Below are 72,089 nucleotides of genomic sequence, written 5' to 3'. Positions count from 1 at the left end.
TGGTGATGTCGAGTAATAGTACTGTGGAGGATCTGAGTGTTCTGGCTGGAGTGTATGGTGGTAGAGAGTCTGTTATGTATGCAGGGCCTTGGCTATTGAGTGCTTTGTATATTAATAGTAAGACCTTGAAATCTATTCTATGGGAGACCGGGAGCCAATGGAGGGTATACAGGACTGGTGTGATGTGTTCTCTTTTCTTGGTTTTGGTTAATAATCTAGCAGCTGAGTTTTGGATAAGTTGTAGTCTATCTATGGCATGTTTTGGGAGTCCTGTGAATAAAGCGTTACAATAATCTAGGCGGCTGGTGATGAAGGCATGGATGATTTGTTCTGCATCTTGTTGTGATAGGAATGGTCGTACTTTTGCTATATTTCTGAGATGAAAGAATGAAATTTTGGTTACTTTGTTGATATGTGCTGTGAAGTTAAGATCTGAGTCCAGTATGACTCCAAGACTGGTTACCTGTGGTTTAACCCACACTGCTAGATGTCCTAGTGATTTTAATAGTTCATCCCTTTTAGGTTTAGGACCTACCAGTAGCACCTCTGTTTTGTTTTCGTTGAGTTTCAGAAGGTTTGCGTTCATCCAGTCTGTTATATCACTGAGGCAGGAGATGAGGGAGGTTACTGTGTCTGTGTTGTGTGGTTCTACGGATATGTATAATTGTGTGTCGTCTGCGTATGAGTGATAGTTGATGTTGTGTTTCCTGATGATGTCTCCTAATGTAGCATGTATAGGGAGAAGAGTAAGGGAGCAAGGTTACTCCCTTGTGCGACACCAAAAGGGATAGTGTGTTTTCCAGATACACTTTCCCCTAGGCGAACACAGAACGTTCTACCTGTAATATAGGTGCGCAGCCAATTTAGGACTTTTCCCCTTAGACCAACTGAGTGTTCTAGTCTGTGGAGTAAGATGTCGTGGTCCACGGTGTCGAATATGCCATCTAAGTTAAAACATTTACATTGTGGTAAAAAACAAAAACAAAAACAAAAACACAACAAATGACCAGCTTACAGGTACAGTACATCTGCATGGTCGTCATATCTAGGTCAGTCACTAACATCAATCCAGCAAAAGACATACGCAAGAAGAAGCACAATGTGGAAGGGACACGCTCTCTTCTCCTGCAGGCTTGTGTGTTAGTCGTGTGGTTCTCAACCTTTCTTGGTTGCGACCCCCAAAATAATCATAGTTGAACTGGAGACCCCCCACCCTGACAAGCACTTGGAATTGTAGGAGTTGAGGCATTTAGTTTGACTCCAACAGATATTAAATATTGTGAAAATTCATTCAAAACACTGCAAGGGTTTGTGAGCTTGTCGATCGGCTATTTCTTTTGTTTTTGTTTGCCTCTTTCTCATATTGTTTGACAATTTGGTATTAAAAATGCCACTGTGTTAGTGGAGCAGCCACAGCCCACTCTGTAGTCACTAATGTCAGCTGTTATGGTGGAAACACTGAGTGAAGGGTTACAGGGAGAGTGAAGTGTTAAGGGCTGAGGTGGAGTGTGAAGAGGTACGTCTTCAGACTACGATGGAAAGTCAGGAGTGATTCTGCAGTTCTAACTGCAATGGGTCCACAGTTTGTGAGCCAGAAGGGAGAAAGAAGAGTCTGGGACGTGTGGAGCGTTGTACCAGAGTGAAAACCTTGGCATGCTGCATTTGCTGGGGTTTCAGTGCACAAACATGCTGGGAGGGCCAGTGAGGAGAGAGTTACACTAGCAGTAGTTTTGATAAGACTGAGGTCAGGATAAGGAGCTGGTCAGCTGGGCTGACTCCTGGGTGAGGAAGGGTCTGAACCTTACAATGCTACTGAGCAGTGGTACTGCATGTACTCCTACGGAATGGGGGGGGGGCACCTGTCAGCGTGGTGTATTAGGCGAGAGGAGTAGGACGAAGGCTCTGCCTCAGTAGTTATCAACTGGCATAAAACAAGTGAGCTTGTAGATCTACAATTTTCACAATATTTATCTGTGGAACCGAGTCAAACTAAATGTAATGCCTACAATTCCAAGTGCTTGTCAGGGTAGGGGGTCCCCAGTTCAAATATGATTATTTGAGGGTCACAGCCTGAAACGTTAGGGGACCCTTGATATAGAGTGTAAACCTACAGGATCGAGTGGCCTCTGCGATGTGTGCCTTGAGTGAGAGCTGACTGTCCAGGACAACACCAAGGCCAGACATGCAAACAGCCCCAAGGTGAAAAAGGTGACAACTTTTTTGGCTAAAAGTCTTCGCCGCGCAGAGCGCGGCGCGAAATTTTGGACCTTTTTTGGGTCGGTAGGGTGAATTTGCACAATTCTAACTGGGTAAAACAGTGACTTACTCATATACAACATGCAGCAAAATTGGACTTGTTGCCTACCGATTGTTCTATCTAGATATAATGAAGAAAATTATAAATATAATATAGCCTACAGATATATAACCTATAAAATTTAGGGACTTGTCTTTAATAGACAGGCATAGACAGAGACACAATGCACGCTGTGAGCTTGTAGATCGGCTATTTTCTACTTCTTAAATAGGCCAGTGTTTTCTAAGATAATTTCTTTGATTTTTATTTTATTTATTCATGAAATTAGAAGGAAAAAATAACTTTTCTTTATTTTAAATCATTAAATGTTATTCTTTTTTGGGGGAGAATGTTTTTTGAATGCTTTTAAATGATACAAAACTAAATGTAGGAAACCAAACATTAAGGGACCCATAAACATTTTTTAGCGACCCATAAATGGGAAACAGTGTTGTAAAACCACAGACGATTGTTGTATTCTCCGCTTTGAGAACTGTCTGTGACTCTGCCTCATTTTTCTCTCACCCTCTCTCTGCCTCATCTTAAAATAAATGCGAGAAATCTCTGTTCTGTCTAATAAGAGGCAGATGGAACGGCATGATAGCGTTGATTTAGCGTTAGCTCTGCTCTGGTCCATCCATAGCGTGTTAGACATTGGAGTTCTCCACTAACGGTCTAACGCTATGGACCAGAGCTAATAGCGTTAGCATGTAGCAAAACTATCGCATCACCGTTGAGGAAAATCAACAAACGTAGGCTATAGTCGATTATGTCACGTCACCGCATCGATGCAGAATAGCGACCGCATCGCAATACAAACAAATTAAAAAGTCCAATCCACAACTACACCACACTATCAATATCAACGACAACCTATTACTATGTCCTCCGCTTGAGCTCTCCGCTCAGCTGCTCTGGACAGAGTCAACTCATAGTCCAGTCATTTTAGGCCAAAATTAGGCCAAACCTGGAACAAATTGCAATAGTAGCAAACTCAACTGATTTTGTATCCTCAATATGTCCTTAGTGAGGGAAAAAAAGTCCCAAGGAATCCCACCGGGGCAAAGTTTTGAAAACGACCTATCTACCTTCACTTACTATACACTACAATATAAAGGAAAAAATGACTGAAAAAAAATCTGCTTTAAGTGGGATGTGAGGGGTCAAACTAGGGGTTTTTAATTATTCTGAATCCATTGCAAGCATTTGTTTTGCACGAAAAACATTCCTTGGGCCAGAAATGGCCACTCAAAACGTCAAATTTCATCAATTTTCATCAATTTTCAGTCTTTTGGGGTCCGTTTTTAGCCCAAGGAATGTTTTTCATGCAAAACAAATGCTTGCAATGGATTCAGAATAATTAAAAACACCTAGTTTGACCCCTCATATCCCACTTAAAGCAGATTTTTTTTCAGTCATTTTTTCCGTTATATTGTAGTGTATAGTAATTGAAGGTAGGTAGGTCGTTTTCAAAACTTTGCCCCGGTGGGATTCCTTGGGACTTTTTTTCCCTCACTAAGGACATAATGAGGATACAAAATCAGTTGAGTTTGCTACTATTGCAATTTGTCTGAGGTCTAACCCTAAAATGACTGGACTATCAGTCAAGCATGGGTGTTGACGTCACAGGCAAGAGAAAGCGAGCGCTTGATTTGTTCAAAAATAAAACGACCATATCCCCCATCCACCTTCAGACTACTGCACTGACAAAACAGACGGAGCCAAGAAGAGAAAAAAAACGCTCCTTTTCTCACTGCTGCTCAACGCAGCCTAGATGACATGACACCCCCCCACCCCCCCAAAATATTTTTACATAGAATCTGAACGAATCACACAAACGATCAATTTGGATTCAAAACGGCGATTTTCGCCGAAAAGCTACAAGTTTGCATGCCTGCAAGGCTCTTGGCTGTTGGAACCGAAGTCACCAGAGATGCAAACAGTGAGATCCCGCATGGGGCAGGATTTACCTGGGAAGAAGAGAAGCTCAGTCTTGTCTGGGTTCAGCTTGAGGTGGTGAGAAGAAAACATCCACTGTGAGATGTCAGCCAGACATGCAGCGATGCCCTCTTCAACCTGAGTGGTAGAGGAGTGGAGAGAGAAAAACAGCTGAGTGTTTACAACGGTTACAATCAACCAATAAATAGTAAGGACTTTAAGGATCAGATCCTACTGTAGGTCAGTGGTCCTCAACCTTTTCAGGCCGCGACCCCCAAAATAATCATATTTTAACTGGGGACCCCCCCACTCTACGAGCACTAAGAGTTGAGCCATTACATTTTGGATAACACGGTTCTATTGTGAAAATAGCAGGCGTTGTGAGCATATAGATCGGCTATTTTCAAAACTTGAAAGTCTCTAATATTTGACAAAATGGCCAATGTTTAATGTGTCATTTTTGGGTTATTAAAAATTCCTTAAAGTGTCACTAGAAGTGTGCAGATACCCTCTATACACTTAAACATTATGTTAGTTTGTTTACTGTTGAGTGAGAAAACAATGTTGCACATTAAGTTAATCGTCTGGGGACCCCCTGAAATAATCCCGACCCACAGGTTGAGGAACACTGCTGTAGATCAGTGTCACCATCATGACATTTCACTACATGATTGATTGTCATACAAATAATTGCACAACAATTTACTTTTCTTTTTCCTTTGAACATAGGAAGGAATATATAAATTATGTTTCTGTTTAGCTTTCCAAAATTAATAATATGCAATGGCCAAAATAGGTCATTTTTAATCATAAATATTTCAAGTAGTGGAAATAGCCGATCTACAAGCTCACAACGTGTCAAATTGCGATGCATTGTGAGCTTATAGATCAGATTTGTATATATGTTTTTTGCAACATAGAAAAGATTATCACTCCTATGCCTTCCTGTGTCGGTGACATTGTGAAATGTAAGTAATGTCATCACAGCCATTCTAGGGCTGAAGTTGTCAGATAGCATCCATACTCACTCAAACCTGTTGAAATGTCTCCCACACTCTCTTCTCCTCCAGGATAGTGTTAGTTGACAGCCACGGCCCATCTGGTAGTTATTAATGTCAGCTGGTTATGGTAGAAATACTGAGTGAAAACCCAGCTCCAAACACACAGACTTTTAGATTTAATTCATAAACATCTCTGTTTACACCTGTTTCTCTCACCCACCGACTGTTTTCCTTCCTGCTTCTTTTAGCCCCACCCCCTCTTGTACCTGCTGTCTCGCTAGGTTGTCTAGAGCTGATTGACACCTGGATACCCAATGATTGCTTCCAAGATCTTGGTATAAATCTTGTTGACATAATATGATCTTAATTGTATTTATTATTGTGATGTGATAAACCTTTATTGTGACGTGCTGAACCGGAAGTGCTTGTTGTGTGATGAACCGGAAGTACTGGCTGTTGATTATAAAAAGCTGACTTAATAAACATCACTCATGTTCTGTGTGAGCTGAGTTCCAGCACGTAGCTGTTGTCTCCGTGTGAAGTTCTTCTATAGCCTATTTTACTGCAAAACCTACTCTGCCAACAGGTTATGGTGCCCAGGCTGAACCAAAGTTATTTCCGAGGTGATTTGTTTTGTTTTGTTACTTGCTAAGCTAAAAGCAAACAGCATGGCAAGTGCCTCGAGTAACACCAGCAGCCGCTGGTCAAGGCTATGTTTTGACGGAGACGAACAGAGGTACGAGCTTTGGGAGGCTAAGTTTTTGGGCCATCTCTTATTACAAGGGTTAAAGGATACGATCCTAAACGAACCCGTGCCCCACACTGAAGTGGAAGACGGCAACGACGAGGAAGGAGAAAACAACGACGAGGATAAGAATGCCCTAGCATACGCCGAGCTGATCCAGTTTCTGGACGACAAAAGCCTTTCGTTGGTTATGCGAGAGGCGGCTGATGATGGACGCAAGGCACTGAGAATCCTCAGAGACTATTACGCAGGTAAAAGCACGCCGCGGGTCATTAGTCTCTATACTGAACTAACTTCACTACAAAAGTTATCGAGTGAAAGTGTTACTGACTATGTGATCCGCGCCGAGACTGCTATAACAGCCCTGAGAAATGCTGGGGAGACATTGAGTGATGGGCTGTTAGTGGCAATGGTATTGAAAGGACTTCCAGTGGAATTCAAACCATTTGCTGTTTATATATCGCAAGGTGACGAGACAGTGCCCTTTTCCGAGTTCAAAACCAAGCTCAGGAGTTTCGAGGACACGGAGAGGATGCATTCAGCAGCCGCAGCAGGCGACAACGTCATGAGGGTCCAGATGCGGCCGACGGCTGTGGCGTGGGCGACTAGGAGTGACCAGCGGGGTGCTGGAAATGTCACTGCATTGTGTTACCGATGTGGTTTGGGAGGACACATCGCAAAACTGTGTCGCGAGCAGCAATGGTGCAACTACTGTCAGAGTTCAACACACCATTACGCGGACTGCAGAAGACGACGGCAGCAACAGCGAGACGACGCTCAGAAAATCTCGGAGGGGTACCGCGGCGGCGGCAGCGACTGCGAGTACTCTCTCGTGGCGAGTGACTGTGATGCCAAGATTCAACGTGGACATCGTTTCAAGCAGAAGGGTCTGATGGTCGACACGGGAGCGACGTCCCACATAATCACGGACATGAAGAAGTTCACGAGATTCGACGACAGATTCCAGGCAGAGACTCACTCCATGGAGCTGGCTGATGGCTCGAGATGCAGTGGAGTGGCTGAGCGCAAAGGAGACGCGCAGGTGACCCTTATCGACAGCAGGGGGCAACCCCACACAGTTAAATTGAAACAGGCATTGTACATCCCTACATACCCACAGGACATGTTCTCTGTGCGGGCAGCAACCACCAGCGGTGCCACTGTCATTTTCACTAAAGGTAAAAACTTTCTCAAATGTAGAGATGGTACAAAGTTCAACATCTGTGTGTACAACAGACTATATTACTTGAACACAGTGAATAATGATGTGGACCAGTGTAATGTTTGTTACAATAAGTCGATGTGTAATGCCTATAGACCGGTGCAGAAGCGCCACAGGGTTGAGTGTGCAAAGCAAACAGACATGCCAGTTGTGAGACCGACTAGGTATAGACAAAAGCACCCACTTCTACCACAGGGACAAGTTCCCGAGGCTGTAATTGTTACACCTCAGAGAAGGTCAGGACAGTCAGATGAGGCTAAACGTTCTCCTAGTGTGAAGGTGAAATCAGCCTATTCAAATGACTATACTGTTGAGGTAGACCAGGTTCAGATGAACATAGATTGCTGCCATAGACTGCTAGAGAGCAAGAAAGCAGTGGGGGATAGCAACTGGGCCAAGATGGAGCACTATTGTCCCATACAAAAACCTGCTAAGCAAAGGAAGAAGAAAAAGTGTTCATTTGATTGAGATGACCTGATTGTTTGGAAGCAACTTGCATTTGAGTTCCGTTTGATTATTGCAGACAAAATGTGATTTCTGTTTAAGTTGAAAATTGTAATTTCACTATGGGGAAAAAGAAAAAGAAAAAAGGGGAAAAAAAATATATATATATAATGTAAGATCAAGTGGGGGTGTTGACATAATATGATCTTAATTGTATTTATTATTGTGATGTGATAAACCTTTATTGTGACGTGCTGAACCGGAAGTGCTTGTTGTGTGATGAACCGGAAGTACTGGCTGTTGATTATAAAAAGCTGACTTAATAAACATCACTCATGTTCTGTGTGAGCTGAGTTCCAGCACGTAGCTGTTGTCTCCGTGTGAAGTTCTTCTATAGCCTATTTTACTGCAAAACCTACTCTGCCAACAAATCTAACACATAACTGACCAAGTAGCTGCATGTCTGCCCCCTTGTGGACCTGGTACTTTACTGCAGCTGCAGTGAAAAGACAAACCTGGGTTCAAATCCTCATGTGAACTCCTGTCTTTGATGTTTGATGATCTCAAGGTTAAGAGATCAAACTTCACTCTGACTCTGACTACATTTAAAGTGTTCATATGAAAATAATAATACTGGTAGACTGGAATGTAACAGGTAGGCTAAAATATCCTGCGCTCCATTTATGTTAAGTTAGTAAATCAATATTATGCTCATCTGCTATTTGTTGGGCTTGAGTTTATGATTTAAGCATATACTATATTTAACTCCCATGCACACCTTTTGATACTTGAAGATTTTGGACAGAATTTCTCATTGTTCCAATAATAATTAATTGCATGAAACAAGTATTTGTCACCTCCCATGACCCATGTTGATTAAGAGTATTAAAAACATGAAAGAATATCTGTTTATTAAAGGTAGATTTATAAATATATATATATATATAGATTAATGGACAATCATGCAATTATGCAGATTAAATATTGTAATCGATTGACAGTCCTAGTTCAAAATAAAAATATATATTTACAAAGTGTAAATATATAATGGTCATTAGAAGCAAACAGATAAGATGTGAGCAGTCAGAAACCAGGAGGAGAATGGTAGATGGAAAAGGACTTTATTGTAGCAAAAGTTCAAACATCAACATTGTTTCCCTTTTTTTTTTATCAAATGTTTTTTTTTTTGTACAAGAAAAGACATGAATGTAAAATCTACACAAATACAACATACCCCGAATAAAATAGGAAAATAAAAAAAATATGGGATGAAATACATCAACATTGTTTCAACTGACTGGTTTTCATCAGAGCAAAACTTTCTATGACAGCTTAAACAGCAACACACCATAACAACAACATCCCATAATAAATGTACTGTTGAATCTATGCATTATTGATGGATTATTATGTTAAACATGTTAAACAAATGCTAAAAAAAAGGGTCAATCTTCACACTCTGAAGCCCATATGAAGCATATTATTTCCAAAGTGTAAATATAATCATCATTACATTGTATTCATACAAGCAGTGATGGACAGTTACTGAGTACTGAACTGAAGTGGGAGCAATCAGGGGTTCAGTGTCTTGCTCAAGGACACTTCAACACTAACTCTGAGGAAGCCCGGGATCGAACTAGCAACCCTCTGTTTCCTGAGCGGCCGCTCTTCTTGCTCTTCTTCCTCCTGAGACGCTGGACACAATTATGACATGAGAGCAAAATGGCCGCCGTGTGAATATGGTATATACTCTAACTCAAGTAAATACTCAAGTATTCAAAAGCACACATATATATTTTAAAGTTTTGTTCCAGTGGCTTCCTACTTCCTAGAAATATAGATGTGTAAAAGTTCAATATTAATATTTAAATGTAGCGTGATAAAAGTAATTATGAGAGAAAGTCATAGTCAAAAACTAAAGTACTTCAGTTCAGTACAGTAATCAAGTAAATGTACTTAGTGTCCATTACTGCTGTCAATAATCTTAATTCATTTACAATAAAATTACCAGTAAACCAAAAAGAAGCTTTTGTGTTACTGTACAGTATGTGTGTGTGTGTGTGTGTGTGTGTGTGTGTGTGTGTGTGTGTGTGTGTAGAGCTTAAAAGTTCAGCGCGAGCCCGACGGGACCCGACGGGTCGGCGCGGCGCGGCGCGGGCCGGGCTGGGCTCAATTTGTCACGAAAATGTCGGGCTTCGGGCTGGGTCGGGCTTGGGAAAAAAAAAGGAAAAAAAAGAAAGAAATTAATATATTTATTTTTAATATATTTAATATATATTCAATTCATTTGTAGCTATGTGTGCGTATGTATTGTGTGTGTTCACAATAAACAACTTGACTTGTGTCGTATTAGTCACATTGGTTACAGGCGAGCGCAGCGCGCCGTAATGATGTGTGTCTCTCTCCTGTTTAATCTGCTCTGCGCGCGGCTGCTTTGATTGTGTGTGTGTGTGTGTGTGTGTGTGTGTGTGTGTGTGTGTGTGTGTGTGTGTGTGTGTGTGTGTGTGTGTTTGTGTGTGTGTGTGAGCGAGGCCTGTCGCCCTGCCCACCCTCTCTCTTCCTCATGACCTGCCTTGACCAATAACTTGTCAGATACCTTGAAACAGGAAAACAAATAATAACAAAGAAACAACTGCGCGGTAAAGGTGGAAAACAGCAAAAATGGAGACTGATGAAGTGAAAAGGAGGCTGGCAAGTGGCGATTATGGATTAATTGTGCAAGAAAGCAAAAGACTAAAGTCCGAGGTGTGGAATCACTTTGACAAAGTGCACGACGAGAACGGTGACCCGGTGGATTTTTTGCAATGCAAAATCTGCAAAACTGTGTTGGTTCACAGCAGCAAAAAGACGGGGACTTCCACGCTAGGAAGGCACACAGATCGGTGTGAAGGCACGGGACTGCCGCCTCCCGAGGCAAATCAACCAAGTGTGGCATCGTTTTTCACAACTGTCCCTAAAGTCGTGTCATTGCCTGCAAAGGTGAAACAAGGTGTGACAGAGAAATGTGTCCTCATGTGCTGTAAATATATTAGGCCATTTAATATCGTGAATGGAGAGGGCTTTGAAGAGCTCGCACAAGAGCTCATTAACGTGGGGGCTGCACATGGAAAAGTTGCAGTTAGCTCAGTTCTGCCATGCAACGTTACAATCGCAAATTGGTGTGGTAAAATGGTAGACGAGAAGAAGGGAGATTTGGCACTGCTGCTGCAAAGTTTGTTGAAAGATGGAACCATCGCCATGACAACAGATATGTGGACGGACGATTACCGCAAGATACGTTACCTGACGATCACATGCCATTACATAACAGAGGAGATGGAGCTTGTGTCAAAAACACTTTCAACTGCGGCGTTCCCTTTAGATGAGGCCAAGACTGGAGAGAACATAACGACGGGAGATTGTCAACAAACTGATGCAGTTTGGCCTCGATGCTGCTTCTCTGACCAGAATTGTCTGGGTTACCGACCAGGGAGCTAACATTGTACTGGCTCTGCGTCCATACCACCGACTGGATTGTATTGATCACGTACTCAACACAGTGCTGCGCCATGGACTTGACGTAGCACAGCTGAAGGATGTTGCTCCCGACATAGCAGATACAATTACTGCTGCCAAAGAGTTGGTGAAGTATGACAGGGCTGGCAGCGCAACTGTCCAAAACAATGCTGCAAATGGTGGACACCCGCTTCAGTACCGTTTATCTCAGTCTGGACTCTGTTCAGGCAATTTACCATGAGCTGCATGAGAAACTGGATGCGCGAGGAGAGAGTGGACGGGTCGAAAGAATAGCTTTTTAACTGAGCTGAGCTTTTTAGTTGACTTCTTGAAGCCTTTCTACGATGCACAGAAAGAACTCGAAGGAGACAAGTATCCTACACTACACTCAATCTTGTGCTAGACGACCTCCACAAAGTCGCCACATTCCTCTGGCCTAAATTTAACCAGTTGAGAATGCTGTCACTTGCAGAGAGGGACAATGTGTATGCGCACATCCACGCTCTTCTCCGCGACATGCCTGCAGCAAGACCAGATGGAGGGGATGAGGATGCCGCCGCCGCTGCTCCTCCTGCCCAAAATGAAGACAACGAGTTTGCAGAATGGGAAAATGAGCACAGAGCTTATGAGGGAGAAGGAGAGGAGGTTGACGAGGTGTCTCTGTATGTCGCCCAGACACCTGTCATGAAGAATGACAAAGATGTCCTTGCCTGGTGGCGCGCCAACAAGAAGGTGTACCCAAAGCTTGCACAATTGACAAGATCTGTGCTTTGCTTCCCGGCCAGCAGCAGTTCCAGTGAACGGGTTTTCAGCGCCGCAGGGAGAACCATCTCCGAGCGAAGGACATCGTTGAACACGGAGATGGTGGATTCCATCCTTTTTCTTCATCACAATTTGAAGAAATAAAATCGGTGAGTAGTAGCCAAGCCTTTAACTGTTGGTAATAAATGGCCAATGTAGAATGTAGTCTTCTGTGATCTTATCATTTATTTATACTTTTCTTTTTTTTTTATTTCAGCTGCTTGCTGTTTGATTGAATTATTCACCGTTGGAACGAGCGACCTGCGGCCGCGGCCTCCTTGCGCCCTGCGCTGGATTTTTGGGACTATTAAACTCAACGAATAAGTGTTATACAAAGGAAAGTGTTGTGTTACGGACTAAAATAACAAATGCTGGTTATTTTATTTGTTTAGCCTATTTATATATTTTAATTTAACCAGGGAATGTTTCGTTTTGTGACTGATTAAGGCTATTCATTCTAATATTTTGGTTATTGTTTCCTGTAATGTTTAATCGTTAATCTTGGCTTTTATTTATTTTTTCCTATAGGCTAATTTCTTGTGCACAGCCACATGTCATAGTTTACTTGAGATTGTTTATTTTAGTAGCACACATTAATGTCGCACAACGTAAACTCAAAGGATTGTTGCTTGTTAAATTGTCCTCGGGAGTCGGGGCCTCTGTTTCACAATTGAATCGCGATTTTATTTGTTTGTTTACTGTACTGAAGAGTTTATTAGAAGTTTGCATGAGAAAAGGTACAGTTTCATGATTGTACAGTTCACTGTGGCGCAGTGGTTAGCGCTTCGCCTCACAGCTAGAAGGTCCTGGGTTCGATTCCCGCTGGGGGACACTGTGGGTGTTGGGGGCGTGTTTCTCCCTCCGCGTCATCAGCGCCCACACCCTAGGTAGGGTCGGCGATAGGGCCTTTCTGTGTGGAGTTTGCATGTTCTCCGCGTGTCTCCTAGGGTTGATTCTCCAGCAAGAGCCGTTGGCCGCCGCGTCCACGTTCATGGACGCGGCTGCGAAAAAAACGGCCGTGGACGCGAGGCCGCGTCCACAGACGCAAACGGCCGGCCGTCCCGGCCGTGGACGCGGCCGTGGACGCGGCCGTGGACGCAGACGGCCGTGGACGAGGCCGTGGACGAGGCCGCGGCCGTGGACGCAAACGGCCGGCCGTGGACGCATCCATGGACGAGGCCGCGAAAAAAATGCTGCAAAAAAAAAAAAAAAGGGTGTCTATTGTATGTATTTTTTGATGGAGAATTCAAATATGACCTTCTTTTTTGCATAGGACAACTCTAACCTGCATCAATTGGTATTTTATAATTGCCAATTGTACCCTATCCATCTAAAAACAAATTTGATGTCTATTGTATGTATTTTTTGATGGAGAATTCAAATATTACCTTCTTTTTGGGATAGAACAACTCTAACCTGCATCAATTGGTATTTTATAATTGCCAATTGTACCCTATCCATCTCAAAAACAAATTGGATGTCTATTGTATGCATTTTTTGATGGGGAATTCAAATGTTACCTTCTTTTTTAGATAGGACAACTCTAACCTGCATCAATTGGTGCATCAACCTACTTTCTATCTATCTATCTATCTATCTATCTATCTATCTATCTATCTATACTTCACCTTTAGTCCAGAAGAGAGTTCAGCCTCAGGAACTTGCACACATGGAACTGTGTCATGACTGTGTCATGGAGCTAAACAGGGCTATGTTAAATACTCACAATGAGTCTGATGGACCAATCAGAGTGGTGGTGGGGGGAGGGATCAACAATAGACAGAAACTGGATAATGCTTTGTTAACTGTCCCACCTAAGTCCCTGCTAGTCTGAACAAACATCACCTTCCCTCTCATAACACTACTACTACTACATTTATATGAAGCTGCTCTTGCATTTGAATTCAAGTCTGACACAAGTTAAGGTTAACTTAGGTAGTATTTCATTTTGCTGGCTTTTAGGGTCTGTGTGTCAGTGTGTAGGCTCACAAATTATTATAATTGTCATTAAGTGACTCTATCTATCTATCTATCTATCTATCTATCTATCTATCTATCTATCTATCTATCTATCTATCTATCCATCCATCTATTTATTTATACTTCACCTTTAGTCCAGAAGAGAGTTCAGCCTCAGGAACTTGCACACATGGAACTGTGTCATGACTGTGTCATGGAGCTAAAACAGAGCTATGTTAAATACTCACAATGACTCTGATGGACCAATCAGGGTGGTGGTGGGGGGAGGGATCAACAATAGACAGAAACTGGATAATGCTTTGTTAACTGTCCCGCCTAAGTCCCTGCTAGTCTGAACAAACATCACATTTCCTCTCATAATACTACTACTACTACTACATTTATATAAAGCTGTTCTTGCATTTGAATTCAAGTCTGACACAAGTTAAGGTTAACTTAGGTAGTATTTCATTTTGCTGGCTTTTAGGGTCTGTGTGTGAGTGTATAGGCTCACAAATTATTATAATTGTCATTAAGTGACTCTATCTATCTATCTATCTATCTATCTATATATCTATGTATCTATCTATCTATCTATCAATCTATCCATCTATTTATTTATACTTACCGTTTACATTTTCTATAAATATTTATTTCTATATAAAACTCAGTTGTGTGGAGTTATTGTGTGCCTTTTCTTGTAGCTAACGAGTCCATTTGTTCACTAGACATTAAGTCAAGGTTACTATTTTGAGTTGAAGCTAAGTGTTTTATTGCTTTGTGGTTTAACATGATTTAAAAGGCAAATTCATTGTTATGGTTACTTTAGAAGACTGCTTTTGCATTCATGAGTTAAAAAGAGAGCCAAGCTAATTCAAAGAGTTAAGTTAAAGGAACACAAAACATGACCTAACTCACAGCTGCCATTGGACAGACAGTTACAACATACTCTTATCTTTCACAGAACAGACAATTATCATTTATTTTATCTATTTGAGACTATGTAGCTGCTCTAGGGGAAATAGAGCATTATATCAGCCTATTCAATTGATAATGACCAATGGGTGCCAGTTTCTAAGTAGTTAAAGCATATTAACTTAACAATATATGCAGTGGCGGACCGTGGGTTTGATACCCGGGCCTTCGCCATGGCTGCTGCGCACATGCACGCACGTGCACGTGCACATGCATGCGCGTAGCCACGATCTGCCAATATTGCGCCGTACAGAGTGCTGCTGGCTGCAACAGCAGCAGCAGAGCCCAATAAACTCAGTCACAACTCACAACCATATATAGCCTACAACACAAAAGCACGCAAAATGTGGATGTACACATGATTCAACAGGCTACATCATCACATATACCAGCCAAGCTTCTGACTGGGACTAGAGTGACACACTGCACACACACACACACACGCACGCACGCATGCACATACACAACACACACCCACCCACCCACAGAACACAGGATGAGTGCCACAGCAGTGAGAAGCTCCAAACAAACTCTGACATTAATATTTACACTACAAACATCACTTTGCTGTTTTTCCAAAACAGCATTAAAAATATCATCCATTAAGACAAGACAACTAACTAGCCTAGATTAATGACAGCACACAATTTAATTGACAGGGATGCAAAACCAGCATTATTTATATTAATTTCTTGACTAACCTGCAAGGAGGACCCACTAAGCAATTTGGGTGTTAAATCGCGTTCAAATGACGTCTTCGAGCTAACCGGACGTCTGGCTAGATCCGGTCTGTGACGAGTTTAAATTTTAAAGTTTTTTCAACGGCTATACATCAACGTCATTTAAACGCCTTTAGCGGCCCCTAGCGGCCGCCGAAAGTAGTGAAAATGTAGTGAAATTGATGGCAGCCAGCAAGGTTTAAAATCACTATTCCTTCGTTCTGAGCGCCGTCTGCTACTCGAACCACCGCAGCTGAACGTATTTGTAATGATTTCTTACACTGTTATTATTTGACACTGGGAGTCGCCGGGGTTCGAACTCCAGACCTTCTACTTTTGAAACCTGTGCGCTACCCCTAGACCACGGCACAGCTTGTTACTTGTGTGTATTCCAGCAGCTATTAGTAGTTGACATATCCCTCCCGCTGTTCGTTTGAGGTCGGTGCATTTGTTTGACAACACAAACTACTTTATATTGATGCATAGCTATAAAACGATTTTATTTAATCAATCATTATCGTATGGTGGGGGTGGGAGACATGCAGTCTTGTGTGTTTGTGGCTGTTGGTGTCAGAATGAATTATGTAACTCAGAGAAGTAATAGTATGCTGTCATGCAGCGTACCACGGCATTATGCAATTATTTATTACACTTTTAGAATTTTTCAAAGGTATTGACCAGCACGTCTTTTAGACGTGCAATGGCCAGAAACTGCTCAGTGGACGCAATCAACTATTAAGGTAGAACCGGGAGATACTGTTAGCATCCGATAATGAACAACTTGATAAAAATGTATTTAAAAAAAAGATGGTCTAACACACGTTTGCCCTAAACGGTGATCTATCGTTACATGGAAGCGTTCAGATGACGGCTACAACTCAACTAGACTATATAGTGAAATTGGCTCTTAAAATTACTTTAGTCCAATATTTGAAAACCAGGTGTGGATATTAAAGCTGTTTTTTTAATCAACAAGTATGGAATAATGGATTAAATGTAATCAGCTACAATCGGTCTATAGACAGACTGACGATAGACGGTTCAAATGAGGGCTAAACATAACCATTGGGCTAAATGACGGCTAGTGTTTACTGGGGAGGACAAAACAGGTGCACGTTTTGTTCCATACTGTATGTCTGCATGAGAGCATGGCAAATATTGTTGCCCCAAAGTCTTGTGTTGAAACGTTATATTCCATGATGCGCGCAGAGCGAGTGTTGTTTCAAAGAACGTCTCTTACCATATACTCCGGTGGACCATTTAGTCTGGTGGGTTTCCAATCGACGCTTAAACAAGGCCATAGTGAGCTCCTCCTGTGTTTTCCATGCATTCTCCTCTTTGCCCGTGGGTAACTAACTCTGTCTCTAACCCACTAACTCTGCCTCTTGTTACATAGCCAATAAAACATGTACAACATCACCACGGTTGCTCCATAGAGTTGCTCATGTGTCCATCTATGCTGTAACTGACGCTCCAAGCGTCGTCATGTGTTATGGTTGCCATGGCAACTTCATGTTAAAATTCACGGAGATTCTGTGCCTTTTTGAAAGTGAAAGTAAAAAGTTATAAAGTTTTATGGTACATTTGGTTCACATATATTTGCGTTTACAGTGTTTATTAATTAAATACATACATTTGTTGGAAGGTCACATGATCACTCTTTACCCCGGAAGTTTTCATGTAAAAGCCTGGGTAGTTGCTGGCGCGAGCATTTGACTTCCTGTTTACGTCTCGACTCACGATCGAAAGAGACACACATGAGAGAGAGAAGCTATAAAGCAAAAAGGTATAAATAACGCCCTTGTCTAATGTTCACTATCCTACAGCTGGTATTGTCAATGGACAGAGTATAAAGAGAGATATAATGTAACCATTCGTTGTTGTGCTTTACAGCTGAATAATAAGAGAGAGATCACAAAGATACCCAACTACAGCTGGTCAAAAAGGCGAACACGGTAAATAACCATTGTGTGTTATGTTGAGTCCTTGAATGAGAATTACACAATGATACTTAATGCATAACGTTTATTGCAGTTTGTGTGAATTTTGTTGTCAACTGGTGTATTACAAGCCTGCTGCTAATTCATACATTTACTCAAATACAGTAGGCTTTGTATGGTTTATTGATGGTTGAAATATTAACTATGCTAAATTACCTTTACTTTGGGGTTCTTATGAAAGAATGTTATTGCAACAGAAACAGTGAATATGCGAATTGTTTTGTTTTGTGCCAGACACTGAAATATTATTATCTTGTCATTATTTTTCTAGTTTTCACGGTGTTGTACGTTGGAGAAATAAATAAGAAAACATCAGTATGATGCGTGGACCTCGTTCATGACCAGAAGTAGTTACAGTGAAAACGTGGCCTAAACACCGCCTGCAGTGGTCTTCAGGCTCCAGAGTGAAGTCCTGCTACAACACCTACAGCAGTCTACAGACATCAGAGTGCAGTCCTGCTACACTGCCGCCTGCCGTGGTCTTCAGCTCCAGAAAGCAGTCCTGCTACAACATCTACAGCAGTCTACAGACATCAGAGTGCAGTCCTGCTACACCGCCGCCTGCCGTGGTCTTCAGGCTTCAGGGTGCAACTCTGCCTCAACTCCTGCAGTGGATTGCAGGTTTCAACGTGCACCTCTGCTTCTTCTGTGGATGGCTACAGTCCTCATTCACAGTAACTGACTACGGATACAAGGTGCAACTCTGCCTCAACTCCTGCAGTGTACTGCAGGTTTCAAAGTGCACCCCTACTTCATCTGCTATCTTGAGGTCAGACTATGCAATATTATTGCCTCCTCAGGTTGTTGATAAATGGTTCCACAACAAAGTAAAAGGTTAAAGGGTCAGTACACCTTGATGAAAGCATTATAGAACATTGTGTGTTATTTCATTTATTATGCAAAGTGTCTAATCAGACCCTTAAAGAAGCTACATAACAAAGGTGTGTTTAAACAAACCAAAATGTCAGTTAATGGTGACACACCACAAACCCAAGTCGATGAGTCAAAACAGACAGAGGAATTAGACATTGGGTACAATACTGACCAAAATTCAGAGGCACATACAGTAGTTGAACAAAGGAAGTCTTCTCGAGAGAAGCGCTTAACACCAAAGAAAAGAAGTTCTACACGGTGTATGAGAAATGGAAAACTGTAGTAAGGGATATTCGTTCAAAATTAAAGCACCCGTGCTCTGAAACTGATTTGGGTGACATGATAGATGCTCTTGAGAAGCATGATTTAGAAGCTAAAGCAGAGTATGAAAAATTACGATGTCACTCTCAGTCATCACCCTCCCCGGAGGTTAGAAGAAGAATAGACGCATGTGTTGCTGTATCAGCAGATCTACTACAGCTATTGAGATTACGTCTAGTTGAGGTAGATGAAGAATTTGATCCTGAGGAAGAAATTCCTTGGCTACGTCTATTGCTTAACAAGGAATATGCTACTTCCATATTTGGATTCACAGTTTCCGGGGCTTCCAAGTCCTCTAAACACACAGCCTCCGATAACTCTAAATCCTCTGAACATACAGAGCGTTCCAAACCTTCCTCAGAGATATCAGCCAAGAGAACTGAAATAGCTGCTCAGTTAGCTGCAAAGAAGGTTGAATGTGAAAGGGAAGCCTTTATAGATACACAGCGTCAACAACTGAGGCAACTGGAAAATCAAAGAGACATTGCGGTTATGGAAGCCAAGCTTAAAGTGTACACAGAGGAAGAGTTAAAAGTAGAGTCAAGGGAAAACAGTTGTGATTCAAAGCCTGTACGCAGCAATATGTTAAAACCATGTCCCATTGAACAGCGCACAGCTTATCAGGAGGCTCCAATAAATGAAGCATCATTAGCACAGGCACTAAATGAATCAATTGCCCTTAGTCGACTTCCAGTTCCAGAACCTGACATATTCACGGGCGATCCATTAAAGTTTATACAGTGGAGCACAAGCTTTAAGGCTCTCATAGACAGACGTTGCTCAAATCCTGCAGACAAGCTGTTCTATTTGCAAAAGTACATTAGTGGAGAGGCAAAGTCTGTTCTAGAAGGTAGCTTTTTCAGGAAAGATGGAGAAGCCTATCAGCAAGCATGGGATAAATTGAATGCCAGATATGGCCACTACTTTGTAGTACAGCGTGCCTTTAGAGAAAAACTTAACAAATGGCCTAAGATTGGTGCAAGGGAATGTGTTAAGTTAAGAGAGTTCAGTGATTTCCTACAAGCATGCAACAGTGCTATGCCCCATGTCAAGAGCCTGCAGGTACTAAACGACTGCGAAGAGAATCAGAAGTTGTTACTCAAACTCCCTGATTGGATAACATCCAGGTGGAATCGCTATGTTACTGAACAACTAGACCAAGCCAAAGATTATCCTAGTTTTGCAGAATTTGCTTCATTTGTCTCTAAGGAGGCACGTATAGCATGCAACCCAATCTTGTCATTGTATGTACTGAAACCCTCTGAAGAGAAACCATTAAGAGAGACAAAGCGTCCAAAAGCAAATGCCTTTGCCACTAATGTAGAGGCCACAGACACACGTGCCAAGGCCAATCCTCATGACAGTGATGAAACAAGGTCAGAGGATTATAACGGGTCCAAAAGAACGGGTTCAGCTTCAAATGACTCAAGCCCAAACAAATGCATGTTTTGTGAAGAAAATCACTCCATACATGAATGCCAATATTTAATTACAAAGACTGTAGAGGAAAAAAGAAAGTTCATTTACGAAAATAAGCTGTGTTTTGCATGCCTGAAAAGAGGGCACAATTCCAAGTACTGTAGGAACAAAGCCATCTGCAGCATATGTAAAAAGAGTCATCCCACTTCACTACATGAGAACCGCCCTGGTCCCGCTGTGGACAAAACCCCTTCACAAGGGTTAGTTGAAGCTGAAGATAATGCGTCCTCTCTATCATGCTGTATGAATGGGGGTAAAAGTGGGAGCACGTCAATGATTGTCCCAGTATGGATCTCTGTACCCAACACTTCTAGACCAGAGACCCTAGCTTACGCCTTGCTCGATACTCAGAGTAGTAAAACATTCATAGATCAGGAAGTTTGTGAAAGGTTACAAGCTGTGGGTGAGCCAGTAAAACTCAAGCTCTCCACCATGATGGGCAGAGACTCTATTGTAGAAAGTCAGAGAGTCAGTGGACTTCGAGTCAGAGGGTTTTCCTCAGGTTGCCCTATCGACTTACCCCCTGCCTACACCAGAGACTTCATTCCACTGGAACGTGCTCATATTCCTACCTGTGCAACAGCTAACAAGTGGGATCACCTTGCAGCAATAGCTCATGAACTTCCCCCACTTATGGAATGTGGGGTGGGACTTCTCATCGGCTATGACTGCTCTAGAGCATTGGCTCCACAACGAGTCATTACAGGTGGTGACTATGAACCTTATGCCATAAAGACTGAACTGGGTTGGAGTATTGTTGGAAGCGCCTCCCAGCGCATAAACACCGGAGATGTGACAGGCCTATGCAATCGTGTATCTGTCAAGGAACTGCCACATGTTACACCAGCTGCTGTCATTAGAGCACTCGAGTCTGATTTTGCTGACACCAGCCCAGGAGAAAAAAGCATATCTCAGGAAGATATCCAGTTCTTACAACTCTTGAACGAAGAAATTGAACAGAATGAGAGTGGTCATCTCGAGATGCCACTGCCCTTCAAAGCACGTCCACACCTCCCGGACAATAAAAGGCTTGCTTTAGTTCGACTAAAACACCTCAAAAAGAAATTGGAGAAAGATCCTAAATTTAAGAATGACTATGTTAAATTTATGGAAGGAGTCTTCAAGGATGGTGACGCGGAGAAGGCAGTCAGTGAACCAGAACCGGGGAATGTGTGGTATATACCACATCAGGGGGTCTATCACCCCAGGAAACCAGATAAGATCAGGGTAGTCTTTGATTGTTCTGCTAAGTACGAAGGCACTGCCTTGAATGATCATTTATTAACAGGGCCTGATCTCACAAATGGGCTCACTGGGGTGCTTTGTCGATTCCGCAAGCACCCAATTGCCGTAATGTGCGATGTTGAGAAAATGTTCCACAGGTTCCATGTCAGAAAGGAAGACCGAGATTATTTACGGTTCTTGTGGTGGGAGAACGGAGACACAGACTCTGAGCCCAGCGAATATCGCATGAGAGTTCATCTCTTTGGAGCAGCGTCCTCTCCAGGATGCGCTAATTATGGTATGAAATATCTTGCCAGACAAAATGAGAAGGAATGCCCTTTAGCCGCAGATTTCATTAGAAATAACTTCTATGTGGATGACGGCATCATAAGCCTGGAATCTGTGGACTCTGCAATTAAGCTGGTCAAGGAAGCACAAACTGTATGTGCTGAAGGAAAATTACATCTCCACAAATTCATCTCAAATGACCGGAAAGTCTTGGAATCGATCAGGGACTCTGAACGAGCGAGCGGAGTAAAGGATGTGGATCTCACTTATGATGACCTACCAGTCCAGAGAGTACTCGGAGTGAGGTGGAATGTAGAGAGCGACACCTTCTCTTTCAAGGTCTCGCTCGACGGGAAACCAATTACACGACGTGGAATTCTATCAACTGTAGCTTCAGTGTACGATCCCTTGGGGTTCTTGGCTCCATTTCTCCTTTCAGGAAAACAAGTGCTCCAAGAAATGTGCCAAAAGGGCATCGGGTGGGACGACCCACTTCCAAGTCAGTTGATGCCAAGGTGGGAGAGTTGGGTAGAAGATTTAGAGAATCTTGAAAGTATTCAAATCCCAAGATGTTTCATACCTGAAAATTTTGGAACGATTCTGAGCACTGAACTGCATCACTTTTCAGACGCTAGTAGCCAAGGCTATGGCCAGTGTTCATACATTCGACTTGTGGGTAAGGAAAGAGTGCACTGCTCCCTGATTATGGGCAAGGCGAGGGTTGCACCCACTAAAATAGTTACTATACCAAGGCTCGAGTTAACTGCTGCAGTGACCTCTGCTGCTGTTAGCAGTATGCTAAAAGAGGAGCTAAAACTCAAGATTGACAAAGAATATTTCTGGACAGATTCACAAGTAGTTTTAGGCTACATCAACAATGAGGCTCGAAGATTTCATGTCTTTGTAGCGAACCGTGTTCAGAGAATTCGGGAAAGCACAAACCCAGATCAGTGGTATTATGTTGACACAAAAGAGAACCCCGCTGATCATGCCTCAAGGGGCCTCAAAGTATCAGAGTTGATCAGCTCAAACTGGTTTTCAGGGCCTAAGTTCCTATGGGAAAGAGAATTAGTTTTCAAGCAAGGGACTCCAGAGTTGCTGGAAGGAGACCCTGAGGTCAAAGTGGCACAAGTGTTCAACACAGTGGCTAAAAGGCAAGAAAGTTTTCTAGAGAGACTGTTGCGATTCTCAAAATGGACCACAGTCGTGAATGTTGTTGCCCGCATTCATCGACTGGCTCAAAGGATTAAGAGCGCAGAACCTGTAAACGTGGAAGAAAAAAGGAGAGCTACGTTAACTCTCATTAAACTTGTGCAACAAGAGGCTTTCAATGAAGAGCTGCACTTACTAAACAAGAGATCTGGGAGGCTTCCCTGTAATAATCAACTCTACCAACTTGACCCATTCGTCCATGATGGCATACTTAGGGTAGGAGGACGATTGAGCAAAGCTTCCTCACCTTTCGATGTGAAACACCCAATAGTTCTTCCAAGAGATGGCGATCTCACACGTCTCATACTCGGCCACTGCCATGAGAAAACTCAGCACCAAGGTAGAGGGCAAACTCTGAACGAAATTAGAGCCAATGGTTACTGGATTATTGGTGGTAGCAGGGCAGTGGCCAAATACATAAGGCAGTGTGTCATTTGTAGGAAAGCTCGTAGGCCCACAGAAGAGCAACGTATGGCCGACCTTCCTATTGATCGTGTTGATCCATCACCACCTTTCACCTACTGTGGTATGGATTGCTTTGGACCTTACCGTACTAAACAGGGTCACAAGGAACACAAACGGTATGGTCTCATTTTCACGTGCCTTAGCTCCAGGGCAATACACTTAGAGATGTTGGAAGATATGACAACCGATGCTTTCATTAATGCGTTACGCTGTTTCATAGCCATCCGAGGAGCAGTGAGACAAATAAGGTCAGATCAGGGATCCAATTTTGTTGGAGCCAGAAATGAACTGGAAAGAGCCCTGAAGGAACTGGACAAAGAGAGAATAGCAGCATTCCTGTTAGAAAAGCAGTGCGACTTCTGCATGAATGTACCAGACGCAAGTCATGTGGGAGGCGTCTGGGAGAGGCAAATAAGGACAGTGAGGAGCGTACTAAGCTCAGTCCTTACACAAAGCACTGGAAGACTGGATGATGCTTCTTTGAGGACACTCTTTTATGAAGCCATGTCAATTGTAAATAGCCGCCCACTCACAGTGGATGGTGTCGGTGACCCCACCAATTTAGAGCCACTAACGCCTAACCATCTGCTCACGATGAAGTCATCAGTTCCATTACCCCCGCCAGGTAAATTTGTCAAAGAAGACTTGTATGCCAGGAAAAGGTGGAGGCGAGTTCAATACTTGGCTGAACAATTTTGGGGCCGATGGCGGAAAGAATACATTGCCAGCATTACACTCAGACAAAAATGGCATGCTACAAAAAGAAATGTGCAAATCGGTGATGTTGTCATTGTCAAAGATGACGCTCCTCGCAATGAATGGAAAATTGCCAGGGTCCTTAATGTATCTAAGGATGTTGACGGACTCGTACGAAAAGCTACTCTACAGATAGGAGGGCAAAGGTCAGGGAAAGACAAGCCATCAATTGTTGAACGTCCCATTCAAAAACTAGTTGTTCTAGTTGAGAGCAACAAAAATGTGGTTTAAAGGGTATCAAGAAATTACCATTGATTTCATTCCCAAATGTCAATATGTTTATTTGGTCTCTAATCAAAGGGTAATTGGTGGGAGTGTAACTGACGCTCCAAGCGTCGTCATGTGTTATGGTTGCCATGGCAACTTCATGTTAAAATTCATGGAGATTCTGTGCCTTTTTGAAAGTGAAAGTAAAAAGTTATAAAGTTTTATGGTACATTTGGTTCACTTATAAGAAAGGAATCGTTTACATATATTTGCGTTTACAGTGTTTATTAATTAAATACATACATTTGTTGGAAGGTCACATGATCACTCTTTACCCCGGAAGTTTTCATGTAAAAGGCTGGGTAGTTGCTGGCGCGAGCATTTGACTTCCTGTTTACGTCTCGACTCACGATCGAAAGAGACACACATGAGAGAGAGAAGCTATAAAGCAAAAAGGTATAAATAACGCCCTTGTCTAATGTTCACTATCCTACAGCTGGTATTGTCAATGGACAGAGTATAAAGAGAGATATAATGTAACCATTCGTTGTTGTGCTTTACAGCTGAATAATAAGAGAGAGATCACAAAGATACCCAACTACAGCTGGTCAAAAAGGCGAACACGGTAAATAACCATTGTGTGTTATGTTGAGTCCTTGAATGAGAATTACACAATGATACTTAATGCATAACGTTTATTGCAGTTTGTGTGAATTTTGTTGTCAACTGGTGTATTACAAGCCTGCTGCTAATTCATACATTTACTCAAATACAGTAGGCTTTGTATGGTTTATTGATGGTTGAAATATTAACTATGCTAAATTACCTTTACTTTGGGGTTCTTATGAAAGAATGTTATTGCAACAGAAACAGTGAATATGCGAATTGTTTTGTTTTGTGCCAGACACTGAAATATTATTATCTTGTCATTATTTTTCTAGTTTTCACGGTGTTGTACGTTGGAGAAATAAATAAGAAAACATCAGTATGATGCGTGGACCTCGTTCATGACCAGAAGTAGTTACATATGCCAAAAGCTTTTCCTCAAACATGGACCATGTGACACAAACACAGCAGCCTCATTGGACAATAGCTCTGCCCTGGATAGAGGACCCTAGTGACCTAAGCTTAATACGTTGCTATCTGAAAGTATACGCCCAGCAGGAACAACTCAAATTCTGATTGGTTAAAGAACCTGCCAGTAATAAAAATATCGCCCCATTCATTCCAAGGGCAGGCTCCTCTAAGAGAGAGATCGAGGGTCCTGGTTTACCCAGATACACAACACAAGAAAACACCTGATTGGTTAAAAAAAGAAAATGCTTTTTTAGACGTGCGCCTCTAGTGGAAGCAGTGGGTCCAGCCCTTTTATATATACTCTATGGTCCAGCCTGACTGAGTGAGACAGACAATGCTGAAAGCAGCGAAATAAATACAATATGTTTGTAAAATAAATAATATATATTATGAAATATAAATGTCTTCATCAGGCAAGTAGCAGGGCTAGCAGAGAATACTTTGAAGGTCCTGACAGACCTCCACTGAATATATGTGGCCTAGACATGGATATTGCCCAATCAACTCGTAATCTACAGAAATGTCCACCACATGTCCACATCACACAATATAAAACCTAGTAGGCTTAGTGGATTACCTATGTTAAATCATGTCAGGTTAGTTTGGTTCAAGGTTCAAGTATAATAATTTATGAGACAAAAATGTAAACAGCACAAATGTACAATCACATCTAGGCTAGAATGATAACATAAGTAAGCAATTTACCCCGAGTGAGAGGACATTATGCTCTCATAATGTCCGCAGTGAGGGTGTTATCGGACGAGGCGCAGCCGAGTCCGATAACACCCGCACTCAGGACATTATGAGAGCATAATGTCCGACCCCGAGTGGTAAATAGCTTTTCTACCACTTTTTCCCGTATACATGAAAGAAAACACATAGTTGTAACTTGCAAGGATCTTAAGTTACAATCATTATTGCCTATAAAACTTCCGCGAGACAGCAGATAGTTCCACAAACAACATCTTCTACTCACCAACAGATGGCGCCAACTCCATAGTAATCCATGCGTCTAGCTTACAGCTAAGCTAACGTCAGTTAAAAGCACCGTTCCGGCCGTAAATAGAGGCTGTTCGCTTCCAGAAAGGCATAGGTTCAGAGAAAAGGGGCTTTAAAGTTGGCGGATTGCATTGGATCCAAATAAATCGGCGACGATAGTACGCACGTTAGTAAACATAGGACCGCTGCGACCTTCATTTGTTGGTTGGGGGAAAGGTGGAACTACCTCCTGAAGTCCCCGGATGTACACTGAGGCGCATTGATCTCGGACACACAACTTTGCGGCAGTTGTCCTCTCATAACCTCCGGAATTTAGCCAATCAGAATCCAGTATTTGAACATGTGACTCGAAAAAGTGGTAGAAAGTCCTGACTACTCCTTGTTATTGTGGTCCTAAATACTACAATGATTAGTTTGGATGCATTGCTTCTATCATGTCCAATTAAAAATAAATACATTACATACATACAGAAATCTGCCTTCTCCTGTATTGTATTCGTGACATTCATTATAAATAGTAAAATAACAGGACAGAGCAAAAAAGGCCTCTGTTGTGTCTTTATCTGATCACATGCAATCAGACACTCACACTGCACAGCAATATATAAACTTTATTACAGGCTCAAGGCCCACAGGGTAAGAAGACAATACATTACAAAGATAATAATTTAATAAAACAACAACAGAGAGTACATTCACCGAGCCCCACCGGAGCTAAAGAGGCACTCATGCCACTCATGCCAGTGTCCACTAATGGTAGACGTGTACCTGACAGAGCTACATCCAGGGTCTGTCATCAGTCTCTGGAACAATCTGAAACAATGTATCTTTCCTGTGGCTGTTATAATGAACACAAACAGATCAGAAAGTAATTTAACATACAACAATGTAAGGGATTCCTTTCTATTAAAAGCAAAATCATCACCGGGTCAAAGTTGTTGCTTGGTTCTCCCCATATAAAGGCATGTAGGTAACAGTAACATGATATTATGTCATGAATGATAAAAGTAATGTTTAAACACTTTGATGTGTGTGAGTTTATCTGGAGACTTACTCAGTCTGTGACTTACAGAGATCTTGATGGTCTTTGGGTTCCACCTGTTCATCAGAATTGCCGCTGGTGCCGTCTAGAGATTTCATCTTCACTTGAAGTCTGGAGTCTTGAAATGATGTACAGTGTATTCTGGACAGTTGTGGACACTCTGCAACCAACCTAACCTAACACACACTATGTGTTAATGTTGATCAATATAATAATGTAAAAATACAAAGTTAAGTAGACCTAAGTAAGAAATAGTAAATACATTGTAATAATACATTGAAGGGGAAAATGTAGGAAAACAAATGCAACTCAGCATTGAATTTATGGCAAACATTTTGCTACCCTTTCCAAATAATATACAATTAAGAAGTGGGATGTTCCACTTAGTAAGAGAAAGAATTAATGAAATATTACATTTTTAAAAAGCTAGAAGTCTCACCTATTATAGTAACCATGTGAATTGCTAATAATGTTATGGGTCAGATGTGTAAAGATCTATCACATTGTATTGTTCTTTTCAGACTCAACAATAATAATGATGATGTTACTTAAATGCTGATCAATGTGTGAATCTAGCTCTTATCAGGTGTGTGTTTTCTCTCCCTGTCCTGTGCTGTCCTCAGTTAAACCAAGACAGTGCTGTTGTGACCAATGTGGAAAAAGCCTTCAGCTCAATTTATTATCTCAAAGTAGACCAGAGAATTCATACCGGAGTGAAGCCATTCAGCTGTGAACAATGTGGGAAGTATTTTGCTCAGTCTGGACAATTAAAAGATCATAAGCGTTCACATACTGGAGAGAAACCTTATTGTTGTGACCAGTGTGGGAAAAGATTTGTTCAAAAGGGGATTTTAAAAGAACACCAGAGAATTCACACTAGAGAGAAGCCCTATTGCTGTGACCAGTGTGGGAAAAGCTTTACTCGATTGTCTTATCTCAAAATACATGAACGAATTCACACAGGAGAGAAACCATACAGCTGTGTCCAATGTGGGGAAAAGTTCAGTTTAATGGCTGCTCTGAAAGTACACCAGAGATTTCACACCGAAGAAAAGCCTTACTGCTGTGAAAACTGTGGCAAACGTTTCACTGTAAAATCTAGCCTCGTACAACACAAGAAGATTCACACTTGAGAGAGACCTTACTGCTGTCACCAATTTGGGAAAAGGTTCACTCTGAAGACCAGCGGCGGCGGACCGTACACGCAGATTACGCATGCTGCGTAGGGCCCCGCCGACCAAAAAGGCCTCCCACCGCCCCCTCCTCAGCAGAAAAGAACTACTGCTGCATGGTTAATCGTTTTCAAACCGAAATCGCGATGCGAAATCCCGCGATTAGCGAATCGCAAAGGCCACGGTTTCTCTGCGAAGTCGACTTCCCAAGCAATATGGAGACGTTTTAATTTTTGAAATCCCTTCATAATTGACTAAGGAATGATCAAATCAAACTGTGGTGACTTTCTTTGCTTCCGAGCATCCACACCGCTGAAAGTGAAAGTGAATTTGGCACAGTGGCCACTGTGCAGGACTCTGCCAGTGCGTGGGAACTAGGGGTGCTGCAGGTGTTCCAGCACCCCATGGGGAAGTTTTCATTTTTTTATTTAAATAAGAAAAGAACAAATCAAACATAGCAAAAATACGTTGCCTGTTGTTGTCGTTTTTTATTTATTCATTTATATATATATTTGTATTTATATATATATATATTTCCATTATAAAATGGACTAAAAAATTATAAAAAATATTAGGCCTATTATTTTTCAAACATAGCAAAAATACGTTGCCTGTTGTTGTTTTTTATTTATTCATTTATATATATATATTTTATATATGGGTGGGTGACGTGACGTAACGTTTTCGCTGTCCTCGGTGTCAAACATGTATAAATAAAAAATATATTTGTCAAAAACCTTCTGAATATTGTGCAGGACATTAAGCTTTATGTGAACTTACTCAAGATTAAAACATTTCATTCCTCATTTCTTCAGAATTTTCAACCAAACATGGCAAAACTCATATGGTGTGACTGTCCTGACCTTGTTTCTCAGTGGGAACTTGAATAAAACTAAGAAAAAGAATTGCTAAAAATCATTTGAAAACGAATTTAGGCAAAAAAAAATGTCTATTTGGGAGCCTATATCTTTTCAAAGTCAAAGCATAATGTTTTCAGTCATTTCTGATCAAAAACATTTTGTCCCCCAAACCAAAATCATTTGGTGTGACACTAGTTTGGACAAATTAAACAGGCAATTATTTGGACACCTATTGGCTAGAGAGGTCCTTCTTCTGTAAGGCTATTCAGCACTCCCAGCACAACTGCAAGACAGGTGTCTGAGGTGAGTTATGATTTTAACATTTTCATGAAATGCCATCTTGTTGAAACTTTGACAAACTCACCACTTTGGATGTCTGTTGGTGTGACACCTTTTCATTAAAAAAAGCTTAAGTTATTTGAAGTTTTGGTCATATTTCCATGTAGATCTAGGTTGCTTTGTTATAGCTAGCATGCTGTTAGCATGCTAATGTGTACATAGTAGCCTCAAGGTAAACCTAAATGCAGAAAACGTAATATGGTGTGACACTTAATCAAAATGGTGTGACATGTCTGCTTGTCACGTCATATGACTTGATTGTCACACCATATGATTTATACTGTATTTAACTACAGATATAACAATAAATAACAAAGTTCCATGTTTCTTTTGTACATTTAAACATTTGTTTTAAACATTTTTACATAAAATGTAATTTAGCTTCATTCAGTGATACTTCAAATTCATCAGACAGAGCAGAAACCCCTTCACAGAAACCTTAACATATTGTTTCAATCTAAACAATATTTTCTCTTTGTCTTAAACTATACATTCCATTTTCTTTTGTCAGCTGGAAAATGACAAGTGCTGAGAGAACGAGAAAGTACAGGGAGAAACTAAACAATGACCCAGCAAGGAGAGAGGAGCCAAAGGGGCGAGACTGCATTTTCTACGAAGAGCAGGAGGTTGTCTGTGGCATAGCAGAACCGCAACAAGGCAGCCGGTTTGCTACCCTCACCAAATACGACTGGCTGATGTACAATACAGTCTAAATGTATAATCTAATCTGATCTAATACTTTTGTACTTTCACTCACTGGACTGGACAGTGGACAGTGTTAAGGTAGGACCCGAGACAAAACTAGCGAAAATAGCTGATCTACAAGCTCTCAACACGTTGTGCTGCGAGAGCTTGTAGATCAGCTATTTTCGGAGTTGCGCAATCCAGCACTCTTTAGCTAGTGGAGATGTGGTGTAATGTCATGATTCCTAATTACATTTGTTCAACACAAAATGCTGTGTTCAAGTTCAGGAGACTTCGGAAAAAAGCAATTTACCTGAATGCTGAGTTCTGTTTCCACTAATTGGTGTTAATAAAATGTTGCCTTGGCTCCAAGTGTGGCTATGCGCCTTATTGTCTCTTTAGGATCCTTCTGCCGTGGGCCGGCAGAAGACTTAGGTGTGCGTAGCATTCCTGTGCACATCCTCATCATCCATCTACTACTACAATTCTTTCTTATCCCATGTTAAAGCCCTACAATAATATCCTGTTCAGAAATATTAAGGCCATGTTATCCTGGGTGATTGTTTAATCAATCAGTAAAGTTCAGTACTCACTAATAGGTAGGTTAAAACACAGTTTGCTTTGACACATGAAGATATGATCATACGGTGTGACACTAAATCATTTGGTGTGACATTCCAAATAGTGAAAAATCATACCTTTATTAATGATTAAACCAAAAAAATGTTTATGGATTACATAGAGAATATTATCAGGAAGAGTCACAAATATTTGTGTAATTTTAGAGAAAGTTTTGACAGAATACATTTAAAATATGTTGTAAGATCATGAACATGGGCCTCACACAGAGTGTCGATTATGAAAAAAATATACAGATATAATTAATTTTCAAAAAACTATAGTGGATCACTGGTTAGTTATGATAAAGGACTTTGATAAAGTGAGTAACTTAAGAAAGATGTACTCCATTTTCATTTTATGAACAATTATTTTCATGTCACACCATATGACGATTTTAGGCACAAGTACAGCAAACTGCTGAATAAAGTCTGATTCCAATAAAATATCTAAAAACAAAATGTATTTCCATAAGGTTGAGAGTGAGTAGAACAAAAGTAAATAACTTTTATGCCTGCAATTTAAAGTTTTTTTAAAAACACATTTTTTGGGGCGTCACGTCACTGACCCTAATATATATATATTTCCATTATAAAATGGATTAAAAAATGATAAAAAATATTAGGCCTGTTATTTTTTTGCGGGCGCTCGCTACGCTCGCGCCCGCAGGTAGGCCCCATAGCAGAATCACGCTTAGGGCCCCCATGGGCCCAGAAACGGCTCTGCTGAAGACGGCTCTGAAAAGACACCTGAAAATCCACACTGGTGAGAAGCCATATACTGCTGTGTCCAGTGTGAGAAAAGGTTCAGTGATATGCATCATCTCAAAGCACACCAGAAAAATCACACTGGAAAGAAACCTTATTGCTGTGACCAGTGTGGAAAGAGCTTTCCTAGACTGGAACATATCAAAATACACCAACAAATTCACACCGGAGAGAAACCTTATATCTGTAACCAATGTGGCGAAAGCTCTGTCAGGTACACGTCTACCGTTAGAGGACACTGGCATGAGTGCCTCTTTAGCTCCGGTGGGGCTTTGTGAATGTACTCTCTGTTGTTGTTTTTTAAATTATTATCTTTGTAATGTATTGTCTTCTTACCCTGTGGGCCTTGAGCCTGTAATAAAGTATTGCTGTGCAGTGTGAGTGTATGATTGCATGTGATCAGATAAAGACACAACAGAGGCCTTTTTTGCTCTGTCCTTTTGTTTTACTATTTATAATGAATGTCACTAATACAATACAGGAGAAGGCAGATTTCTGTATGTATGTAATGTATTTATTTTTAATTGGACATGATAGAAGCAATGCATCCAAACTAATCATTGTAGTATTTAGGACCACAATAACAAGGAGTAGTCAGGACTTTATGTTATCATTCTAGCCTAGATGTGATTGTACATTTGTGCTGTTTACATTTTTGTCTCATAAATTATTATACTTGAACCTTGAACCAAACTAACCTGACATGATTTAACATAGGTAATCCACTAAGCCTACTAGGTTTTATACTGTGTGATGTGGTGGACATTTCTGTAGATTACGAGTTGATTGGGCAATATCCATGTCTAGGCCACATATATTGTTATGTTAATATGCTTTAACTACTTAGAAACTGGCACCCATTGGTCATTATCAATTGAATAGGCTGATATAATGCTCTATTTCCCCTAGAGCAGCTACATAGTCTCAAATAGATAAAATAAATGATAATTGTCTGTTCTGTGAAAGATAAGAGTATGTTGTAACTGTCTGTCCAATGGCAGCTGTGAGTTAGGTCATGTTTTGTGTTCCTTTAACTTAACTCTTTGAATTAGCTTGGCTCTCTTTTTAACTCATGAATGCAAAAGCAGTCTTCTAAAGTAACCATAACAACGAATTTGCCTTTTAAATCATGTTAAACCACAAAGCAATAAAACACTTAGCTTCAACTCAAAATAGTAACCTTGACTTAATGTCTAGTACCCAGGGGGCAAAGGAAGGTGTGCTGCATTTGCCCCGACATACAAAGTTGTCCACCAGAAATATTATCTATGACCCAGTAGGATCACAACCTATATGGACAACCCGGTCAATTTGTACAACAAAGTCCAATAATATGGCCGCCTTTAGTTTTAATGGGCGTGAATAGGGCAAAATTTTAAACTGAGGGATATTTCCACGAAACTTCACAGGTTGATCAATGGTATACATATGAACATTTTTTGTATTGCAAGTTTCCATGAAATCCAATATGGCCGCCACAATATGGCCGCCATAATGTAAGGACCCAGGAAATAGGTTTTGCCTCTAACTTCTGAACCAGATGAGCTAGAAACGCAAACTTGGTGTCTATTTCATGGTGTCTGACCATGGGAGACCCAATGGAATAGCTAATTTTATTATTGGGTGTGTCTGGACCTTTATTGTGCATATTTGCAAGATGGTGGACTCCCAAAATAGAGCTTTAACATAATTTCTACCATGATTGTTGACTGCTTTTGCAAATACAAGCAATATGAATCCATTTGCTAAGATTTATGGCACAGAAGGGACTTATACCTGTATTATTCTTGAGTTTGCATGTTCTAAAAATGGCTGTAAACGAGATATTATATTTCCTGTCCGATTCTACTGTATGTAGTTGTAGCAATGACTTCACATAAAATCAGAGACCAAAACAATGTATCTTAGAAATTATTTTTTAATTAAAAAAAAAAGGAAAAAAAGAGAGAGATTATCTCAATGAAATGAATGCAACTGCCTTTTTGGGTCTTTCACACATAGACATGCACATGCTTTCCAACAACTTCAGCTTCAGGGAAATTATAATGAACACATGATTAAAACAGGCTCCATTATAATGCAAATACTTGCTAGTCACTATCACTGTCATGTGTACCTATTAGTAGGGCAGGAGAGAGGGGTCTACCAGCACCCCAATGACATGTTTTCGAAACCTGTTTTTTTTGGACCGTTATGATGTCTAGTTATGATTTCTGCTTGTTGCCGTCGCCAACTAATACCCCATGGGGTTCATTTTTAACCTTTTCTCACAACTATTCCCGATCTGAACCATACAATGGTCATAACAGAAAATGCCATAACGCTTGATGTAAACAACCTACAGGGACAAATGAACACACTTTTCTATATGATTTTGACCCAGGGAATTCATTAAAGTGGTTATTTTTAACATTTATGCACATCTTGACCCTATTTCAGGACAGAAACGGTGAAAAATAACCCAAAAATGTTCAAAACACGTCTATACTTCTCTTTGTACAGATAAATTAAGGTGTATTCTTTTGATACCACAGGTTTTTTAGGACCCTTATGATGTCTAGTTATGATTTCTGCTTGTTGCCGTGGTCAACTAATGTCCCATGGGGTTAATTTTTAACCTTTTCTCACATATCCCCAATTAGTGTGGGGATTTAGGGGAGCAAATGCTAATTTCGTGCAATTTTGACTTAAAGCGCGAAATTTTGCACAGATGTAGCCCAGGGCATGCTCTAATGATTTAGCTAGGGCGCCCGAGTCTGCGACCTTCGGGGTCGCCACAGCGGTCAAATCAAGTTGGGCTTCCATTGACTTTCTATGCAGGAGGAAAATACCCAGAAAAAGATTTTTTTTCTGGGTATTTAAGGAGGATCTGAGGGGTCTAACTAGGGGTTTGTCATGATGCTGAATCCATTGCAGGCATTTGTTTTGCACAAAAAACATTCTGTGGGCTAGAAATGGCCTCAGAAAACAATACACGTATGGGTGAGTATTCATGTTAGTCGGAGGCCTTAGGGTTTTTTTTTCTTGTGCTAATCAGTCTAAAAGTTCAAAATTTTGCACAGATGTAGCTCAGGGCATGTTCTAATGATTTAGCTAGGGCGCCCGAGTCTGCGACCTTCGGGGTCACCACAGCACCCACACAACTCTGAAAAGTGATGACTCATCACTTTTCATCACTAAAGTCGATGGGAGCCCAACTTGATTTGGCCGCTGTGGCAACCCCGAATGTCGCAGACTCGGGCGCAATAGTTAAATCATTAGAGCATGCCCTGAGCTACATCTGTGCAAAATCTTGAACTTTTAGACTGATTAGCACGAGAGAAAAAAACCCTAAGGCCTCCGACTAACATGAATACTCACCCATACGTGTATTGTTTTCTAAGGCCATTTCTAGCCCACTGAATGTTTTTTGTGCAAAACAAATGCCTGCAATGGATTCAGCATCATGACAAACCCCTAGTTAGACCCCTCAGATCCTCCTTAAATACCCAGAAAAAAAATCATTTTCTGGGTATTTTCCTCCTGTATAGAAAGTCAATGGAAGCCCAACTTGATTTGACCGCTGTGAAGACCCCGAAGGTCGCAGACTCGGGCGCCCTAGCTAAATCATTAGAGCAAGCCCTGGGCTACATCTGTGCAAAATTTCGCGCTTTAAGTCAAAATTGCACGAATTTAGCATTTGCTCCCCTAAATCCCCACACTAATTGGGGATATGTGAGAAAAGGTTAAAAATTAACCCCATGGGACATTAGTTGACCACGGCAACAAGCAGAAATCATAACTAGACATCATAAGGGTCCTAAAAAACCTGTGGTATCAAAATAATACACCTTAATTCATCTGTACAAAGAGAAGTATAGACGTGTTTTGAACATTTTTGGGTTATTCTTCGCCGTTTCTGTCCTGAAATAGGGTCAAGATGTGCTTAAATGTAAAAAATAACCACTTTAATGAATTCCCTGGGTCAAAATCATATAGAAAAGTGTGTTCATTTGTCCCTGTAGGTTGTTTACATCAAGCGTTATGGCATTTTCTGTTATGACCATTGTATGGTTCAGATTGGGAATAGTTGTGAGAAAAGGTTAAAAATGAACCCCATGGGGTATTAGTTGGCGACGGCAACAAGCAGAAATCATAACTAGACATCATAACGGTCCAAAAAAAACAGGTTTCGAAAACATGTCATTGGGGTGCTGGTAGACCCCTCTCTCCTGCCCTACTATATCCTGCTGCATCTTGTCTCCAGTCCTTGGCAACGACACCCCAAGTAGCATGCAATTCCCTTCTTCGCACATGAACAGTTTTTCTGGCAGCCTTTGATACAGCTACATGATATTACCTTGTCCATTGATATAGGCCAGGCTGACTCTGTAGATGGACACGGGACTGCCTTCCCATCACTGAGAGACCATCCATATTCAGTGAAGCAAGGGATGTCTGGCTTCGCGATGTGTGCAGTTTTATGTATTATGGCTGCTAGAGCAGCTCTTTTCAGGTGCAGGCCAAAGGCATTTTCTGTAGGTGGCAGCAGCTTCAACAGGGTTGATTGGTTATTTAGGAACTTGTACACTCTCAGCTTTGCCAGGTCAAAGTCCTCCGAATGGTCAGCTTTTGATGCATATACAGCTATTGTGAGGTCTCTAGCCTGATTCTTGAACATCCTCTGAGAGGGAATAAGAGGAATTTTCACCAAACTCCTGAAGTGCAGGGAGATCTAGACCCATGCTGGTCTTGAACCATGCCTTCTTTCCAGTGAAAAGGGGATAGCTGGTGGTATCTCTGCCACTCAGGCTGTGAATAAAGGGCAGGGCAGTGGACCCAGTCTTAAGACAGCTGAGCAGGAACACAGGTATGTCCATTCAAAACCTGCAAAAGAATATGAAGTCTCTGCACAATATACAGCTCCTGATCCTCAAGAGTTTTTTGCTGTCTCTGAAAACAAAGCAAACCTTCTAAGATTCCTCTGTGAAGAATGGTGTCAAAATGAGACACTTAAGTCTGCTCTTGGTACAACCCATCTTTACCTGAGTGGAGGATTTAAAGAAGAGACAAGGAGTGTGGTGATCAAGGAGGGGTGTGTTGTTGATGTCCCTGCACTAGAGTCAACACAACAGGAGGCCGACACAAGGGTAATTCTACACACCATCTACAGTGTCCAGGCTCACAAAGTTGACAGAGTTGTCATCCATGCTAATGACACATTCATCATCATCATGTGCCTATATCATGCTGCCACCCACCTCCTACCTAGACCTTCCAGAGCTGTGGGTGAGAACAGAGCAGGATGCATATCTTCCTATCCATCACATGGTCTCAGCCCTTGGACTCGCACAGTTTCGTGCCCTGCCCTTTATTCACAGCCTGAGTGGCAGAGATACCACCAGCTATCCCCTTTTCACTGGAAAGAAGGCATGGTTCAAGACCAGCATGGGTCTAGATCTCCCTGCACTTCAGGAGTTTGGTGAAAATTCCTCTTATTCCCTCTCAGAGGATGTCAAGAATCAGGCTAGAGACCTCACAATAGCTGTATATGCATCAAAAGCTGACCATTCGGAGGACTTTGACCTGGCAAAGCTGAGAGTGTACAAGTTCCTAAATAACCGATCAACCCTGTTGAAGCTGCTGCCACCTACAGAAAATGCCTTTGGCCTGCACCTGAAAAGAGCTGCTCTAGCAGCCATAATACATAAAACTGCACACATCGCGAAGCCAGACATCCCTTGCTTCACTGAATATGGATGGTCTCTCAGTGATGGGAAGGCAGTCCCCTGTCCATCTACAGAGCCAGCCTGGCCTATATCAATGGACAAGGCAATATCATGTAGCTGTATCAAAGGCTGCCAGAAAAACTGTTCATGTGCGAAGAAGGGAATTGCAAGCTACTTGGGGTGTCATTGCCAAGGACTGGAGACAAGATGCAGCAGGATAGGTACACATGACAGTGATAGTGACTAGCAATTATTTGCATTATAATGCAGCCTGTTTTAATCATGTGTTCATTATAATTTCCCTGAAGCTGAAGTTGTTGGAAAGCATGTGCATGTCTATGTGTGAAAGACCCAAAAAGGCAGTTGCATTCATTTCATTGAGATAATCTCTCTCTTTTTTAATTTTTTTTTAATTAAAAAATAATTTCTAAGATACATTGTTTTGGTCTCTGATTTTATGTGAAGTCATTGCTACAACTACATACAGTAGAATCGGACAGGAAATATAATATCTCGTTTACAGCCATTTTGACAACATGCAAACTCAAGAATAATACAGGTTTAAGTCCCTTCTGTGCCATAAATCTTAGCAAATGGATTCATATTGCTTGTATTTGCAAAAGCAGTCAACAATCATGGTAGAAATTATGTTAAAGCTCTATTTTTGGAGTCCACCATCTTGCAAATATGCACAATAAAGGTCCAGACACACCCAATAATAAAATTAGCTATTCCATTGAGTCTCCCATGGTCAGACACCATGAAATAGACACCAAGTTTGCGTTTCTAGCTCATCTGGTTCAGAAGTTAGAGGCAAAACCTATTTTCTGGGTCCTTACATTATGGCGGCCATATTGTGGCGGCCATATTGGATTTCATGGAAACTTGCAATACAAAAAATGTTCATATGTATACCATTGATCAACCTGTGAAGTTTCGTGGAAATATCCCTCAGTTTAAAATGTTGCCCTATTCACCCCCCCATTAAAACTAAAGGCGGCCATATTGGACTTTGTTGTACAAATTGACCGGGTTGTCCATATAGGTTGTGATCCTACTGGGTCATAGATAATATTTCTGGTGGACAACTTTGTATGTCGGGGCAAATGCAGGTTTCCTAAAAAAAGGCTGGTTTGCCCCCTGGGTATAGTGAACAAATGGACTCTTTAGCTACAAGAAAAGGCACACAATAACTCCACACAACTGAGTTTTATATAGAAATAAATATTTATAGAAAATGTAAACAGTAAGTATAAATAAATAGATGGATGGATAAATAGATAGATAGATAGATAGATAGATAGATAGATAGATAGATAGATAGAGTCACTTAATGACAATTATAATAATTTGTGAGCCTACACACTCACACACAGACCCTAAAAGCCAGCAAAATGAAATACTACCTAAGTTAACCTTAACTTGTGTCAGACTTGAATTCAAATGCAAGAGCAGCTTTATATAAATGTAGTAGTGGTAGTAGTATTATGAGAGGGAAGGTGATGTTTGTTCAGACTAGCAGGGACTTAGGTGGGACAGTTAACAAAGCATTATCCAGTTTCTGTCTATTGTTGATCCCTCCCCCCACCACCACCCTGATTGGTCCATCAGAGTCATTGTGAGTATTTAACATAGCTCTGTTTTAGCTCCATGACACAGTCATGACACAGTTCCATGTGTGCAAGTTCCTGAGGCTGAACTCTCTTCTGGACTAAAGGTGAAGTATAAATAAATAGATGGACAGACAGACAGATAGATAAATAGATAGATAGATAGATAGATAGATAGATAGATAGATAGATAGATAGATAGATAGATAGATAGATTAGATAGATTAGATAGATAGATAGAGTAAATAGATAGTAGATAGATAGATAAAGATAAGTAGATAGATAGATAAACAGTACAGTTTCATGCCAGCACAAATCACTGGTAGAAGGTCAGCTGTTGCATTTACACAGAAACCACTTGATGTATCTGATATAAAACACCATTTGATGAGGGTGCCATAGAAGAGATAACAGGCAAACGTTCAAAATAAAGTAAAACTTCTACATTCTCTAGGACATTAGGGTTAAACATTTCAAGACAGTGTGCCGTGATTTATTTTAGTGTGTCACTAAAAGCGTTGTATTTGGTTTGGGCCTTTTGACCCAAAGGCTTTCAGCTTTCAGGAAGGAACCCAAAATACACAGGGAAGACACATATTGCATATATTATAACCACACCTGGGGGTCTATTAGAGTAATGTTAACTCCTTAGACACATACACAACATATTATAACCACACCTGGGGGTCTATTAGAGTAATGTTAACTCCATAGACACATACACAACATATTATAACCACACCTGGGGTCTATTAGAGTAATGTTAACTCCATAGACACATACAAAACATATTATAACCACACCTGGGGGTCTATTAGAGTAATGTTAACTCCATAGACACACAACATTTTATAACCACACCTGGGGGTCTATTAGAGTAATGTTAACTCCATAGAAACATACACAACATATTATAACCACACCTGGGGGTCTATTAGAGTAATGTTAACTCCATAGACACATACACAACATATTATAACCACACCTGGGGGTCTATTAGAGTAATGTTAACTCCATAGACACATACAAAACATATTATAACCACACCTGGGGGTCTATTAGAGTAATGTTAACTCCATAGACACACAACATATTATAACCACACCTGGGGGTCTATTAGAGTAATGTTAACTCCATAGACACATACACAACATATTATAACCACACCGGGGGGTCTATTAGAGTAAAGGCCTGTCCATACTATGACCGAAACCGCCGTTTTCGGTCAAAAGGTCCTTTTCAACTATAAAATGTCATGTTCGGTGAAACGTGTTCATGTTCGGTGAAACGGCCAACGTGATTGGTCGGTTGGATCACGTGTGTGTCTCCCCCCCCCCCCCCCCCTCCCCCTCCCCCCCCAAGCTACTGTACATTGGAAAGCCTGGTGACGCGAGGCTACTGTAGCCTACATTGCTTTTGTTTTTGCTTTGCGACCTGCGAAAACTACTATACTGTGTGTGTGTGTATGTGTGTGTGTGTGTGTGTGTGTGTGTGTGTGTGTGTGTGTGTGTGTGTGTGTGTGTGTGTGTGTCGGACTGTTGGTGCATGCTCAATGAGCGGCGCGACACGACGCAGAAGGTCGTCAAAACGACTGGCAGACGTTCTCATTATTTCAATATGTTTCTCCTCGTCCATGCCCCTCATCCCCTGAACGAGAGTCTGATACAGGCCATCCTGGGACTTGTCGTATTTAGCGGGCGGACATACCACCGACGGCTAGATGTGATCGCCTCCTCCTCCACCTCTGCCTCCTCTAACATTTCCTCCTACTCCATAACCTCCACAATACGTGCCACCGCTTCCAACTTCCAACGTGCCAACCGAACAGGAGCGAAGTATGAACATCCGACGCTTTTTTTTCGGAAAAGATAAAAAATAAAAAAGTTTATTTTTCAACCGAAAAGTTCGGTTCTGTCGAAGTATGGAGATGCCTTAATGTTAACTCCATAGACACATACACAACATATTATAACCACACCTGGGGGTCTATTAGAGTAATGTTAACTCCATAGACACATACACAACATATTATAACCACACCTGGGGGTCTATTAGAGTAATGTTAACTCCATAGACACCATACACAACATATTATAACCACACCTGGGGGTCTATTAGAGTAATGTTAACTCCATAGACACCATACACAACATATTATAACCACACCTGGGGGTCTATTAGAGTAATGTTAACTCCATAGACACATACACAACATATTATAACCACACCTGGGGGTCTATTAGAGTAATGTTAACTCCATAGACACCATACACAACATATTATAACCACACCTGGGGGTCTATTAGAGTAATGTTAACTCCATAGACACATACACAACATATTATAACCACACCGGGGGGTCTATTAGAGTAAAGGCCTGTCCATACTATGACCGAAACCGCCGTTTTCGGTCAAAAGGTCCTTTTCAACTATAAAATGTCATGTTCGGTGAAACGTGTTCATGTTCGGTGAAACGGCCAACGTGATTGGTCGGTTGGATCACGTGTGTGTCTCCCCCCCCCCCCCCCCTCCCCCTCCCCCCCCAAGCTACTGTACATTGGAAAGCCTGGTGACGCGAGGCTACTGTAGCCTACATTGCTTTTGTTTTTGCTTTGCGACCTGCGAAAACTACTATACTGTGTGTGTGTGTATGTGTGTGTGTGTGTGTGTGTGTGTGTGTGTGTGTGTGTGTGTGTGTGTGTGTGTGTGTGTGTGTCGGACTGTTGGTGCATGCTCAATGAGCGGCGCGACACGACGCAGAAGGTCGTCAAAACGACTGGCAGACGTTCTCATTATTTCAATATGTTTCTCCTCGTCCATGCCCCTCATCCCCTGAACGAGAGTCTGATACAGGCCATCCTGGGACTTGTCGTATTTAGCGGGCGGACATACCACCGACGGCTAGATGTGATCGCCTCCTCCTCCACCTCTGCCTCCTCTAACATTTCCTCCTACTCCATAACCTCCACAATACGTGCCACCGCTTCCAACTTCCAACGTGCCAACCGAACAGGAGCGAAGTATGAACATCCGACGCTTTTTTTTCGGAAAAGATAAAAAATAAAAAAGTTTATTTTTCAACCGAAAAGTTCGGTTCTGTCGAAGTATGGAGATGCCTTAATGTTAACTCCATAGACACATACACAACATATTATAACCACACCTGGGGGTCTATTAGAGTAATGTTAACTCCATAGACACATACACAACATATTATAACCACACCTGGGGGTCTATTAGAGTAATGTTAACTCCATAGACACCATACACAACATATTATAACCACACCTGGGGGTCTATTAGAGTAATGTTAACTCCATAGACACCATACACAACATATTATAACCACACCTGGGGGTCTATTAGAGTAATGTTAACTCCATAGACACATACACAACATATTATAACCACACCTGGGGGTCTATTAGAGTAATGTTAACTCCATAGACACCATACACAACATATTATAACCACACCTGGGTGTCTATTAGAGTAATGTTAACTCCATAGACACATACACAACATATTATAACCACACCTGGGGGTCTATTAGAGTAATGTTAACTCCATAGACACATACACAACATATTATAACCACACCTGGGGGTCTATTAGAGTAATGTTAACTCCATACATACACAACATATTATAACCACACCTGGGGATCTATTAGAGTAATGTTAACTCCATAGACACATACACAACATATTATAACCACACCTGGGGGTCTATTAGAGTAATGTTAACTCCATAGACACATACACAACATATTATCACCACACCTGGGGGTCTATTAGAGTAATGTTAACTCCATAGACACATACACAACATATTATAACCACACCTGGGGGTCTATTAGAGTAATGTTAACTCCATAGACACATACACAACATATTATAACCACACCTGGGGGTCTATTAGAGTAATGTTAACTCCATAGACACATACACAACATATTATAACCACACCTGGGGGTCTATTAGAGTAATGTTAACTCCATAGACACATACACAACATATTATAACCACACCTGGGGGTCTATTAGAGTAATGTTAACTCCATAGACACATACACAACATATTATAACCACACCTGGGGGTCTATTAGAGTAATGTTAACTCCATAGACACATACACAACATATTATAACCACACCTGGGGGTCTATTAGAGTAATGTTAACTCCATAGACACATACACAACATATTATAACCACACCTGGGGGTCTATTAGAGTAATGTTAACTCCATAGACACATACACAACATATTATAACCACACCTGGGTGTCTATTAGAGTAACGTTAACTCCATAGACACATACACAACATATTATAACCACACCTGGGTGTCTATTAGAGTAATGTTAACTCCATAGACACATACACAACATATTATAACCACACCTGGGGGTCTATTAGAGTAATGTTAACTCCATAGACACATACACAACATTATAACCACACCTGGGGGTCTATTAGAGTAATGTTAACTCCATACATACACAACGTATTATAACCACACCTGGGGGTCTATTAGAGTAATGTTAACTCCATAGACACATACACAACATATTATAACCACACCTGGGGGTCTATTAGAGTAATGTTAACTCCATAGACACCATACACAACATATTATAACCACACCTGGGGGTCTATTAGAGTAATGTTAACTCCATAGACACCATACACAACATATTATAACCACACCTGGGGGTCTATTAGAGTAATGTTAACTCAATAGACACATACACAACATATTATAACCACACCTGGGGGTCTATTAGAGTAATGTTAACTCCATAGACACCATACACAACATATTATAACCACACCTGGGTGTCTATTAGAGTAATGTTAACTCCATAGACACATACACAACATATTATAACCACACCTGGGGGTCTATTAGAGTAATGTTAACTCCATAGACACATACACAACGTATTATAACCACACCTGGGGGTCTATTAGAGTAATGTTAACTCCATACATACACAACGTATTATAACCACACCTGGGGATCTATTAGAGTAATGTTAACTCCATAGACACATACACAACATATTATAACCACACCTGGGGGTCTATTAGAGTAATGTTAACTCCATAGACACATACACAACATATTATCACCACACCTGGGGGTCTATTAGAGTAATGTTAACTCCATAGACACATACACAACATATTATAACCACACCTGGGGGTCTATTCGAGTAATGTTAACTCCATAGACACATACACAACATATTATAACCACACCTGGGGGTCTATTAGAGTAATGTTAACTCCATAGACACATACACAACATATTATAACCACACCTGGGGGTCTATTAGAGTAATGTTAACTCCATATACACATACACAACATATTATAACCACACCTGGGGGTCTATTAGAGTAATGTTAACTCCATAGACACATACACAACATATTATAACCACACCTGGGGGTCTATTAGAGTAATGTTAACTCCATAGACACATACACAACATATTATAACCACACCTGGGTGTCTATTAGAGTAATGTTAACTCCATAGACACATACACAACATATTATAACCACACCTGGGTGTCTATTAGAGTAATGTTAACTCCATAGACATATACACAACATATTATAACCACACCTGGGGGTCTATTAGAGTAATGTTAACTCCATAGACACATACACAACATATTATAACCACACCTGGGGGTCTATTAGAGTAATGTTAACTCCATACATACACAATGTATTATAACCACACCTGGGGGTCTATTAGAGTAATGTTAACTCCATAGACACATACACAACATATTATAACCACACCTGGGGGTCTATTCGAGTAATGTTAACTCCATAGACACATACACAACATATTATAACAACACCTGGGGGTCTATTCGAGTAATGTTAACTCCATAGACACATACACAACATATTATAACCACACCTGGGGGTCTATTCGAGTAATGTTAACTCCATAGACAAATACACAACATATTATAACCACACCTGGGGGTCTATTAGAGTAATGTTAACTCCATAGACACATACACAACATATTATAACCACACCTGGGGGTCTATTAGAGTAATGTTAACTCCATAGACACATACACAACATATTATAACCACACCTGGGGGTCTATTAGAGTAATGTTAACTCCATAGACACATACACAACATATTATAACCACACTTGGGGGTCTATTAGAGTAATGTTAACTCCATAGACACATACACAACATATTATAACCACACCTGGGGGTCTATTAGAGTAATGTTAACTCCATAGACACATACACAACATATTATAACCACACCTGGGTGTCTATTACAGTAATGTTAACTCCATAGACACATACACAACATATTATAACCACACCTGGGGGTCTATTAGAGTAATGTTAACTCCATAGACACATACACAACATATTATAACCACACCTGGGGGCTATTAGAGTAATGTTAACTCCATAGACACATACACAACATATTATAACCACACCTGGGGGTCTATTAGAGTAATGTTAACTCCATAGACACATACACAACATATTATAACCACACCTGGGGGTCTATTAGAGTAATGTTAACTCCATAGACACATACACAACATATTATAACCACACCAAACCATAAAATCGTTCATAACTGGTTCATGCTCAACATTAGTACCGGTAGTTTTAATTAACCAGTAAGATTCCCTAATCGGGAGATAAGCCGATATGGGACAGGTCCATGTTGATGACATGAGTGTAGACATACTGTGTAGCGATTTGCGTGATTTTAGGGCAAAATCTGTAGGAGCAGTGTGCAAAAATGTGTTTAAAAAAATCGGCCTGAAGGTGGCGCTATATGGGACAGATCCAAGTTGATGACATGAGTGTAGACATACTGTGTACGGATTTGCTTGATTTTAGGGCAAAGATTTTAGGAGCAGTGTCCAAAAATGTGTTTTGCAAGAATCGGCATCATGGTGGCGCTAGAAGAGGGCCATGTGAGAAATGAGGGGTGGGGTCTCCGCACCGCCGAGGCGGACGAATAGGTACCGGCCCCGGCTCTCCCGGTCACTCCTAGCCCGAGTTAAGGTATTTTATGTGAGCTGCAGTGGAGGGGGTCCTCCACTGGGGGCGCCACCACTTTTGCATCCGTTCTGGAGCACCAGGAGTCGGTGGTCTCTGGGAATTCCCCGTGAGCAGCCCTGTTGGGGTGGTCATTTTTGGTGGCGGAGATATGAGTAGGAAGAAAGTGTGACGTGTGACGAGTGACGTGACGTGACGTGACGTGACGTGACGTGACGGAAGGAAGGAAGGAAGGACTGACGGCTGGTGGAGGTTTGGATAGTATGAGAGTGTAAAAGTAACTGCGACCTACGGTCGCAATAACATGATTATTATGATTCTGAAATACATTCTGTATAACGAGTACTCTAACTTTTGCTACTTGAGTATATTTTGATATCTGTCCCTTCAAAGTCATCTGGGGACCATGCAGTCACTGACCCACAGGTTGAGAACCATTGAGCTAAGGGCAGTGTTGGGAAAGTTCACTTTAAAAACAAACTAGTTCATATAGTTCATAATTCTATATTTTGAACTAAAGTTCATGGTTCCCCAAAATGAACTAACTTAGTTCTTTTTAGTTCTTTTTTAACCATAATTTTTTTATACTTTTGGCTATAAAAAAAAATAAAAAAAAATATATATATATATATATATATATATATATATATATATATATATATATATATATATATATTAAGGCTGGGACTTTAACTGATTAATTGCGATTAATTAATTATAGAAAATTAATGCGATTAAAAACATTTACGCATTTTAATCGCACTTAGTTTTTGCACCACAGAACCTTCAGTTTCGGGCATACCGATCATAGCGATGCACCAACCAAGAAGAGACAACAAACGCAAAGGGAGAAGTAGCCGATCAGAGTGCTTTGCTTGGCCCAGTGGATACAAAATCTTGATTTAAAAAACTCACTTCTCAGGTCAAATATCTGTGTGCGATTAAAATGCAATTAATTGCGATTAATTAATCACAGAGCCTGTAATTAATTAGATTAAAAGTTTTAATCGCATCCCAGCCCTAATATATATGTTTAGACGTTGCTGCATGCTATTATTTGTCAAAATTATTGACACAGCCCATATAGAACCACACACAGCAATCATTTATTTTCCAACTTAACATTGAGGTGCCCACAATATTTATGTGCCCACTGCCCAGTCTTCCTGCACCCTTATTGTGAAGGGCTGAAGGCAGAAGTTTCTAAACCTCGCGCACAGCATGTGTCCGCGTTGGTTAAAATAGCTGATCTACAAGCTCACGTTGTCTCGTGGATGCGACGCGTTGTGAGCTTGCAGATCAGCTATTTACGCCGTGCAACACACATACGACAAAGTATAGTCAGGCTTGCTAGACGTAACGAGGAGGACGAGGAGATTCACAGTGCAGCTGCAGAGTGCAGACAGCACCGCATATCAACGTTCACGAGGAGCTGCGTGCAGTGTGTGCTATTGGAGCATGTGAATGAAAAGAGAAACGAGAGGACAGACGACCGCGGAGGCGCGGACCGCCGAATGAACGGCCGACGAACGCCGTTCACGGGCGTCAGAATGACCGCGTTCGACAATATCGTTCATCAAGCGAAAACAAGAACGTTCAGTTCACATTCGCCCAAAATATGAACTTGTTCATGAACGATCGTTCTTTGAACGCGTTCGGGTACAACACTGGCTAAGGGTCCTTGAAGACCCATGACACCATAACAGAACACTATGTTATCTTCATTATTTATTTACCAACTAAGGGTCCTTGAAGACCCCTGACACCATAACAGAACACTATGTTATCTTCATTATTTATTTACCAACTAAGGGTCCTTGAAGACCCCTGACACCATAACAGAACACCATGTTATCTTCATTATTTATTTACCAACTAAGGGTCCTTGAAGACCCCTGACACCATAACAGAACACCATGTTATCTTCATTATTTATTTACCAACTAAGGGTCCTTGAAGACCCCTGACACCATAACAGAACACCATGTTATCTTCATTATTTATTTACCAACTAAGGGTCCTTGAAGACCCCTGACACCATAACAGAACACCATGTTATCTTCATTATTTATTTACCAACTAAGGGTCCTTGAAGACCCCTGACACCATAACAGAACACCATGTTATCTTCATTATTTATTTACCAACTAAGGGTCCTTGAAGACCCCTGACACCATAACAGAACACTATGTTATCTTCATTATTTATTTACCAAGTTCCGTCACAGACAGTACAAAGGCAGGGCCCTTAGCCAATGAGGGGCAATTGGCGGAAAAACATCTGGGAGTGGTGTTAGCTGGAGTATTGGTTGAGCTTCACATGACAGTTAGCACGCTGCAGAATATAGTCACGTTGGCAAACATAAGAAATGAAGGAAAAACAACAAGTTTTTATTTTAGTTTTTTTTATTATGTATTTACGAGCGAGCCCCCGCTGTTTTGTAGGAACAGTACGTCTAGTTATTATTGTATTATTACATGTTATTTATGTATCAACAATGTATCATTATCTACACATTATGACATGTTGAATCACACTTCTGTTGGCAGTGCTTTTATAATCACACCGTTATTCACACAATGACATTTTAAAAGTGTAGAGTAGGAAGCAGAACAGCAGAACACAGGCTTATGACTGATGGTAAATTGAATTGCATGGTTTTGCCGCCACCTTCTGGATAAAAACGTTAACTACAGTCTGCATCACAGGGCATCATTATCTTAGACTTAGAGCTGTGGTTCTCTCTCAAAGTGATCCATCATCCAGGGGTCCTTGAAGGAGGTTCCAGGGGGTCCCCAGCTAAATGTGTTATTATAGTATCACAACCAGCATAACCACTTCAACCATGGCTGTTTTATACCTTGGATTTATTTTTAAAATGTTGAAAAACAATCTTCTCTCTTGGGGGTCCCTGGCACAAGGTCTTTTCAGATCAGGGTCTGTGGACCTGCATATATTAATCTGGGGGTCCTTGACATTAATATGGGGGTCCTTGACATTAATATGGGGGTCCTTGACATTAATCTGGGTGTCCTTGACATCAATATGGGGGTCCTTGACTTTAATCTGGGGGTCCTTAACATGAACATGTTTGGAGTGAGTCTGAATAATAAATCAAAAACAAATTCAAAAGAATGGCCAAACCATAACATCGGTCATAACTGGTTAATGATCAACAATAGTAGTTTTAATTAATAACATGATTAAATATGATTCTGAAATACATTCTGCATAACGAGTACTTTTACTTTTGTTAAGTAGAATTCAGAACGCTGGTAACAGTTATTTCTACATTGTGGTATTTCTACTTTTACTCAAGTCCAAACTATATATGAGTACTTCTACCAGCACTGCAGCACCTAACCCCCCCCCCCCCCCCCTCTCCTCTCTCTCTCTCTCTCTCTCTCTCTCTCTCTCTCTCTCTCTCTCTCTCTCTCTCTCTCTACCACATCTTACACAGCTCTGCTGTATCTCCAGAAAAATAAACAAATATCCCTGCATACAGAGGTTGTGTGAAGGTGGTGTGAACTGTATGGAGGAGGGTCATGGTGTCAGTAACACTGTAAAATGACAGAGTCCCTGCACTGTGATCCAGGTACACCCCCACTCTGCCTCTGGAGGACCAACTTCCTGACACTGCAGTATCAACATTGTTGTGTCTGAACGTGTAGCTTCTATCATAGCAACTTAAACACCATGACTTGCTATTGTATCCAAACAATGACTCACCACCCTGTCTGTTGGTGTCTTTATAACAGACTGCTATACGGACCCACCCTCCACTCCATTCCACTTCCCAGTAGGACCTCCCACCTTCACACACACTCTCTTTACTCAACACCTGACAGGTAGAGGAGGTGAATCTCTCTGGATGATCAGGGTAACCTTGGAGTTGGTCTGTTCCAGTCACCTTTTTGTTCTCCTCTGACAAGACAAGGGTGTTGTTCACTGTGTTCTCATCCAGTGAGAGTGAACAGGAATCTGTGAGAAAACACATGACAAAACATCACAACTAATTAAAACCTCATCAATATTATTATTGTTGTTTATAGAGTTTACAGTTTTATTGTCACCGTGGGGGGGGGGGCATTGCTTCCATTAACCCATTGAGGAGAGGAGAGGAGAGGAGAGGAGAGGAGAGGAGAGGGGGTGGGGGGAGGGGAGGGGAATATATACCTGTACGTGTGTGTGTGTGTGTGTGTGTGTGTGTGTGTGTGTGTGTGTGTGTGTGTGTGTGTGTGTGTGTGTGTGTGTGTGTGTGTGTGTGTGTGTGTGTGTGTGTGTTTAAGGCAGAAAAAAATCATAAACAGAAAACAGGAAAGATACCTCTTAGGAGTGGACAAACCCAAGGCTAGAACCATGTATCTTTTACCAAAAATACATAAAGATCCAGCCAGTTGGACAATTCCCTACGAAATTCCAACAGGGCGTCCGATTATCTCAGACTGCGGATCTGAGACTTACGGTACGGCTGAATTCATAGAATATCACCTTGTGATATTCTACACAGGGTTCTATATGCTACAAGCCATCAAGGACATATTGCGGAAATACCCGGACAGAAGGCGACCAGACAAAGAGCATGGAAAAAAATGTAACAAAAAATGATTTCCAATTTAATGGCAGGACGTTTCTCCAAATCAGTGGAACAGCGATGGGCAAACGGTTTGCCCCCTCACTGGCCAACATCTACATGGCATCCTGGGAGGAATCAGTAATGGAAAGATGTCCACTCAAACCATCACATTATTACAGATACCTGGATGACATATGGGGCACGTGGGAATACACCATGGAGGAATTCCAGGATTTTATTACAATCCTAAACACACATCACAGAACAATAACAGTCAGATATGTCACAGACATGACACAAATTGATTTTTTGGACATCACTACATACACGGGTAAATATTTTGACACAACCGGAAAACTTGACCTGAAAGTATTCTTCAAAGCTACGGATACAAATGCTTTATTACATAAGAGCTCGTTCCACCCACCACACTGCTTTTCAGGAATAGTCAAGTCACAGCTACTGCGTTTTAAACGGATTTGTACCCAAAAAAATACTTTGAAACAGCATGTAAAATTATTTTCAAAGCCCTAAGGGAACGAGGCTACACAAGAACTTACCTAAGAAAGGCCTACAGCACCTTTGAGGAGGTCAAAATCAGGGACCAGAGACCAAAGCATTTTGGCCAACAAACGCCTGAAAAGCAACTTTGAAAATAGGCAGAACAATCTACTACAGGATTACAAGATAATCTCAGCCTATTGCAAAAATAAAAATTTAAAGGACTACCTGGTCCGTAGTAACTTGAAACAAAGTAACAGGGCTACAAAACCAACTGCAAGTTATTTTAGCCCACAGAAACAAATTATAAATAGAGCAAACAGAAATGTAGTTGGAATTAAACAAATTATACCCTACAACACACACAATGTGATATACCTTATCACTTGTGACATTTGCAAACTACAGTATATTGGAGAAACGGCAAACTCCATAGCGTGCAGGCTTAACCAGCATCGCTATAATATTAATAACCATAAAGAAACACATTTACTTATTCTAAAACACTATTTAACACATGGGATCCAAGCCCTTAAGGTGTGTGGTCTAGAACACAACAGAAACTGGACTGTTGGAGAGAGGAAATTCCAAGAGCAGGAATGGATCAAAAGACTAGATACTAGATACCCAGGAGGGCTAAATCTATAAAAGTTAAACACTCTACCTACACAATCCCTAACACAAAGGCCCCCAATGCCTTTGTGATTAAACAACAATGAGCCTACTTGGCCTTTGTCATGCCTAGGGAGTGGGTGCCACAACACACCCTAACCATAACAATGACCCAAGTGATGGACCATTATCACACCTGGAATCCTTTGTTATGCCTAAAACAAAGGACTTGGGGATTAACACAAACTCAAAAAATGGAGATTTGAATAAACCTTACAAGCCTTGACATACTTGAAGTAAGTGGTCCTGACTGTCATACAACAGTCAGGACTACTTAATCTCCAAGGAGACCTTTTGAAACCTATTGAAATGTAAAATGAATAGAATGAGAATTATCATGGCATTTATCGATTGCATCCACCACGGCTTCGTAACTCGCGCGGCGCTACGCCGGCCGTGGCCGTGGCCACTGGCCCTGGCCCGCTCTAAGGTCCGCTGGCCTTCGCGCCACTTGCAATGTCATGGACAATATCTGTGACATCTATTATTGGTGAGAATAGGCTAAAATGTTTTGGAATCTTTCTTAGTTTCAAAGAATGGCGCGTGCAATCATTCTCTCGGGACTGGGTACATTAGGGAACCACAAACAGTGTTTCTTGATGTGACAATCCTGATTGAACTCAAAACCCTCTACCTAAACCTATAACCCTAATCATAGCCCTAACAGTCTCACACATAAAACCCACAGGACATAAACTACAAGATGACCTGTATGATTTTATGAACTAGGGGAACCAACCCAATCTAAAATTGCAACATTCTTTCTTTTTAAAAAACAAGATGGCGAAAGCACTATTCTCTATACTGCATCTTAGGCATTGACTTTGCCTAGGACAATATATTGAAGTCTTCACTCCCTAACCTAACCCTAACCCTGTGTGTGTGTGTGTGTGTGTGTGTGTGTGTGTGTGTGTGTGTGTGTGTGTGTGTGGTGACAGAATACATAACTGTGTTACAAGGTCACAAAGCGTTGCGGACGTGACACATTGTGAGCTTGTAAATCATCTATTTTGTATGTGCGCGGCCCCGTACGACAGACCAAGTACACATTCACTGCTAACAGCGCAGTCACTCTGTGCAGAGGCTCCTTTTCGGACCCTTTTCAGACTGGTTGGAGAAAGACCATGTGACCTACTGTAACATAATGATATTCTTTGGGCGTGTCATTACATCTCCATACCGTCCGAAACCCAACTTTTCTTCAGAGAGTTCCGACTTTCCTACGTGCAGATTTCTGAACTCTAATTCTGGGTAGTGCTTTTCAGAAGTTGCTTATGACGTCATTTTCTAGTTGAAACAGACCTTTCTGAGTGTATGGACAGGCCTTTAACCACTTTCATTGTCACTTTTGTTTTGCAAAATAGCCGATCTACAAGCTCACAACGTGACCCATCGAGTTGTGAGCTTGTAGATCTGGTAAATAGTTAACTATATGAGGCGTCTTACTAGTATGTACAATAACTATTAATAAGTATGTACAGTCTAAGCCTGTAACGGTTCACTAAATTCACAGTTCAGTTTGCCACCATATTTAAGGGTTACGGTTTGATATTATTTTCGATACGGCAAAAAGTATAAATGCCAGAAGAATTTCAGAATAAGAGAAATGAAAGTGAAACCACTGTAACACTCTGTCCATCCGATTTCTGTTTGTATCTCTCTGTCTCTCACACGTACGCACTCACGTTTGCACGCACGCACACACACACACTTTAGAGTGCAGAGTGCAGCGCTTGAAATTGATTAGAAAACAAAAATGGATAATGATAATGTTGTATCAATGGTTCTATATGTAGACGTCTATCAATTGTATTTATGATTGAGTCATCTATCACCTATCAATATGTAGACTACAATAGTGTATTTATGAATGAGTTTGCGATCACCATCAATCAAATCAAAGCTGTACTTTTTACAGCCCTATGTCATACTTAATCTATTCAAGCTGGTATACTAGCTCACGTTTCACATGCGATCTTGTAGATCTGCTATTTTCAAAAGCATTTGACAAAATGTTTAAACTTTTGAAATAACATGTGAATGGTCCATTGTGGAGCAACTACAGCAGACACATAGGAGCCCAGGAGTCCTACCAGCAGAGCTGCTGTGTCTAAAAAAAACATATCTCTGAATTCCAATCCCCATGGGGTGAGTAATCGATAGATAAAAAGTCATTTTAGGGGTGAACTATCCCTTTAAGACTCTGTTTCCTTAAAAACATTAAAATCACACTTACTATCTAACCTTGTAAACCCCCAATACTTAGTAAATTTCACCTTTGGCTCTGTACTTGGTCTGCTCTTTTTTCCGTCTACATCAACCTCTTCACCAAAACATTTTCAGCTCATGTTCCTCCCAGAATAGGAATATTATTAAAACCCACATCAACTTTTGCTTCATAGAGAAGTTACATTAATTAAAGTAATTAAAGACCTATTTGTTCATTTAATTACTGATGATTATGATCATCTAATCTTCATTCACAGTAGGATGTTAATGAGTGAATGTCACATCATGCTGTTGTGCTGCTTTGATTTCATGAATAAAAAAGAATAAACACTTACACTTCCTCACACCTGGTTTCAGCCTCTTCTCTCCACCATGGTCCACACTGTGGGAGGAAGAGAGACAAAGTCAGGCCTTCATAGTCTATAGCAGAGGTTCTAAAACATGTTTGTCTCAGGTCACCCTGTAAACAACTTCATCCATAACCCATTTAGACTGGGAACGTATTATTAAACATTATTTTGTGCTTTAACTATTGTAAAATAGCAGATATACAAGCTCACAGCGCGGCACCAGGTGCCCTGCTGCGAGCTTGTAGATCTGCTATTTTTGAAAATTTGTGCAAGTCTTTGAATATTTGAAATCCTGTTTTTTTTTTGAAAAACCTATGTTTCTATGTCAGTGGTGTTCAAACCTTTTCATGTGAAGGACCCCAAAATGTATTTGATCACGGACCCCCATCTAAAAATATTCAGTTCCAGGGACCCCCAGAAGCAACATTTACAAATGTTCGCTTAAAAATACATACAAGATTTGCACACATTTTCACAACTTTTCAAAAACTTTAGCTATTTTTCAATAGCTAAAGTATAAAATAATGAAGGCCCCTCCACCTTGGGCCCTGGTAATTCAGTCCCACTGAGTTACATTATTTTCTCAAATACATGTGACCCTTTACAGTCTGTCAGTCAGCACAGACATGGTAGGCATCAACCATGTTGTGATGGAGTGGAGTCTCTTCACATTTAGAACCAGAATTCATATTAATGTTTAGAATTGAAGAAAGGGACTCTTCAAATAGTCTAGGGCACAGAACAGTTGAAAAGCCCTGCTATACAGCATCAGAGTATGATTTCCCTCCTCTAAACCTACTAGAAGCCATTGACACTGAGTGGCAGCGTGTCTTTCCCTACCTGAGAGTCTTCAATCCCCAGCCTGGATCCTCCACTCCAGCAGAGAGATGCTCCACACAGTCTCCCAAGTGATTATAGCTCAAATCAAGCTCTTTCAGGTGGGAGGGGTTGGATCTCAGAGCTGAGACCAGAGCAGAACAGCCTTCCTCTGAGACCATACAGCCTGACAACCTACACACACACACACACACACACACACACACACACACACACACACACACACACACACACACACACACACACACACACACATGTCACAGGGTTATTGTGTTTGAAGTCTGTCAAAAGTCATTTGTATTTTTGGTTAATCTATGTGTGTGTGTGTGTGTGTGTGTGTGTGTGTGTGTGTGTGTGTGTGTGCGTGCGTGCGTGCGTGCGTGCGTGCGTGCGTGCGTGCGTGCGCGTGCGTGCGTGTGTGTTCTGTACATGTTCAGGAATACTGACCCGAGTGTCTCCAGTGTACAGTCTGGACTCCCCAGTCCAGCAGAGAGTTTTTTCACTCCAGAATCGGTCAAATCATTGTTGCTGAGATCAATTTCCTCCAGACTAGAGGAGTTGGAGAGAACTGATGATAACTCCTCACAGCATCTCTCTGACAGGTTACAGCCACTCAGCCTGGCGAAACATTAGTGATGAAATAACGTGTTTTAGTGATTAAAAAAAACATGACCATGTTGTCTCTATTTATTTTTTCTGTAAAAGAAAGTTAGCACAATGTATCAGACTTTGTCTGCCTCCCCCTAAAATTATATAAATTAGACAGGCTAATCTCCACATGTATCTAAACCAGGATGTGAATGGTGTTCTGTACATGTTCAGGAATACTGACCTGAGTGTCTCCAGTGTACAGTCTGGACTCCCCAGTCCTTCAGAGAGTTTTTTCACTCCGGAATCGGTCAAATCATTGTTACTGAGATCAATTTCCTTCAAACTAGAGGAGTTGGAGAGAACTGATGATAACTCCTCACAGCATCTCTCTGACAGGTTACAGCCACTCAGCCTGGAGAAACAAACGTTTATGGATGAAATCAATATGTTTGTGTTTTGTTTTAAAGAAACATGTAATTTGTAAATATTAATTCATACCATATATTATATTAACAATGCTATCATTATTACCATTATGTTGTCATTTCCATTCCATAACATTCTTTGCAAGTCTATCTGTCTGCAAGTCTATCTGCAAAATACATTGTAAATGTTGCTTCTGTTTTTTAAAACTCTGTTGTGCATGTACCGGTAAACAGACTCTGACGCGCATACACGCGTACACGCGCGCACACGTGCACACACACACACACACACACACACACACACACACACACACACACACACACACACACACACACACACACACACACACACACACACACACACAGTTTAGATGAGTCTATGTTGAACTAGTATAAAAAGACTGCTGCTGATTTTAATGAACTTTCCACTTAAGCTCTCTGGGAGGTTAGAGACAGTGTTTAACCTCCCTATTTTGGGCATGTCATAATAAATGATCAATTTTCTTCATTTAAAAAAATGTAAAACTTTTTAGGTCAGTCAATCTAAGAGAAAATATGGCTTAACCCCAAAATAATTGATACAAAAGGTTTTTCAATGGATTCTGGTAGTATTGGGAGTGCTAAATAACATACTCAAAATCTACCAAAATCTACCTCCCAGAAAGCCGCCATTTCCAAGATGGCGTCCCAGATGGTTGCGTGGAGATTAAAATGGCTATATCTCGAATGGAAAAGATTTTGCTAATATTTTGTCAACTGATTCTGGTACCTCTGGACATGCCTTAGAGCATACTAAAAATAGAGGAAAATATTCCTTTCGGAAAGGCTTCATTTTCAAGTTGGCGCGTGACTGGCGTCCACGTTGGCTGCAGGGAGCTTAAAATGCCTATAAACTGGAATTTAGTATGTAAAAAATCATAACAATTATGCACTTGGTGACATATTTTTTACTTTTGGCATGGTGTTGGGTATGGACTTAAGGTTTTCAAAAAACATCGGCAACAAGTTGGGCTTGCCCCCTAGTGGTCTTTTGGAAATTAATCCATTATTAAATAGGTATTTTCAATGGATTCTGTTACTATTAGGTATGCTAAATGACATCCTGAAAGCTTAGGAGATACAAACCACTGAAAAGGCATAATTTTAACGATGGAGTCCATGGGAGCTTAAAATGCATTGGGAAGGAATATGTGCCATCTTGAAAAGTTTGCATTTCCAGTAGTTTCTTTTCCCTAAGCTTTTAGTATGTTATTTAGCATACCCAATAGTAAGAGAATCCATTGACAATTCTCTTCCATCAATTATTTGGGGTTTCAACCATATACTGACCTATTTAATATTGGATTAATAGCAAACAGACCACTAGGGGGTGAGCCCAAATAGTTTGTTATGTTTTTTGAAGACCTTGTGCCCATACCTAACACCATGCCGGAATTCTAAAACTAGTCACCAAGTGCATAATTGTTATGATTTTTTACATATAAATCCCAGGTTAAAGGCATTTTAAGCTCCCAGCGGCCATCATGGATGCGCCATCTTGAAAATGAAGCCTTTCTGGAACGTGTATTTTCCTAAATCTTTATTATGTTCTCAAGCATGTCCAGAGGTACCAGAATCAGTTGAAAAAGCATTTGAAACATTTTTTCCATTTGAGATATAGCCATTTTAAGCTCCCCGCAACCATCTGGTATGCCATCTTGAAAATGGTGGCTTTCTGGGAGGTAGATTTTGAGTATGTTATTTAGCACACTACCAGAATCCATTGAAAAACCTTTTGTATCAATTTTTGGGGGTATTTTTTCTCTTAGATTGACTGACTTATTTTCAACAATAGCAAACATAGCATATCTACAAGCTCACATCACATGCTGTGAGCTGTAGATCTGCTATTTTCACTATTTGTCATATGAGGAATGCTGAAACGGTTTAATGCTTGAATTCTCTTTCCTATAATAGAACAATGATATAATATATTAAATGTATCCAGTTATCAGTGCACTTACACAGCTCTATTAGAGGCCTTGACCAGTGGCAGCAGCCCCAGGAGAGCCTTCTCTGAAGTTTGGTATTTCTTCAGGTCAAACACATCCAGATCCTTTCCTGATGACAGCAACATGGCAGCTATAGTTGACCACTGAGCAGAAGAGAGATTCCGTGTGGAGAGACTTCCTGAACTTAGGGACTGTTGGATCTCCTCTTCTAGAGAGTGATCATTGAGCTCATTCAGACAGTGGAACAGATTGATGCTTCTCTCTAGAGAGGGATTCTCCCTGATCTTCTTCTTGATGTACTCGACTGTTTCCTGATTGGTCTGATCGCTACTTCCTGTCTCTCCCAACAGAATGATGCTCTCTGGAGGTGGATTCTCATTGACTTTGACTGATTCCTCATTCGGAACATTGGTGTACTTGGCATTTTTCTGATTGGCTTGTGATCTACTTCCTGTCTGTACCAATAATCTGTGTAAGAGACTCTGTTTGGTCTCCAACGAGAGGCCCAGCAGGAAACGGAGGAACAAGTCCCAGTGTCCATCTTCACTCTGTGAGGCCATGTCTACAGCACTCTGGTAGAGGTGTTTGATCATAGATTTGCCTCTAAATAGCTTGGACCACTTGGAGGTTGACAGTAGGTTCTCACCATCTTTGATGAATCGGACAAAGACATAAAGAGCCGCGAGAAACTCCTGAACACTCAGATGAACAAAGCAGAACACCTCTTCCTTGGCCCACCCACCCTTCACCTTTTTAAACATAGCAGTGAACACTCCAGAGTACACAGCTGCATCTCTGATATTAATGCCACACTCTTTCAGGTCTGCTTCATAGAAGATCAGGTTGCCTTTCCTCAGCTGTTTAAAAGCCAGTTTTCCCAGAGATAGAATGGCCTTATCCCAGTCAGCCGGTGTCTTATCTTTGTCATGATACTTCAAATTGGTCTGCTCAGACTGAACATCCATGAAATGGAGGTACATCTCGGTCAGTGTTTTTGGCAGTGATATTTTCCCTGCTTTTTTCAACATGTTCTCCAGAACTGAAGCAAGGATCCAACAGAAGACTGGGATGTGACACATGATGTGGAGGCTTCGTGATGTCTTGATGTGTGAGGTGACTGTTCTGGCCTGGTTCTCATCATCACTGAATCTCTTCATGAAGTATTGATCCTTCTGGGGATCCGTGAACCCTCTAACCTCTGTCACCCTGTCAAAATAATCTCTAGGGATCTGGGAGGCTGCTGCAGGTCGTGTGGTTATCCAGATGCGAGCAGAGGGAAGCAGGTGACCACTGATAAGGTTTGCCAGTAACACGTCCACTGATGTTGGCTTCGTTTCATCATTCCAGATGTTATTTTCCTGGAACCGTAGAGAAGACCGAAACTCATCTAGACCATCAAAGATGAACAGAACTTTGGAACTGTTGAAGCTGGAGATTCCTGCTTCCCTGATTTCACCAAAAAGGTGATGAATTAGTTCCACCAGGCTGTAATTCTTCTTCTCTTTCAACATCAAATTCAGCTCTCGGAAAGTGAATGGAAACACAAAATGGAAAATGTCATTGGCTTTGTCTTCTGCCCAGTCCAGAGCGTACTTATGAGTTAAGACTGTTTTGCCAATACCAGCCACTCCCTTTGTCATCACTGTTCTGATTGGTTTATCTTGTCCTGGTAAAGGCTTAAAGATGTGTTCTAATTTGATTGTTGTTTCTAGTCCAGCTGGTTTCCTGGATTCAATCTGTCTGATCTCATGTTCTTTATTAACATCTCCACTGCCTCCCTCTGTGATGTAGAGCTCTGTGTAGATCTGATTCAGAAGTGTTTTTGGGCCTTCTTTTGTCCACTCCAACAAACACTCAAACTTCTCCTTCAGCTTAGACTTGAGTTGTTGACACACAGGATCAGGAGTTTCTAAATGACCAAAGAACAGAGCATGTTATGGTAGATGTGGTCCTCCAATGAGAGGTCTTGGCCATTCTAATGTTAAAAGGACATCATGTTTCTGCTGCTGTAGACACTGAGCTATGGAAAAGCAGTTTGATCTCACATTATCTAAATTATTGATTAACCAGTCAAGCTGTACATAATTTGTCATATTACAAACAAATATTATGTCATATTGTCATATTATGAACAAAAACTCATCGCTGAGCTATGTAAAAATATTTTGTTTGACATTTGATCTACATTATGTACTTATTAACCACTTAAACGTATACAATTTCTCAAACAGCAAAAAATAGCTGATAAACAAGCTCACAACACGTCATGGTGCAACACATTGAGAGCTTGTAGATTTTTCCTATCTTTTCTTTTTTCATCAAACAAACATAATGTGTTAACTTATGTGTTTTGGAAAATATAGACACAATTTTGTACCCATTGTATCATCACCTGGGTATCCATATATGAAGATCACGACACTGACCTCATCAAACCCTGGATATCCATACATGGAGACTGAATCATCACTTAGAGTATACATGCCAAAGCACCCATGTGCACGCGCCCATGTGCATGCACCCATGTGCGCGACCTCGCCCTTAGGGCGTCTTACTGGTAATAAACAATATACAAGTTGTAACAAAAGAGAAACATCCTGTACATACCATGTTCTGGTGGATCACTGTCTGGTGATGGAAAAACTCTTAGTGGATATTCTATGACACACACACACACACATTCGCGCACACACACACACACACACACACACACACACACACACACACACACACACACACACACACACACACACACACACACACACACACACAATTAATTCAGTCCTAGAATGTGAAAGTAATAGTTTTACAATGGCATTGCACATCACCTGACAATACAAAAAGTTAAGTAGGGCATTTTTTAATCAGTGAAAAGATTATTCTGTTTTTCCTGTTTGTTTTCATTTTCATTTTTTTTGTCCCCTATAGACTCTATTAATACACAGCTTCATTCATTTCTCCATCACCCAGCTTCATATCTAAAACCCAGCTTCATATCTAAAACCCAGCTTCATTCGCGCTGGTGTGTGAGCTTTCCTTATGCATTGCGTGTGGTTGTTGAAAACAAAGTAGAAGATTAATGTGAAAATTAAAATGCAATGCACAAAGTGTTTATAAATCCAATTAAGTTGTTATTGTTTTATTATTAAATGTAAACATTTTAATTAATTTGGAGGCCATGCAACATGTGATTAAAATGTTGATTGGATGTTCATGATATGGATTTATTTACTACATCAGTTTTCAAAAGAGAAATTAAATTCTCTTTTGCAGTGGAAAACTATTATCTATCATACACACTCTGAGGACTGTTTGATGCTTGAGATTCCACATGTCTCCACTAGGGATGGAAATTCAGCTTTCAGGTGTTGTGCCTCACAGACCTGGAACTCCTTACAGGCTTCACTTAAGTATAACTCTCTTGTTCTCCTGTAGGTCACTTTAAGATGTATCTACTTAGGTCAATCTAAACTGTACTTGTTTTAATTGATGATAAATCATGTGATGAAATGTTATTATATTCATTTACATATTCTGTTATCTGTATTCTTTTTCTTTTCATATTGTTGTTGTGTTTTGTGTTACTGTTGTAATTTCGACACCGATAAAGAGGGTCCCAGCCTTATTTTTTTTATTATTATTATTAATTATTATGACCAGGTTACATCACAAACTGCTTAAATAAAGTTTTCAAACTCACTCACCTTCAGGATCATGCTCACGCTTAGACTCAGGTGATGAAAACATCTTCCTGATACGATCTGAGATTAAATTCAAACACAGTGACAACATGACATGACATGACATGACATGACATGACAAACAGTAACATTAGTGTTCAAAGGCATAGCTAGTTTACCTCCAAATATAAAAACAATACTTTTAAAAATAAAAACATACATTTGACGAACAAACAACAGCAACAAAATAACTACATTAAACTTTAGACTCCATTTACATAAACCATCATTTTAAGAAGATAGGTTATAAGACATAAACAAAGTAACACGCCATAAGGGCAAGAAGCAATTTCCCCCAACACACTGTGTGAAAGGCACAGCCAAGACTGTGTGTTATAATACTGCTATAGGATGGGCACAGCTGAGGTTACACCAAATGTGTAACTTACAACTTTTTGTGACCTGCCTTCATGGATGGAATGGGATGGAGGAACTATGGGAGGGAGGAACTGAAGACGATAGGTAACGAAATGTTGTGAATTAGCGGACGTGAAGTAGGGTTGGGATCCGTTTGGTTTGAACCGAGTCCGATTCTTTTTCGGTTCCCCCATATCGGTTCCAGGTAGAACCGGTTCCTATAACGGTTCCGGAAGTTGTATATATAGGCCTATATCTATATATATATATATATATATAGAGAGAGAGAGAGATATTTTTCTTTCATTATTATAAAGTGATTCCCTGATTACTACAGCAACTTGTATAACTACTATTTCAACTTAACCACAATAACGATGGAATACATGGTTAAGTGTGGATGTTCAAGCAGTGGAGAATAAATACATGGTTATTTAACGGCACAATGAATAGCCGATCTACAAGCTCACAACGCGCCGCGCAACGTGCTGTGAGCTTGTAGATCGGGTAGTCTTTCGTTGTCATTATCCCAGCTGCTACCAGCATGAAAGCTGAAAGGAGTGAGTTGCTGACTGTTGCTATAGTTCTAGTTATTCATAAAACCTCAAACAAACGTTGCGTCCGTCATATGGAACACCATGAATGAACTGCAGTACAAGCCGAGTGAAATGGACATGGACATTGTGCCGTGGTTACTGGTTACTCCGTTAGCAGCTAGCTAGGCTACTGAAGAAAGTGAAGCAGCAGCTGCAGTCAGCCAGTCACTGATACAGATTTTAGGAGACTGCACATTTGCACGAAAGGATTGCGCTGCATTTCGTGCAGTCGCCATTACTGCTTTTTTCCCTCTCTTGTAAAGTGCGACCACACTCGTGAGTAGTTTTGCTGCTGCGCTAACGTTGGCTCTGTCTGTCTCGAAGGACGCTACTAACGCTAGCCTAGCATTTTGATCGTCGTTCAGCAGGCGTCTGCTCTGCCTGACTGCCTCTGACTGAGTGGGCGTATCCACCTCGCTCACACATGTAGCAAGACGTCACCACAGTCACTTGCAATGTACACAGCTGGGCCAAATGAACGCTCAAAAGAACCGGCTCCGGTTCCTCAATTTCGGAACCGGGTACCCGAAGAACCGGTTCCGGATCCCAACCCTAACGTGAAGTGGAGATTTTGATAGTAGATAGATAGATACCTTTATTATCCCAAGGGGGACCTGGCGGTCGCAACAAACAATTGAGTGCATGAATTCCACATAATCCTATATGGCATATTCCAGTATGTATAGATATGACCACATACATCACACATTCTGTACAGCAAATAATATTGAAGTGCAATGTCTGATGTTAAAATCAGTAGAGAAACTTACCACGAAATATCACCCCCAGCAACAAACCAACTGCAAGGAGAGCAAGGAGGAGAGCACAGATAACGCCTCCCACAATGGCTGCTGTGGGTTGAGGTTTGGGTGGAGGTCCTGAGGAGAAAAAAGGGTTTAATCGATCTTCAATTCTGCATTTTGCATTTTGTTGACAAATTGGTTAAATAATGGAAATTATTTTAAACACACTCAAGAAAGTAACATATTTTCAGAAAGCAACTGGTTGCACTGTATGTCTGGTCTAGCTGTTAGAATGAATAAGAGCTGCTTCACTAAAATTAAACCTAAAACCTGTTACTTAGCTCGGTATATCATTTTAGAAAGAAGGATGATTTGCAATGCAAATTAATAATTAATATTACATTTTCACATGATGTACAGAAGTAAACTATACCAGGATATACATTACATACCTTAAAAAAATAAAGACTGTAACAGTGATTCAATGTGTTCACATGGTGTAGTAAACTACATACCTTCATGATAAAGACTGTAACAGTGATTCAATGTGTATGATGTAGTAAACTACATACCTTCATGATAAAGATGGTTGCGATCAGGATCACTCTGCTCCATGCTGAACACGTTCTTCACTTCACAAGTTAATGTTTTAACTTTCCCATCTTTATCCCTGGTGACAATCAGCCGATTAGAGTTTGGTCCAGAGTCAGACACCATCCATTCCCCTTCATCTTTCTTCCAGAGATAGGTGACTGGCCCTGACTCTGTGACGTCCCCACGCAAGACACAGTCCACTTCACAGCTGGTGGAGTTAGAATCACAAGGTTCCTTGGTGGCCACCATTGGCTTTGGGACTTTCTCTGTTGAGGAAACAGAATAAAGACAACTTACTGCTGATGTTGTCTCCAGACTGCAGTTAAAATAAAACACATGTTGGCTGTATGATCTTCCTCAGATAAGGGTTATGGTGCAGATATATTTAAATCCATTTTCTATAGAACCATTGAGTGTTTAGTGGCATCATTTAAGGTTGTGTTTTTACTTTTCTCAAAATCATCACGCGGGCCAGACAGGACAACGCTGTTCTAGAGAGATCCACATTTTGAACTCTTGCATTTGATCAACACACCCACCAGCGTCAAACAATGTGATTCACTGCTGACATGTATGTGTGCTGTTATGGTTAAAGCCATAGTCACACTGCAATGAGTCACAATACGTGTTCATTTCATATGCACCTGTTCCCGACAAGTTTAACTCAACAAAGGTTCTGGTCTTTTACAGCTTGTAGAATAGAACAAAGTACCGATTCTCTTCACTGTACAAAATATAATCTTCACATTGTTCTTTCTTTTTTCCCATTTTCTTTCTGAATCCCCCACACACTCTATTAACTAAAACTTCAATTCAAATGAACATTTCTGTGGACAGTAAACATTGTATATATAATAGACACATGATGACACATGATCTTCACAGGACACAGTTCATACTCACTCATCTGTTTAACTGTGTAAGTCTTGCTCAACAGTCGACCGTTGATGTGCACAGAGTATTCTCCAATGTCTTCTATGGTCATATGGTTGATGGCCAACTGTCCAGTTTCTTTATCCAGTTCTGTGTGTTTTTTAAATGTCCCGTAGTAATCCACAATAGGACCAAGAACCAGATCCCATTCTGCTGCTTTATTGGGTCCATGTTTCCACAGGATGCCAGTGATGGGTTCAGTAACAGAGCTGGTATCTGGAAGCAGGTGAAGGACTTGGACTCCTTGTGGTGGAATGTAAATCACATCTTGTTGAGCTGTGGAGAGAAGATTATTTCAATCAAGTTTAGTTAAAGTAGTCATTAAAGTTCTTGCTGATAACAAAAACTCATAAACTGAACCCTGCATAAAGCATGGGTAAAATGTGTGCCATATTTCAGTTCACAACCAGGAAAAAACTGTTCAAAAATAAATAAAACAGTTCTGAGATCATTACACTAACTGTTTTGACAATAGCTGGTCTACAAGGTTAAACTATGTACAGTAGCAGTATTCATAATAGTACTAAAGTCAATACAATGATCATCAGGGCAGGCTGCTGCACACAGTAGCAGCAGTACACCATTGTTACCAGTAGAGGGCAATGTGACTCCACACATAAACTGTTAGCCCCCTTTCTACACACAGTGAACAATGTGACCATGTTGACATTATTTCAAAGGTTTACACATTTGTTAAATATAAATAGAAGATCAGTTTAACAACATTTTGAAACAGCCTTTAGTTTCAGCTTGACAATGACAAGCTAAAACTGACAATGAATTCTAAATGACAGATCTGTACATGATAGTTTTATTTATCATTCTTTATGTGGAAATAACACCAAAAGCATGTGGTTTGTTTGTTTGTTTGTTAACCAATCCTTCAATGCTGGCTGGGTTTGCTGTTTGAATAGAACATATTTTATAATAATAATGTACGATGCTCATGGGGGTGTAGGAAAGTAGGTGTTATGAGGTGGGTATTGGTATGTGAAAACACTCTGATTTGCTGGTAAAGTTAGCTATAGATAGACGATGTTTTAGTTAAAGTTAGCAGGCTGTCATTCCTAACATTCCTCTCCCATGAACTCATTTGGCTCTGTTCCAATCAGATCGCTCTAGCTCAGCGGTTCTCAAACTATGGGTCAAGTGGGGTCGCAGGAAGGTGCCGTTGGCATTGGCAACCAAAAATAACAATACAAATACATACAAAACATATATATTTTCAACTAGTAGCCAGGCAATTAGTTCGCAAAATGTATTTGAAGCCCCTGGTGTTTAAAAGAACCGGGCAGCCATTAGCAACACTTATTTGCATGAATGACGGTCGATATGCAAAACGGTGTCAGACCACCAGCAGGTATTTGGTGCCCGCGGGGGGGATTTGCCCTCGGGCTACTATTTACTACTACTATCCACGAGTTTCCAACGCCCCATAGTGCATTGCGTAGACGCTGTACCGAGCTTCCAGCGCCGCAGCCGAGTGTGATTTACAAGCTCACAACAGGCTGCATCTGCGACGCGACGTGAGCTTATATGTCTGCTGTTAAACCGGAAGTGTGGTCCAAATAATCTCCAGTCGCCTCCAGCAAACTCCCGCGGAAAGAGGTGGATAGGGTAGTTGGTTTTCAAAGCAGCTTACAGGTGACAGCAGGGCCGCCACAAGACCTTCTGGTGCCTGACTCGCGACTGGCTGTTGGGTGCCCCCCAACTGTAAATTGTCAATGACCATTCGGGCCAATTCCCCCAAGGGCCCCTGGCAACGGCCCCACCGGCCCAATGGTTAATACAGCCCTGCAGATTGGATCTCCACTGGATGAGTGTCTGTCTGTGAGTGAGTGCAGACTCGAGTGCGTCGTGGACTGTGCTGCGGCCCCGCCCCCAGATCAAATGGATCGGTTTGGCTCTTCTTTTTTCTTTTCCCTCAAATTTTTTGGTGCCTTTTGGCAACGTGATGCCTGACTCACGGCGCGTCATAGTAGCGGCGGCGCTGGGTGACAGGCATGAATTAGACATGAATCAAGGTGTGTCCTACATGTTACAAATGTTAGCCAGTGGCATATAGCCAGCATGGAGGCAGAGAGGCCTCCCCAACCACAACCAAGTGTGATCTCGCTTCGCTTAGAAAAATACAGACTGAAAAACAAGGCATTTCGCCTACCGGTACCATAAATCTAATTCCTGGTTACGCTACTGTCAGTAGCAACAGCGGCCATGTTTCAACCGTTTCAACTGAAACGGGACCCTCCCTCCTTGGGCCCCCGACTGACGGTCAGTCACCGGCCCTATGGCTAATACAGCCCTGGACAAGCGGAAGACAGGACGGGCTGTTGTTGAGATGTCATAGCGCGTTATTGGAACAGTCAAAACAATGTGTTATCGATACGAGTTCAAATATGCCACAGACACTTTTAAACCAGAGTCGATGCACATAGCAAGATGTTAATAAAGGTGGACTGTGACACACATGTACCTTAAGGATCAAGGCTCATCTACATTTTAAACAAATCACCTGATTATTTTTGAAAGAAAGTGACTCATGTAACGCAGACTGGTGTCAAGTGCGCACCGTGCCAACTTGGATGGTGCAACATGAAAACATGCTCGAGAGCACAATGCCCCAAGGACAGGGCGGCATTGGCTCAGGGGTAGAGAAACCGTCATTAGAACACGGAGGGCTCCCAGTTTGAATCCGGGCTCCCCCAGAGTTAGTGACGAAGAGTCCTAGTTGCTTGCTGTGAGCAGGTTGGTACCTTGCATGGTTTCCTCTGCCATGTGTGTATGAATGTGTGTGCATGTGAATGGGTGAATGCAATACACAATCTACTGTATGTAAAGCGCCTTGGATAAAGGCACTATACAAATGCATCATTTACCATTTAAGCTACAATACAAAACAACAATGCAAATATTCAAACATAAATGTCGTCTTGGAGAATGAAACCTGGCTTTCCAGGGGGCTCTAGGGGCGGGGGCCCAACATAAGCTCCTGAAACAGGCTCCCAGACCCAGAATGTTATAAAGTTTATTTATCCACCAACCTGATGACAGAATGAATGTTATAAATGTTATAAAGTTTATTTATCCACCAACCTGATGTCAGAAAGTGTTCAGCAGCCAGGAACACACACACTAACCACAGCGCTGTGAGGGGACCAGTCTTCATGTTGAACATCGATCACTGATCACCAATCAATAGAGATTCAATACCAACGAACGACTCAGAACACGACCGACGTTACTCACAACCACGTTAATGGCGGAGTGATTTATTCTTCCCCGTCTCTTGTTTTGTTAGACCCTGCCTCTTCCTTGTTCCTCTTCCTTGTTCCCTGCAACCTGTTGGAGCTTGTAGTATCATCATCTCTGTCAGGTAGAAAAACCTTGTATGTCCAAAACTGTGACTTTTCAAGAAATAGAGAAAAAAATAACCTGTGTTCCATTTGATCCAAAGTAGTTATTTAATCACAAGCTGCTGTTCATCATTTTCATTGGTTAAATATGTACAGTATATTGTAAATCAAGCTGTGAGCTTTTCATTACTTTTTTATATATGAAGATACAAGGTTTCTGCCCGACAGCGACAATATGTGTAATTTAATCAGTTGACTGTAGCGTGCACGCCCTGCAACCACACGGTGCTTATAAAACCTGTTGGATCACTTTGTTGTGTTGGGGAAATTCCACAGACTGCTATGGGGTACATGAGGTCATATGAGGTATATGACCTCATAGAAGACCACGATGGAAACAAGTCTCCAGGGTTGTTTTTGTTTTATCCTTTTATACTTAATGTCTGACTGTTACCTCGGTTTACATTACAGACTAATAAAGTTGAAGGCTGAACAGCTGTGTTTCAAAATAGAATAAAATTTGCATCTACACAGTAGTAGATGTGTAGCACTACTAGGCTGCTACCAAACTATTAAAACAGTTTAGTACTAGTTGGATAATTATTCTAATCTGTCACAGAATGAAACAAGACATCAGAATGAGTTAAGGAACAGACAACATGAGACAAAAGAAGATAATGATCATGTCAAATTCAGCAACAGCTGTGCAGTGATGGTGAAGAAAGATAAGTTAGAAAGAGACTTTCAGACCAACCACAAATCATCTGACAAGAATATTCTTCTTCCCGGCCAAAAACCTAACGCTTAAAAAAGCAGGCTCTTTGTGTCTCCATAGGGAACAAAGCAGGCTCTTTGTGTCTCCATAGGGAATATAAGGGTCTCCATATAAGGGTCCATTTGGTTCCTCCATCATTTAGCTGGGTACCACCTGGAACCCCGTCAAGGACCACTGGTGGTCCCTGGACCACTGCTGTAAATGACAAGGTCTTTTGGGATGGTCTTTTTTCATGAACAATCATCAGATGGTTGAGGAGGAACAACAGTGTTTTCCATTTATTACATTCATCATCAGTAGTAATATAAAAGTCAACATGGTCACATTGTGGGTTACAGTATAGCTATGTACAGTAAAGCCTCCATTTTGGTCCATGTAAACATTCTACAGCATCACTCACACTGCATGTATCACACATACATATTTTATACACATTCTTCAAAACAAAATCACTGAATCACATTTTTAATTAGACTATAGGATATAGCAGTGGTGGCCATTTTGTGGTGCCACACATAGAAAATCCATTAATTATTTCAGAAAATATTGATATCAATTATTTTAAGTCTGGAACCAAAGCTATCCAGGATCCTGTGTGAAAACGTATGATTCTGTGTCCAAACATATCTGAACATTTAATTACATTATATACTATATTTAATAAATACCCTTTTAATTTTTTGCGGTTCTCAAATATTTTTTTAACACAGAATGACATGTTTTATGGTCATGACTCACCAGGATCCTGGATGGCTTCTTTGGTTCCAGGCTTTAAAATAATTTATTACCCGGCTCGTTTGGGAGCTTGATTCTGATTGGTCGAGCGCTGAAATCAGCGGTGAATTATGAGCGTATAATGACCGCTCCGCTCTATAATTCACCGCTGCCTAATCAACGGCTCAGAACAGCTGCTGCAGTCAGGATGCGCTGCGTGAATTTAGTGCCGTATCCAACATGGCAGCCATGTAAACAAACACACAGCGTCATTTACAACTAAACGTTGCTCTGAAAAATGTTTTAAAAACCATTTGAGGCGAGAAATAGACGACGCAGTAACAGAACATGGATTCTATTTGACCAGCACTTCCTTGTTTTCCAAGGCGACCGTGTTGCGCTCGGGGGGACGCACTTCCAGCCGTCTGTACACAAGGAAATACTTTGTTTTGTTTTTAGTTTTGAGTCAAATTATTCATTTTATGTATTAGCCGGGTAATAAGCGCTATAAGGTCTTGCTGCTTGGTCATTATGGCTTATACGGACACTTCGGGCTGATAATTCCCCTCGGCTCTGCCTCGGGGAATTATCACCCCGTCGTGTCCATATAAGCCATAATGACCGCGCAGCAAGACCTTATCGCATACTTATATAAATTGGGGGGATCGTTGCTTTCATTCTGGTCCCTGTTGCTCAGGGCTGCCCAAAAGGTAGATTGTGATCTACCAGTAGATCACAAAGGCTGTGCAGGTAGACCACATGACATGACCCTAAACAAATATAATTAAAATATAAAGAAAAATATGTATTAACTAAAATCACAAAACCCCTCTTTTTGGCATCCGTCACTTGAATTAAGGCGACTTGCCTGTCAGTTCCCTTCATGGCATCTAAAGTAGTCAAACCCACGCGAACAAATGCAATGCTTTGTTTTCAAGAGCATTACAAAGAACCCGAAAAACTATCACTTCCGATACAGAATGAGAAGAAGTCTTTTGCCCCCCACTATTTCTCATTTCAAGTATTTCTCATTTCAAGCGTGTTTGTTTTATATGTAACGTCAGTGCCACTATTCCAAATTACCGTCAAGTAAAAAAGAAAAAACATGTTGGGGTAGGTAGATCATGTTGACCTGGTCATGTTAAAAGTAGCTCTCAAGTCAAAAAAGTGTGGGCACCCCTGCTGTAGCTGGTCCACATTAAACCTATCTTTTTATTAATACAAATTAACAACCCAAAAAGTAACGCAGTAAAAAATTAAGAGCAGCATCTACTGACGGAACAGAGAAATGGAGGAAACGAAATGGGACAAACTTTCACTACAAGCAGGATTTACAAACAGTTGCAGTCTGTGCATTTTAAAGCTGCACTTTCTACTGTAACTTTCTCTCTTCTACCCTGAGTTCCTGCTCATACATGTGCTGGACATCCATGCCATTGAGCTAATAGAGCCTGCTTGATATCAGGGATACACTGAAGTAGGGATGGGACCATATGAACATTTCATATCACGATTTACGATATTATCACGATAATCAAAATATCCCCAACATCCATTATCCTAGGGCGGAACATTTGCCAAAAAACAACGGATCTACAAGCTCACCGTTGTGAGCTTGTAGATCGGCTATTTTTTGCCAGTGGAAAAAAAGACTGTATCAAGTACGTATATTATTAGTAGGTTTTACCAATAGAGGGTTTAAATGCAGCTCGGCAAATAAAAGGTGAATTGATCCCAGTGC

General features: G+C 41.0%; 1 protein-coding gene across 1 annotated transcript; it reads right to left on the bottom strand.

The window, feature by feature from the left end:
• Positions 1–58,551: 58,551 nt before the first annotated feature.
• On the bottom strand, positions 58,552–68,266 carry LOC308280782 (protein NLRC3-like; the record flags this gene model as incomplete). Its single annotated transcript, XM_080755099.1, has 7 exons — positions 58,552–58,877; positions 58,992–60,452; positions 62,248–62,304; positions 64,007–64,114; positions 64,552–64,839; positions 65,477–65,782; positions 68,260–68,266. 7 exons carry the CDS (start codon positions 68,264–68,266, stop codon positions 58,552–58,554), a joined length of 2,553 nt encoding a protein of 850 aa, XP_080611225.1.
• Positions 68,267–72,089: the final 3,823 nt, after the last annotated feature.

The sequence above is a fragment of the Nannobrachium achirus genome (assembly GCF_963921795.1).
Source record: "Nannobrachium achirus genome assembly, contig: SCAFFOLD_277, whole genome shotgun sequence".
NCBI lineage: Eukaryota > Metazoa > Chordata > Actinopteri > Myctophiformes > Myctophidae > Nannobrachium > Nannobrachium achirus.
The sequence above is the reverse complement of the archived record's forward strand: the minus strand, read 5'-3'. Positions and strand labels throughout refer to the sequence as shown.